This window comes from Lineus longissimus, chromosome 13 (genome assembly GCF_910592395.1).
Source record: "Lineus longissimus chromosome 13, tnLinLong1.2, whole genome shotgun sequence".
NCBI classification, from domain to species: Eukaryota; Metazoa; Nemertea; class Pilidiophora; order Heteronemertea; family Lineidae; genus Lineus; species Lineus longissimus.
Window position 1 is genome coordinate 9,446,325 of NC_088320.1, and position 72,089 is coordinate 9,518,413.

Genomic DNA, 72,089 nt, shown 5'->3' on the forward strand with positions numbered 1-72,089 from the left:
GCGATCAACTTGGTTATCTGGATAGTCTTGATAGATAATTGGCAGTAATCACTGCTATCCTTAAGGAGACACACTGAGGGTCCCCAGCAGCGATCAACTTGGTTATCTGAATAGTCTTGATAGATAAATTGGCAGTAATCGTTGTTATCCTTAAGGAGACACACTGAGGGTCCCCAGCAGCGATCAACTTGGTTATCTGAATAGTCTTGATAGATAATTGGCAGTAATCACTGTTATCCCACTGAGGGTCCCCAGCAGCGATCAACTTGGTTATCTGGATAGTCTTGATAGAAAATTGGCAGTAATCGTTGTTTTCCTTAAGGAGACACACTGAGGGTCCCCAGCAGCGATCAACTTGGTAATCTGGATAGTTTTGATAGATAATTGGCAGTAATCATTGTTATCTTTAAGGAGACACACTGAGGGTCCCCAGCAGCGATCAACTTGGTTTTCTGGATAGTCTTGATAGATAATTGGCAGAAATCGTTGTTATCCTCAAGGAGACACACTGAGGGTCCCCAGCAGCGATCAACTTGGTTATCTGGATAGTTTTGATAGATAATTGGCAGTAATCGTTGTTTTCCTTAAGGAGACACACTGAGGGTCCCCAGCAGCGATCAACTTGGTTATCTGGATAGTTTTGATAGATAATCGGCAGTAATCATTGTTATCTTTAAGGAGACACACTGAGGGTCCCCAGCAGCGATCAACTTGGTTTTCTGGATAGTCTTGATAGATAATTGGCAGAAATCGTTGTTATCCTCAAGGAGACACACTGAGGGTCCCCAGCAGCGATCAAATTGGTTATATGAATAGTCTTGATAGATAATTGGCAGTAATCACTGTTATCCTTAAGGAGACACACTGAGGGTCCCCAGCAGCGATCAACTTGGTTATCTGGATAGTCTTGATAGATAATTGGCAGTAATCACTGCTATCCTTAAGGAGACACACTGAGGGTCCCCAGCAGCGATCAACTTGGTTATCTGAATAGTCTTGATAGATAAATTGGCAGTAATCATTGTTATCCTTAAGGAGACACACTGAGGGTCCCCAGCAGCGATCAACTTGGTTATCTGAATAGTCTTGATAGATAAATTGGCAGTAATCGATGTTATCCTTAAGGAGACACACTGAGGGTCCCCAGCAGCGATCAACTTGGTTATCTGAATAGTCTTGATAGATAATTGGCAGTAATCACTGTTATCCCACTGAGGGTCCCCAGCAGCGACCAACTTGGTTATCTGGATAGTCTTGATAGAAAATTGGCAGTAATCGTTGTTTTCCTTAAGGAGACACACTGAGGGTCCCCAGCAGCGATCAACTTGGTTATCTGGATAGTCTTGATAGATAATTGGCAGTAATCACTGTTATCCTTAAGGAGACACACTGAGGGTCCCCAGCAGCGATCAACTTGGTTATCTGGATAGTCTTGATAGATAATTGGCAGTAATCACTGCTATCCTTAAGGAGACACACTGAGGGTCCCCAGCAGCGATCAACTTGGTTATCTGGATAGTCTTGATAGATAAATTGGCAGTAATCGTTGTTATCCTTAAGGAGACACACTGAGGGTCCCCAGCAGCGATCAACTTGGTTATCTGAATAGTCTTGATAGATAATTGGCAGTAATCACTGTTATCCCACTGAGGGTCCCCAGCAGCGACCAACTTGGTTATCTGGATAGTCTTGATAGAAAATTGGCAGTAATCGTTGTTTTCCTTAAGGAGACACACTGAGGGTCCCCAGCAGCGATCAACTTGGTAATCTGGATAGTTTTGATAGATAATTGGCAGTAATCATTGTTATCTTTAAGGAGACACACTGAGGGTCCCCAGCAGCGATCAACTTGGTTTTCTGGATAGTCTTGATAGATAATTGGCAGTAATCACTGCTATCCTTAAGGAGACACACTGAGGGTCCCCAGCAGCGATCAACTTGGTTATCTGAATAGTCTTGATAGATAAATTGGCAGTAATCGTTGTTATCCTTAAGGAGACACACTGAGGGTCCCCAGCAGCGATCAACTTGGTTATCTGAATAGTCTTGATAGATAATTGGCAGTAATCACTGTTATCCCACTGAGGGTCCCCAGCAGCGACCAACTTGGTTATCTGGATAGTCTTGATAGAAAATTGGCAGTAATCGTTGTTTTCCTTAAGGAGACACACTGAGGGTCCCCAGCAGCGATCAACTTGGTAATCTGGATAGTTTTGATAGATAATTGGCAGTAATCATTGTTATCTTTAAGGAGACACACTGAGGGTCCCCAGCAGCGATCAACTTGGTTTTCTGGATAGTCTTGATAGATAATTGGCAGAAATCGTTGTTATCCTCAAGGAGACACACTGAGGGTCCCCAGCAGCGATCAACTTGGTTATCTGGATAGTCTTGATAGATAATTGGCAGTAATCGTTGTTTTCCTTAAGGAGACACACTGAGGGTCCCCAGCAGCGATCAACTTGGTTATCTGGATAGTTTTGATAGATAATTGGCAGTAATCATTGTTATCTTTAAGGAGACACACTGAGGGTCCCCAGCAGCGATCAACTTGGTTTTCTGGATAGTCTTGATAGATAATTGGCAGAAATCGTTGTTATCCTCAAGGAGACACACTGAGGGTCCCCAGCAGCGATCAAATTGGTTATATGAATAGTCTTGATAGATAATTGGCAGTAATCACTGTTATCCTTAAGGAGACACACTGAGGGTCCCCAGCAGCGATCAACTTGGTTATCTGGATAGTCTTGATAGATAATTGGCAGTAATCACTGCTATCCTTAAGGAGACACACTGAGGATCCCCAGCAGCGATCAACTTGGTTATCTGAATAGTCTTGATAGATAAATTGGCAGTAATCATTGTTATCCTTAAGGAGACACACTGAGGGTCCCCAGCAGCGATCAACTTGGTTATCTGAATAGTCTTGATAGATAAATTGGCAGTAATCGTTGTTATCCTTAAGGAGACACACTGAGGGTCCCCAGCAGCGATCAACTTGGTTATCTGAATAGTCTTGATAGATAATTGGCAGTAATCACTGTTATCCCACTGAGGGTCCCCAGCAGCGACCAACTTGGTTATCTGGATAGTCTTGATAGAAAATTGGCAGTAATCGTTGTTTTCCTTAAGGAGACACACTGAGGGTCCCCAGCAGCGATCAACTTGGTTATCTGGATAGTCTTGATAGATAATTGGCAGTAATCACTGTTATCCTTAAGGAGACACACTGAGGGTCCCCAGCAGCGATCAACTTGGTTATCTGGATAGTCTTGATAGATAATTGGCAGTAATCACTGCTATCCTTAAGGAGACACACTGAGGGTCCCCAGCAGCGATCAACTTGGTTATCTGAATAGTCTTGATAGATAAATTGGCAGTAATCGTTGTTATCCTTAAGGAGACACACTGAAGGTCCCCAGCAGCGATCAACTTGGTTATCTGAATAGTCTTGATAGATAATTGGCAGTAATCACTGTTATCCCACTGAGGGTCCCCAGCAGCGACCAACTTGGTTATCTGGATAGTCTTGATAGAAAATTGGCAGTAATCGTTGTTTTCCTTAAGGAGACACACTGAGGGTCCCCAGCAGCGATCAACTTGGTAATCTGGATAGTTTTGATAGATAATTGGCAGTAATCATTGTTATCTTTAAGGAGACACACTGAGGGTCCCCAGCAGCGATCAACTTGGTTTTCTAGATAGTCTTGATAGATAATTGGCAGAAATCGTTGTTATCCTCAAGGAGACACACTGAGGGTCCCCAGCAGCGATCAACTTGGTTATCTGGATAGTTTTGATAGATAATTGGCAGTAATCGTTGTTTTACTTAAGGAGACACACTGAGGGTCCCCAGCAGCGATCAACTTGGTTATCTGGATAGTTTTGATAGATAATTGGCAGTAATCATTGTTATCTTTAAGGAGACACACTGAGGGTCCCCAGCAGCGATCAACTTGGTTTTCTGGATAGTCTTGATAGATAATTGGCAGAAATCGTTGTTATCCTCAAGAAGACACACTGAGGGTCCCCAGCAGCGATCAACTTGGTTATATGAATAGTCTTGATAGATAATCGGCAGTAATCGTTGTTATCCTTAAGGAGACACACTGAGGGTCCCCAGCAGCGATCAACTTGGTTATCTGAATAGTCTTGATAGATAATTGGCAGTAATCACTGTTATCCCACTGAGGGTCCCCAGCAGCGACCAACTTGGTTATCTGGATAGTCTTGATAGAAAATTGGCAGTAATCGTTGTTTTCCTTAAGGAGACACACTGAGGGTCCCCAGCAGCGATCAACTTGGTAATCTGGATAGTTTTGATAGATAATTGGCAGTAATCATTGTTATCTTTAAGGAGACACACTGAGGGTCCCCAGCAGCGATCAACTTGGTTTTCTGGATAGTCTTGATAGATAATTGGCAGAAATCGTTGTTATCCTCAAGGAGACACACTGAGGGTCCCCAGCAGCGATCAACTTGGTTATCTGGATAGTTTTGATAGATAATTGGCAGTAATCGTTGTTTTCCTTAAGGAGACACACTGAGGGTCCCCAGCAGCGATCAACTTGGTTATCTGGATAGTTTTGATAGATAATTGGCAGTAATCATTGTTATCTTTAAGGAGACACACTGAGGGTCCCCAGCAGCGATCAACTTGGTTTTCTGGATAGTCTTGATAGATAATTGGCAGAAATCGTTGTTATCCTCAAGGAGACACACTGAGGGTCCCCAGCAGCGATCAAATTGGTTATATGAATAGTCTTGATAGATAATTGGCAGTAATCACTGTTATCCTTAAGGAGACACACTGAGGGTCCCCAGCAGCGATCAACTTGGTTATCTGGATAGTCTTGATAGATAATTGGCAGTAATCACTGCTATCCTTAAGGAGACACACTGAGGGTCCCCAGCAGCGATCAACTTGGTTATCTGAATAGTCTTGATAGATAAATTGGCAGTAATCGTTGTTATCCTTAAGGAGACACACTGAGGGTCCCCAGCAGCGATCAACTTGGTTATCTGAATAGTCTTGATAGATAAATTGGCAGTAATCGTTGTTATCCTTAAGGAGACACACTGAGGGTCCCCAGCAGCGATCAACTTGGTTATCTGAATAGTCTTGATAGATAATTGGCAGTAATCACTGTTATCCCACTGAGGGTCCCCAGCAGCGACCAACTTGGTTATCTGGATAGTCTTGATAGAAAATTGGCAGTAATCGTTGTTTTCCTTAAGGAGACACACTGAGGGTCCCCAGCAGCGATCAACTTGGTTATCTGGATAGTCTTGATAGATAATTGGCAGTAATCACTGTTATCCTTAAGGAGACACACTGAGGGTCCCCAGCAGCGATCAACTTGGTTATCTGGATAGTCTTGATAGATAATTGGCAGTAATCACTGCTATCCTTAAGGAGACACACTGAGGGTCCCCAGCAGCGATCAACTTGGTTATCTGAATAGTCTTGATAGATAAATTGGCAGTAATCGTTGTTATCCTTAAGGAGACACACTGAGGGTCCCCAGCAGCGATCAACTTGGTTATCTGAATAGTCTTGATAGATAATTGGCAGTAATCACTGTTATCCCACTGAGGGTCCCCAGCAGCGACCAACTTGGTTATCTGAATAGTCTTGATAGATAATTGGCAGTAATCACTGTTATCCCACTGAGGGTCCCCAGCAGCGACCAACTTGGTTATCTGGATAGTCTTGATAGAAAATTGGCAGTAATCGTTGTTTTCCTTAAGGAGACACACTGAGGGTCCCCAGCAGCGATCAACTTGGTAATCTGGATAGTTTTGATAGATAATTGGCAGTAATCATTGTTATCTTTAAGGAGACACACTGAGGGTCCCCAGCAGCGATCAACTTGGTTTTCTGGATAGTCTTGATAGATAATTGGCAGAAATCGTTGTTTTCCTCAAGGAGACACACTGAGGGTCCCCAGCAGCGATCAACTTGGTTATCTGGATAGTTTTGATAGATAATTGGCAGTAATCGTTGTTTTCCTTAAGGAGACACACTGAGGGTCCCCAGCAGCGATCAACTTGGTTATCTGGATAGTTTTGATAGATAATCGGCAGTAATCATTGTTATCTTTAAGGAGACACACTGAGGGTCCCCAGCAGCGATCAACTTGGTTTTCTGGATAGTCTTGATAGATAATTGGCAGAAATCGTTGTTATCCTCAAGGAGACACACTGAGGGTCCCCAGCAGCGATCAAATTGGTTATATGAATAGTCTTGATAGATAATTGGCAGTAATCACTGTTATCCTTAAGGAGACACACTGAGGGTCCCCAGCAGCGATCAACTTGGTTATCTGGATAGTCTTGATAGATAATTGGCAGTAATCACTGCTATCCTTAAGGAGACACACTGAGGGTCCCCAGCAGCGATCAACTTGGTTATCTGAATAGTCTTGATAGATAAATTGGCAGTAATCGTTGTTATCCTTAAGGAGACACACTGAGGGTCCCCAGCAGCGATCAACTTGGTTATCTGAATAGTCTTGATAGATAAATTGGCAGTAATCGTTGTTATCCTTAAGGAGACACACTGAGGGTCCCCAGCAGCGATCAACTTGGTTATCTGAATAGTCTTGATAGATAATTGGCAGTAATCACTGTTATCCCACTGAGGGTCCCCAGCAGCGACCAACTTGGTTATCTGGATAGTCTTGATAGAAAATTGGCAGTAATCGTTGTTTTCCTTAAGGAGACACACTGAGGGTCCCCAGCAGCGATCAACTTGGTTATCTGGATAGTCTTGATAGATAATTGGCAGTAATCACTGTTATCCTTAAGGAGACACACTGAGGGTCCCCAGCAGCGATCAACTTGGTTATCTGGATAGTCTTGATAGATAATTGGCAGTAATCACTGTTATCCTTAAGGAGACACACTGAGGGTCCCCAGCAGCGATCAACTTGGTTATGTGGATAGTCTTGATAGATAATTGGCAGTAATCACTGCTATCCTTAAGGAGACACACTGAGGGTCCCCAGCAGCGATCAACTTGGTTATCTGAATAGTCTTGATAGATAAATTGGCAGTAATCGTTGTTATCCTTAAGGAGACACACTGAGGGTCCCCAGCAGCGATCAACTTGGTTATCTGAATAGTCTTGATAGATAATTGGCAGTAATCACTGTTATCCCACTGAGGGTCCCCAGCAGCGACCAACTTGGTTATCTGGATAGTCTTGATAGAAAATTGGCAGTAATCGTTGTTTTCCTTAAGGAGACACACTGAGGGTCCCCAGCAGCGATCAACTTGGTTATCTGAATAGTCTTGATAGATAAATTGGCAGTAATCGTTGTTATCCTTAAGGAGACACACTGAGGGTCCCCAGCAGCGATCAACTTGGTTATCTGAATAGTCTTGATAGATAATTGGCAGTAATCGTTGTTTTCCTTAAGGAGACACACTGAGGGTCCCCAGCAGCGATCAACTTGGTAATCTGGATAGTTTTGATAGATAATTGGCAGTAATCACTGTTATCCTTAAGGAGACACACTGAGGGTCCCCAGCAGCGATCAACTTGGTTATCTGGATAGTCTTGATAGATAATTGGCAGTAATCACTGCTATCCTTAAGGAGACACACTGAGGGTCCGCAGCAGCGATCAACTCGGTTATCTGAATAGTCTTGATAGATAAATTGGCAGTAATCGTTGTTATCCTTAAGGAGACACACTGAGGGTCCCCAGCAGCGATCAACTTGGTTATCTGAATAGTCTTGATAGATAATTGGCAGTAATCACTGTTATCCCACTGAGGGTCCCCAGCAGCGACCAACTTGGTTATCTGGATAGTCTTGATAGAAAATTGGCAGTAATCGTTGTTTTCCTTAAGGAGACACACTGAGGGTCCCCAGCAGCGATCAACTTGGTTATATGAATAGTCTTGATAGATAATTGGCAGTAATCACTGTTATCCTTAAGGAGACACACTGAGGGTCCCCAGCAGCGATCAACTTGGTTATCTGGATAGTCTTGATAGATAATTGGCAGTAATCACTGCTATCCTTAAGGAGACACACTGAGGGTCCCCAGCAGCGATCAACTTGGTTATATGAATAGTCTTGATAGATAATTGGCAGTAATCACTGTTATCCTTAAGGAGACACACTGAGGGTCCCCAGCAGCGATCAACTTGGTTATCTGGATAGTCTTGATAGATAATTGGCAGTAATCACTGCTATCCTTAAGGAGACACACTGAGGGTCCCCAGCAGCGATCAACTTGGTTATATGAATAGTCTTGATAGAAAATTGGCAGTAATCACTGTTATCCTTAAGGAGACACACTGAGGGTCCCCAGCAGCGACCAACTTGGTTATCTGGATAGTCTTGATAGATAATTGGCAGTAATCACTGTTATCCTTAAGGAGACACACTGAGGGTCCCCAGCAGCGATCAACTTGGTTATCTGGATAGTTTTGATAGATAATTGGCAGTAATCATTGTTATCTTTAAGGAGACACATTGAGGGTCCCCAGCAGCGATCAACTTGGTTTTCTGGATAGTCTTGATAGATAATTGGCAGTAATCGTTGTTTTCCTTAAGGAGACACACTGAGGGTCCCCAGCAGCGATCAACTTGGTTATCTGAATGGTTTTGATAGATAATTGGCAGTAATCGTTGTTATCCTTAAGGAGACACACTGAGGGTCCCCAGCAGCGATCAACTTGGTTTTCTGGATAGTCTCGATAGATAATTGGCAGTAATCGTTGTTATCCTTAAGGAGACACACTGAGAGTCCCCAGCAGCGATCAACTTGGTTATCCATTCTGAACAGTGTTGACTGATTTTTGGTAATAACTACTGTTTTCATAGAGGTGACATGCTGAGGGTCCCCAGCAGCGATGCGATCAACTTGGTTCGCGATGAACTTGGTTATCTGAACAGTGTTGACTGATTTTTGGTAATAACTACTGTTATCATAGAGGAGCCTTGCTGAGGGTCCCCATCAGCGATCAACTTGACTATCTGAGCAGTAGTGATTGATTCATGGCAATGATAACTGTTATCTGAAAGGAGGCACAATGAGCGTCCCCAGCAGCGATCAACTTGCTTATCTGAAGAGTGTTGACTGATTATTGGTAATCACTATTGTTGTCATAGAGGTGACATGCTGAGGGTCCCCAGCAGCGATCAACTTGGTTATCTGAGCAGTAGTTATTGATTCATGGCAATAATCACTGTTATCCTTAGGGATCGGGCCCCCATCCTGAACTCCAGGCCAACACTCAGTACTAACGACCGAGCTCCAGTAGCGTGTGCGAGGGAAGGAGGATACGACTGACTCTGGATTTTCGAGGATGAGGGTCCCCAGTAGCGATCAATTTGGTTATCTGAGCAGTAGTAACTTATTCATGGCAATAATAACTGTTATCTGAGAGGAGACACATTGAGCATACCCAGCAGCGACCAACTTGCTTATCTGAAGAGTGTTGACTGATTATTGGTAACAATTACTGAAACCATAGCGGGAGACATGCTGGGAGTCCCCAGCAGCGATCGACTTGGTTATCTGAACTGTCGCCAATAGGGGTTTTCACATCTAACAGTATGTCGAAACTACGAGGAATATATTCAGTTCTATAAATATAACATGCATGGCCCAGTGCCCTTACTGTGTATATCAGTCACCTGAAGATGGCCAGTTCACCCCCCCCCCCTGCGCCTGCCTATAGTCCCCCTTTAAGATTGGACGTTGTACAACGAGAAGACCTCTTTATTGAGACGACCCCCAATAAAACCACCCACGTGTTTCGTGGTCTTACGGCGAAAGGTAAAATTCACCATTGATACTGTAGCGGTAAAAGGGCTTATTATATTTTGTCACCGTATAAACTTCTTGCAACTCTGAACTCGAACCCAAAGACTAAACCAACTAAGATATGTATTTACATTATTTATCATCCATGTCACTCTTACTTCTCATCTACAACCGACACTGAAGCATTACAAAATAAGGTGCACCACAAAGAATCAACAAGAGTTGATATAAAGGAATCTTACCATGCCATAAGATCAAGGGTGAAGTCAATTAAAATACTCTGGCGCTTTTCAAGAGAAATGTCTTGTTTGGCTACAGAGGGTGAAGTCAATTAAAATGCTCTGGCGCTTTTCAAGAGAGATGTCTTGTTTAGCTACAAAGCGTGAAGGCTGGCTTTCTGGATCTGCCAGGACTTACTTAAAACATCTGAACATCATCATTTACTATGGTAAATAGCCTAGCCCACATATCAGGCTCCGAGCCAACGAGCACTCAGTAATTAAGGAAACAACCAATCAGTACACAGCAGCATCAATACAAGATTATCAGACAGGGCCAAGGGCAGGGACCTAGTAGCCAGCTGCTAATCAGGAAGATCATAAAAGGGGTCAAACAGCTTAAGAGATAAAGATTATGAAACAATGGAAAGGAGCAATTAAGAAGGGAGGTGTTGAAACTCATAACGGTTAACGATCCTGGGTGTCTGGGTTGACCAGGGCTAGAGAGATATAAGAATTGCAGCAATTCCTAATATTGTCACAATACTCTGGATTCCGGCTCTGCATGCTGCTCTCGATCTACTTCTGGACGATAACCATGGACTTTCAAAAGTGTTTGGATGAAATATATCACGTTCCTCGACTTTGAGTGTCATTTGAGTTATAAGTAAAATAGTGCAGTATGGCTTTCAGGTCATTGCAGGATTTAGAAGCCCTTGTGACAAGATGCACGGATTCTGGCTGTTGTCCCGGAGGTGTCACTAAGTATCACTGTCCGCTGTGTCCCGCTTATAAATATAAGCCTGCCAGAAGAAGCAATATCTTCAAACATGTATTGAAATATCACTGGAACCACAGATGTCCAGCAAACCCCGCGGGTAAGTTAACTTTTTATAACTTTTTCAGGGTAGCGGGGGGGGGGGGCAGGGGGCACATGCCCCCAGAGGACACCAAAGTACGGTATATGTGTTTTTGACCGTGATCTTGGGAGAAAAATGTCAAAAGGGTCATTTTGCCCCCTCCCCAGAGAGCCTTTTGCCCCCCCCCCCCCCCAAGACGAAAGAGCTATAGCTACACCCCTGTTTTTCCACCGGGCTTGTTTCTTCTGACTCTTCTGTACATGTCGGGATACATTGTACGAACGATTTTTATGAGAAATTACATTTTGGGAGCAAAATCTATAACCCTTTCTGTGCATTTCAAAATGAACGATGTATGGTTATTTGCCCCCCCCCCCCCCCCCCCCTATAGGTTACGGCCCTGATTTCTTCTGTAAAAATTGTGATCTATCGAAATATTATTCGCTTCTATGAGAAATCTATCATCTCAGGTTGGTTTAGTCACCTTTGTATTCAAACAGGGTATTAGGGTATTACGTCATGCAGGAGAATTCATCACAACCGTAAACAGGTGCTATCCAGGTGTCCGCATCCTCGAAAATCCAGAGTCAGTCGTAGGGGAGACCGGGGCTATAGTGTGCCACTTGCGTTTTTTTCGAAAACCACCCCCGTTGTATTTTTTCGGTCATATTATCGCATGAAGAAATCCACTACACGCATCTTTGTAGAGACAAGACCACAATTGATTTTTTACGCCTTTTAGCAGTTAAATTGTCAATGTTTGACCGCGACGCATCAAAGAATGCGTCAAGTGGTGAAACTGAAATTCGGGTTAGTCTTGCGAGTAACTGGTGCGATTTAAATTGGTGATTGACCACGGAAATTTTTTTTTAAATTGACAAGTTTGACAAAAGTGGACATTTTTACCCATATCGGCCATTTTCACTCCAAATTTGAACCCCCCCCCCCCCCCCCCATGGCCAGGTTGTCGAAATTCAAAATTATTTTTTTTACCAAACAATTTATTTATATCTGTAGACTTGCCACAGCAAATATTTTTTCAATACCTCTCCAAATATGTACTTGAGAGTAAAAAACATGCACTCGTCTAATTGATAGGCCTCGACCCTCCAACCTATGAATATTCATTAGTGGTCTTGTCTCTGTAATTCTTACCTGAGCTGTGTGCGTCTACCCGGCCGACCCTTTTAAAAGATTTTGGGGGCAGAAGTTAATTTTGTGCCCCTCAAAGTGCAAAATCTTGGACATTTTGAAAACCCTCTTTTGATATGAAGCATTAGAAGTCCTAAATAATTATGGTTCCTACATGACTTGTTAGCCGACCTAATGTGGAATGATACAAATACAAAAACAAATGCAATGCCAGCATTCTGATACATGGCATAAAATCCAAGTGCCCGTGGGACACATTCGCCCCCCCCCCTCCACAGTGGGGCAATGCAAGTGGGAAAAGCTTCTTCAATTGTTTTTAAAGCATAATGTCCCGGGGCCTATACCCCGATGCGGGAAACGTTCGCTCACTTCAAAAAGACATTTTAAACGTTCAATTAGTCGGACAAATCAAGGTACAACGATTCAAAAATGCGTTTTATTTGTGGTCAAGTCCTATTGGTATCACACAGAGGCCATTTAGTTTCATTCCTTTCAAGATTGTGTGACATAAATATGACCATTATCCTGAATATAGTATAGGCAAACTAGCCCCGGTCACGTGACAAATGCAGACTGCAGACTGCAGACTACTCCTTTTTTTACTTGACAAAACTGTTTTATATAATCATAATAATCATCATACCCGACAGACCAACCGCCAGTGGCACATAGGGTTGCGGTTAAACACGCACAAAAAAGTGTATCCACTTGCACACTATTTAAAGTGCAGTTCGCACGGATGTAGTACGTAGGGCCTACATCACGTTAATCAATAAGGATATCTCTTGTGACCAGGACTGTATATACAACAGTTTTTTTGCTGAGAAAATCCTTTATGGTTTGGCCTAACAACACCTGTTTGGAAAGTCAAATAGGCTGGTGTCTTCAATAAACCTAAATCAACAACATGAACAAGGGGAGTCTGATAGTGTGTTTGGGTTTATTCATTCTGTTATCTTCGATTAGATTTACCCTGTCAATCAGCACTTGTGGTTATGTAATGATGCCTTCGGAGCTCTTCCTGGCTTAATGTTTGCCTAGCTAATAGCCTAATAAGCTGCCTTTGAAGAAGTGTGAGAGTAAATGAATCACATGTAGTTAGGAATTTCCAATTATAGCTCTTATGATCATAATCAGGAGGTCGCTGGTTGGATTCTCGGATGGGTTCGTTTTAGTGTTTTAACACAGCTTGCTTTTCTCCACGACACAGAACAGAAGGAAATTGGTACCTAGCTGGCAGAGATGGCAAAATACATATGAATTTTAGCCATGAGGGCTGCATTAAAAGCAGCAGCTCGGACTGCGTTACTTCTAGAGAGTAGATCTTGAAGAGCTTGAATCATGGATGTGATTATTATTTTCGTAACAACTCTTGCTGTTAATAATACCAAATCCTGCCAAAATACCTGAGCATCAAACAGGGCCTTTTAAATCGTCTTCCCTATTATGAGACATTTGCCTGGTTAGAAATCCGCAAAATTAAAATGCGCAAAATAAACATTTAAGACTGAAAATTAGCAAATCCTCGAAAAAAACCTGCCGCGAAATTAAACTTGGTTACAGCATGGAGGTATTATTAAGAATACCTCCATGGTTACAGTATACCCTGTTTCAGGTTCATAGCTTCAGCCGTTAAGAAACATGCCAAAGTTATACTCTAACAGCCAATTTTCGTCATTTAATCAAAAAAATGGTATGACAAGCGATGCAACCTTGCTAGGCGTCCCTGCCAAAATACGTCACTAATAAGAGAGATATTGCACTTCCTACGTTTTCAGTTTTGGCCTCCTGGTGGCCAAGTCTATCCTTAGATCGAGCCCAAATTTGGCGTCAAAGATAAACTGATGTAGGGGGTTAATGGTTTCAAGTTCAAAGCTTTAGCAGGTAAACTGATGTAGGGGGTTAATGGTTTCAAGTTCATCGCTTTAGCAGTTAAGAAAAGTGCGATAAAAATATACACACTGAAACGGCCAACGGGAAACGGGACCTTGAAAACCAGCACGATAAGTGAGGCATGTATCATTGCTAAGAGTACCTACCACAAAAGCTGGTGGCCAAGTTGAATTCTCGGACAATTCAGTGTCAGGGTTCACATTACCTAGGGGAACACGTGTTTCGAGTTCATAGCGGTTAAGAAACGTGCCACAGGATGCGACGACAATGGACGACAGACAATGTGTTATTGTATAGAGCCAAAAAGCTAGATGCTAGATCTAAAATTGCATTTATAATATTGTACAGTCTGCGGTCTGCAGTCTGCAGTCTGCATTTGTCACGTGACCACTAGCCCCAGTCTCCCCTATACGCTCCTCCCCTCGCATACGTTCTAGTGCTTTGTGTTGACCTGGGTTCAGGATGAGGTACCCCAGGATTATTGTATTTTTGCGCCTTATAATGATGATATACATCAAGGAGAAATTTAATGTCGACTGTTGAGGGGTGTCTAGAAAACTAAGATCTAAGACCTAAGACTCTATAAAACTCGGACCCAGCTACAAAACTAGTGTCGGCTTTTTGCCAGAGTGTTAATTAAGCAATTGTTTTGGTATTGACATGTTATTGGGAGTTTCTTAAACCGCGCTGCCAACAGGCTGATAACAAAAAGCTACTCATTTGACTCTTGATGCCGACCGTCTGGACCCGGCCGGGGTTTTCTCGCGCATCGAAAAACATGTAAAGCGCCACCCAACGTCTGTGGATCATACGACCGCTTACAAAAACATGTGAAGACGTCTGTTTGAGGTACGACCGCTTTTTTGCGGTTTCCACGGCCCGACTCTCTCTCGGATTTCCCCGAACAGATTTCCCGCCAAGTCAAAACCAACGAGCCTACGGTACAAAAAACACGTGCGTGGGGCACTTCTAAGTCACGTGACACCGTTCGCATAAATTATTCCAAATCGGGAAGCGTACCAATACAGACAAGTGGGTGTGGTGTGGTGACGCCGTCGTTTTTGTTGCTAGAAACACAGCATCACGACACTCACAGTGTGGCGGATACTAAATCGATATGTTTAGGCCTAGGCTACTGTATGAAGTCAGCACACAAGATCAATGCAGCCTAAATATTGATCACAAGGAACGTACTATCAGGGAAGTATTTTTCGCGGGATCTCAAAGCTTTTTTGGTAGGATCTGTTCTATTCGAGACCGCAGTGTTTCGTGACGAAAGAGCTGCAACGCCAGTCACCAGGCATGTCAGGCGTGGCACCAGTGTGGTAGCGTAATAGTGACGGTGTAACTGTGGGGCCCCCCCCCCCCCCCTCCACCCACCCACCGGTAGTGAAAAAATTTCACTTCTCAGGTTTCAAGGTATTGTTGAGACAATCCCTTAATTCACCTGGGAAGACCACAAATTTGACCCTCTAGCACCTGCCCATAGTCCCCCTTAGGGCCTATGTAGAAAATGGCAGGTTGGCCTTCGCCGTAGACTACACAGTTAGACTTGACTAGTAAGAGTAATTCTGGTCCATTAATTTATTCAACGGATTCTGAACCTTTGCCAGACTACCGGGAATAATGGAACCAGCCTAGCTTTAGCTTTTAAGTTTTAGGGCCTATTATCATCATCAGGCTAACATTGAAAATGCGCTGCTAAGGGTGCTTCATTATTAACCAATCAAATGAAAACAAGAAGACATTGTGAATGTCATATGGTTCCCACGTAGTTATATTCAGTAACAACAAGACCAGCTTCGGTTGTCCTTGTAATCTGGGAGAAGTACTTGTACAAGACAAGAGCATGTTTGACATTGACTTTGACCTTGAATCTTCAAGGTCATTGCATAAATGAAATGAGTGATCGCAATAACCTAAGAATAGATGAATTTGCCATGGCTCTAACTATACCATGGACAGAGATATTTCAAAAATTGTGAGTTTCACCTGACCTTCACCTTTGACCTTCAAGGTCATTGCATGATTGAAATGAGCTACCTCAACAACCTATGTATAGGTGAAGTTGCCATGGCTCTAACTGTACCATTGACCAAGATATTAAAATAATATTAACTTTGACCAACATTAGCACTGGGTGGTTACTGTTGAAAGTCTAAAAGTCTGGTCATTATTGGGCATCTCTATCTACATTTGAATCCACCAAAATAATGTATTTCAGGATGTAGAAGGCAATTTGAACTGTTAGTTGTTCAAGAATGCTTGACTCAAAATAGTGCATTGAGCGATTTCTAATAATATTGACCCCTGGTCCAATAGAATAGGCAAGAACAACAGCTCGTTGCAATTTCATTTTAAAAGTGTTGCGGTATAACTGGCAGTGGCAATCTAATTAATGTAAAAATGAAAGTGAAATAGGTTACAATATTTGAATTACTGTTGACTTACTTTTTAGCATAATGTAACATTTCAGTAACCTTATTATTATTCATTTTCATTGAAGTGACAGTAAGTGAGCACATGGTCAATGGCCATTTTATTTTCATTTACATTTTATTTTCAGTGCAATGCTCCAAATATAACATCCCTGTTTGTATTTACAGAAAGGTCCCATTCGGGGGTATATATCTGTACAGTAAAAACATACAGATACAATATTATACGTAATAGTATGTATATTTATTTTGAAACATTTTGCAATTGTTTTTTTTAGGTTTACACTCTGTCATATGCCGTTTGCCACATACCTGTACAGAAACCAGTCAGGAAGAGTCCCATTTTCACTGCCCCTGTTGTGAAAAAACTTTTGTACGGAAAGACTACTTCAACAAGCACATTCAGAAATGTCAAAGGAAAGACAGCAGGTAGCCCTGGATTTCATTATTTTCCTCTTGTTCCAGGACATGAACATTATAAAAAAATCAGTACCATCTATTCAGAATTGTGATCTTTTACAAAAGTCAGTATTGAAATTTGATTTTCAGTCTCAAAATAAACAAAATATTTTGAAAGCAGTATTTTTCTAATATAATTGGACAGGTTAATTCTAAATACGTCAATTTTTGTGTTTACTTTAGCTCTGTATAGGTTGGATGGAAGTGGCAATTGCAAAGATAGGGTCCTGCCCCAGAAAATTAGTATTGGCTAACAATATTCAGAAAGCAAAGTGTGATAATAGGAGAAAAATTTAGGGACAGCTATCCTTAAATTTCAACATGTTCCTATTTCTTGACTTTGGATGTCCCAATGTTTTGGCATTTACCCATACTGTATTATTTGGTTTCTGTAAAACTATATTGAGATCTTGAAATTATCTCAGTGCTTACCCACCTCTAACTTTGAGAGCCTTTTTGTTTCAGCAGACCAGAAACTAGAACTCCTCATCTTCAGGTAGAAGAACCAAGGAATGTAGATCTGACAAGGTAAGTTTTAACAATCAGCCCCTCCCCTTCCCCCGTTACTGCAGTCCCTCCTACAGAGTAAAGTTTCAAGATATCTCTTGTGGAAATGATATTTATGACATAGATTTATTAGTGCTGGTATTGTTTAGGTAACCAAGTTTATCACCTCTTGGGACCTCTATAGATATTTTTCTCCAGAATATCAGTATGTTAAAAATCAATGCCAATAATAATCAATCAATGCCATTGAGATAGCAACCATAGCTTAAGTTCTAATCAGTACTTGTTTTATAGTTTGATATGACTACATGTATTATAGTATTAATGATTGCTTTCAGACAAAGAAACTACCCACAATCAACAACTATAGGTGCCGATCAAGATCAAGGAAACACTGGTTGTGGAGATGATGGGAGTAGTAGTCAAGAGGGTCTAAGATCAACAACTATAGGTGCCGATCAAGATCAAGGAAACACTGGTTGCGGAGAAGATGGCAGTCATTGTCGAGAGGGTCTAAGAGAAAAAGCAAATGCTGTAGATCATACTTACTTTGAGAGGCAAGCAGAATAACCAATTATTTTTGAGTTCCATCCACCCAAACTGGCTTGTTTTTTTCCCATGGCTAGCAGCAAGGCCATGTGGTATGTCACTTTTGTCAGCGTCTGTCTGTCCATCAAGAGGACGCAAATGCTCTACCTAGAGACTGCTCCTAGATTTTCTTTTCATATGTGATATGAAAAGAAAATGTAAAGTAGGAGCAGTTTGCGATTTGAAAATTGGCCACACGATTCATGGTTTCACCTCTAGCCTAAAACGCAGATTGCAACAACTTGTTCGCGACTTGGACTTCATAACATAATCCATGCTCGATACCATCTCGTGATTCCAGAATAAAGTGACGAATTACAGAGATTATATATTTCAGATATCAGACAAGTTACGGTATACTTTCTAGATAAACAGATAATCAGATACTCATAGGATCATTCATGGCTTTGTTGCTTTGGTAAAGTACTGTAATTGTTATTTGTGGTAAGTTGAAAAATACAGTAGAACCTCTCGACAACTTACAACTGACAAATGTTTTCTTATGTCATGTGTCCTGTGAGTACAGGGGTCAGGATTCAGCGTAACTGACCAATTCAGGATGAAATGCAGCATTGGGCTTAATAGAGAGGTGTCCACTCTTAAGGGAGGTTCTACTGTACACTGTAATTTCAGCAACTAGATATTGATGTATTTCTTTCCTACTTCCAGCTGTGCTCCAGAAATCCAAAGGCCAACAGCTGAGCAAAGAAAAAAACAATGCAATGAGTGTGGACGCCACATAAATGCTGCAGGTTTTAAGAAACATCTTGAAACCCATACGACAAGAAAAAAGGACATTTATTCAGAACATCATCACTATGCCGTTAAGGTAGATGGTCCAAAAGGAATATTCTGTGTGTCAAAAACTATGAGTGGACTCCTATATCCATTGCACGTGATAAAACTTACGAGTGGAATGGGAGCAACATCCACATGTGAAGACGCAATCTGTTCGGAAACAAAAAAAGCGGCTATAAGAGGGGGAAATGCCTCATTTGAATGCAAGCATTTGCGATCGACGACATACTCTGTTGATGGGGTTTCCCCACAATTAGATGAATCAAAACTTGGTGAGATGGTAGAGGCAAGTTTCATTACAAGGGAAAGGCAGAGGGAAGCACTAGAAATAAGAGAAACAGCATTACGGAACAATACACCTATAGTGACACAATTACCCCCTCTAAAGGGGACACAGAAGTTTGTATTATTTTCGGTGTTTTCTGGAAAAACAAGATACTGGAGTTTATTTAGCAGAACTGTTGTAGTGTTCAACAAAGAAACTAAAGTATGGAACTGCCGCTGCTGTCGGCAGAGGCGGGGCTGCATTCACAAGGTGTTGTGTAAATGGACAATTTATCAAGAGATGCCTGAATTAATTCAAAGGGATGAGGAAGAAGAAGATGAAGGGAGAGTTGAAGACGGAGTAGAGGGAATAGAGATTGCGGAAAGCGAAGACGTAAGCCAACTAGTAGCATATCCTCCAACTGCACCAGGGATGCTGGATAAGATGCATACATACATTGATTCTTTCAAAAAGTACCCGGTCTCTATTGAAAAAGCCAGTGAGGTCGCCCGTGATATATCATCGCCACTGACAGTTGTTCCTCGTGAAATGACCTGCCAAAATTGCCACTGTGCATTGAGTGAGCCTCAGTTGTGCTCAAGGAAAGGACAGATAATCCTTAAAGATAGGATCATCAAAGGTAAAGAACAAGCGTTTCATCCTATCTATTACATGTATCAATTTTAAAAAATGACTTGCAATGGTTTGTCACTTCTATCAGAGATATAAGTGGTTTCAAGAGGCAAAATATCTTAAGCTGAATTCATTAAATGGTGAAAGGGCCATCCTGGATGGTTCAGAAAGAAATTCCTTCTTTAATTTCTCCATAATTGCTGCAAATATAACAAATCTAGTTTTCATAAAGATTTCTCTGGATTGACTGATGCAGTATTGAATATCCACTTTTTTGATGTCACTAAATCATATGTAAATGAAAGAGAGATAAGGTCTTTTGAACAACTGGGCTGAGAACAAATAGTCCAATGATTATGTCCATTTTTTCATATGGAAGTGGACTGGTGAATAAAGCCTGTGTTTGTAACTGATATTAAAAAAAACATGCCAGGGTAATATTGAGTCGCCCTACGTCGACGGCTACGTAACAAAGATTGTTGTCAATGGACTTGTCACCTCGGATGTAGTTGATATGAGGAAAAGTGAGGATGCTGGCGTCGACTGTGCATTAAGAGCTTGAAGCTTCTTTGAAGGGGGGAGAAATTTGAGTAGATATTATGAGCATCTGACATCAATATCAATCTATAAGTTATTTTTCTACAGATGTCTATGTGTATGTGAAGCACTGCCTGAGGTGTAAGATGTCATATCGGTATCAAGAATGGTCAGAAGGATTCCACAACTACAATGATTCCCTCTTTTTAGGATTGGATGTGTGCCTTTTCATACGGGCAGGACTTAAGGTAAATGTTCAAAATAGATGCCAATCTCGGCCTAGCCTTGTACGTGGTCATTCATTTCTGATCTTTTTCCTCTGGGAATGACACATCAAGAAATATGGCTAATAATTAAGTCTTTTGGTGGGTTGTGACAGCGGTAATATCACATTGAAAGACTCATGAGAATCATGTGCTTGAACTTGTGATTGTATCCAAATTTTGAGTGAGGCCAAGATATACATGTGGGGGGGGGGGGGGGGGGGTGACAGTTACACTCATCCCACCAGATATTGCCCCTTATGCCCATTCTATAATTCCAGAACCACGTTGCCATCAGCCGCTGTGTAGGAATGCTAGAAGATCTTATAGGAGAAACAATCAAAAGCAATGATGTTGTTCAAGCCTATTTGCTATTTGAGTGCCTTACAGAACACTCCTACAACTTTTATTGTGTGCTCTGTGGTCATCACCCAGTGACTTTAGTTTGGGATGGACTGAGGAAGACCTCATTTCGACTCGCAGGTAAAGAAAATCTATATCAGTTGGGGGAAAGGATCCTAGTTTTTGTGTGTTGTTGCCAGTGGATAGGGGGCATTCTTGACTCGGTCGTGGAGATACCTGATGCTTGAATTTTAACCATTAAAACCCATATGGTAGAACATTGTGTGAAAGGCTATGTCGCCGAGTCGAACTGATTGTTTAGGGGTTTTTTAAAATTCAAATATCAGAGCAACTAAGGAGTCCAATGATGAAATGAATCCAAACAGGAGATGTGCGCCAAAAGTGTACAAACATTTTTCAGCTGAATCGTAGTGCAACTTTTACATCCTGCTACGGTGGACATGAGTTGAACATGAGTGGCGCTGCAGAAAGTAGCAATAATAGCTTGGGGTCTGAATTAAGTAGCAGACAGTGGCTTTGTTAGGTGAAAATTATACTGTAAGCCCAATCCATAAGTTACCACTCAGCAACTAGCATGGCTGTGAAGAATTGTGGTTCCCTTCAGCCTCATACAGTCCATTTAATTTATGCATCCCAACGACATTAGATTATTTTCAGCCTGATCTTGCCTAACATGCAGGTGTTAGGTTTCCTTTTTGCCCCTCCGCTATGCTCAAAGGCTCGCTTATATTTGCTAACTGTAATACGATTTGCTAATTCAGTTTCAGACATAAAACCTCCAAATGCCGAAACGCCTGACCGTGTCAACATCAGAGACTTCTGGTTGGGGGTGGAATCAAATATGTTCAGCAAGTCAGTTACAAAAGGTAAAATAATTTTCCATCTTGAAAAAACCCTCTACAGTGCAAGGTCTACAGTGTAAACTTTCTGACATCACCGTGGAGCACTTAGCAGTTTGACCTGTTTTTCAAGGTCTGAAAGGTCAAACTATTGAATATGGTGACTAAAGTGTGGTCAATATGACCTACATGTACATTTCAGGTATAAGTAGGTCAAGCTCATATAATTTGAGACATATTTCCTGAAGCCTACAGTGTAGATGTAATTACACAGGCAAAAGTTCCCATCAATTGATCTATAACAGGATTGATCATCAGCAATTCTATCAAGGCCAAGGGCTATCAATGCATCTGTGATGGAGAATCTCAGTAGATCATAGAACAAATTTTCAATTGCTTATTTGAAAGTTTTAATGAATGGCACTCGGGGAACAGCATAGGCTATTAAAGCCCTAGCTGTTCATTCAAATTTTGGAATTAGAAATAGAATGGAAAAGTTTATTTTTTTTAATTGCTGAGTGGACTGATCCATATACACGTATATCCCCATCTTCCTGAGCTCAAAGAAGAATACAATGAACATAAACATCATCAGTATTTAACAAAAACTTAGAATTTGGAACCAGCTGGCCAGGAGAATTAAGTGACAGTTGTGGAATTTTAAAGTCCATGAAAGGAACTGAGTTCAGTTCAACTGAAAGGTTTTATGCATTTTCAGGTAAATCAGCTCATCCTGAGATTGTTCCTAACTATGATAATTGGAGCCCATGGATTGGTGAAAGAACACGTTCAAGTCAGCTAGTGTTCAACACAGAACACAAGAAGTGCACTCCTTCAATGACTGATGATGAAAATGGCGAAGTAGTACCAGAGGAAATTGTCAGTCGGTTACTGCAGGATGAAAGGGTGAGTTTTTTGTTATACTGTGTATTACCACTTCTGCCATTTAAAGGAATACCAACTCTGGGTTTCTTACATGAAACCTGTGTTTTAATTTTATGTTGGTCTGATATGTCATGTCAAACATGAGAAGTCCTGAGTAATGATACATGTATACCATCTCCAAAATTGTATATCACATGTGGATGAATGACAGGATTTTTTGTTTGACAGACTTTGCCAAATCACACCCTGAGGTCAAATTGCATTATTTCTGGTCTGGGGCGGAAATCACAGTGGTTGAAATTGTCTTAAAGGGCAAACTTGGCCATAAGTCCTTTTTAACATCTACACTTTGCCACTTGGAGATGTGATGAAGATCGATGTTGTGTATACCTACAAGATGTTAGCGGACAATAATCAGTTGCTTCGTATCTTCCCCTGTGGAAATGTTCAGCAAGGCTTGTCATGTGTTGCTAAAGTTGAATTCTGCATTCAGTTATTAACCAGCAGAACATTGGAAGCACCTACATGTGAAGTGTTGGCTGTTCAAGGGACAAAATCTGTGAAAAAACAGCTGTTAGTAGCACCTTCACAGCAAATCGTAATGGAGAGCGTTAATACAAATAACCAACATTTATTGTCATTATTAATCAATCATGACAGTCACAAGAAAAAAAGGCCTTTCTCTTTGCATTTTACCTTGCCAGCCTGCAAACGTGAGAAGCCGAATTGGAAAAAATGGAAACGTACATGAGGTCAGAGACGCCGGCTTGTATTTTGCAAGGATGCCAAGAGGCGTGTTTCATACTTTTTCTTCTTCCTTAACAAGCTAAATGCTAAATGTGTTGCAGGAATGGAAAGATCTGGCTCTCAGTGGATTTTTGAATTTGCAAACTTGGGGCAAAATTAAGCATTTTAGAGGTATTTTTATCCTAGTAGGCCCTAAGTGCTCACATAAAGGACAATATGTACATGGGTTTATTTCTTGGCTCATTGCGTCGAGAAATTTTCGCAATCCCTCCCACATGGATTCAATCTTATTTGGAGGCTAAAATATCTCATTTCTAACAATTCTTATTACTTTTAGGTCACTGCCATAAGAAGAATATGCAGGGAAGTTGGAATCCAACCTAAAGGCTCAGCTGCTGATATGGTGGTTCAAATACGGGAAAAAGCAATCACAAGAGGACAACTAGATCTAGCGTATGAGAAGGTTTTTGGAACTTCTGGTAATATACTATACTTAACTTACAAAAAATTTGTTTTATCAGCCCTTAGCATCAGTTGACATTGATGTTGAATTGATGTGCAAAGAATCGGAGCAGAAAACCATCATCTCACTTTAAAGCTTAACCCCAAGCGGCCAAGTTAGAAAACACAAACGCCCTACACCAAACGTTCAACTCTACTTGAAACATGATATTGATTGACACCCAGTGACAGGTCTCACTTGATAGCACAAACAACAAGTTCATTGATGAGACAGGTCACAGAGGAGATCCAGTGAAAAGAAAAAAATGAGAAAAGTATTATTCCTCAAGCATGTCAAGCGGGTTTGAACTTGAGACCTTCAGCCCTTGATCCCTACCGTCTTACCCGACAGGCCATGAAGTCGTTATTTTCACTCTTTCTTTTCGCGCAAAAACTGGTTATTGCCATCTGTACTGTTTTCAGTTTCAAAGTGGCCTCTTGCAAATTGCCCATTGACAAAGTAAAACAATTAGATTCTGTGATGATTATAGGAGCATGTGCCTGGTTTTTTTTGTAGTTTTTAAGATGCAAAATATTTTCAAGTTTTTGCTATTATTAAAACCGACGGCGTGCTTTCAGGGCCTTCCTGATGAGAAGGCATTTGACTTTGTCCAATTTTCATGCGAGGTCGCAAGGTTAGAATATACACTATGTGATTGTGAATAAATTGATGTGACCGATGCTCCACATCCAGCAGTCTGTAGTGTTAGTGATTACAGTAGCGCCATTGTGGCCTGCTGGTAGTCTATCAATATCATATCTAGAGGGTGTTTATAACATGGCGCACTAGCATTAGCATGCAATATAGCTTGAAGATGAAACAGATGTGTATTGCCACTATTGTTAAAAGGGACACTATAGCCAGCACCTAGATAGGCAAGATAAATTTACACGAAGTTGCCAATTCACGCTTGTACAAGGAATACATTTAAATAGCGCCGAGTCAGATATAGCCTAGTGCCCTAACTGTGCATATTAGTCACTTGAAGATGGCCAATTTAACCCGCCTGCCCCTGCCTATAGTCCCCCTTTAAAGAAAAAAACTATCAAAATCTGTTTGATACAAATGACCATGGCAGGAATCAAACCACATTATTGTCGAATGAAACAACTGCCAAGCTAAGATGATTATAAGTAAATAGGCTAAAACTTGACCTACATCAAGATCACAAAGTTCAAAGTAATGAGCAGATCTTCTAAAATTGAATCTGAAAACTTTCCATATCAGCAACCCACTCTCAAAATTATCACAAACCTCACGCTTGACGTACATTATTTTGCAGGTGGACTGGTTATTGGTGCTTGTCCCCATGGCATAGTTTACAGCATGAAGAATCTGCTGAGGTCAGAAAGCCCGCGCGATTACATGGATCTACTTCGCTCCATGAAGCACCGCCCAAATATCTCTGTAATAGATATAGCACACCTATTGGCAGCTCATGGCAATAGAACGGAGGCGGGTTTCTTCAGTCCGAATGAGGGTCGTCTAAGAGCTCCAACACCTCAAAACATTGCTATGGCAAAGGAGGGATTAATGTTCGATCTGCCGGACCTTGATGATGCTACTACTGTTGAGTATGATGAAAGCGAAACAACCAACGGCCACCCAGTGTCCCATTCTTCATCCCATTATGCGCTGTATGACTGGTTCCACCAGGGTAATTGTAAGAGGGAAAGGGAAAAGCTGAGAAACATCTCACTGCTATCTGGATTTGCTGGGTACACGAATACTCAGAAAGTAGAGCAACTTTTCAATTCAATGAAGAGGGACCTCTACTTTCTGAACCAGATGTCACCAGTTAGCCATGTCTTCATGTGCAGGTTGATTTTGCACCTGCACAATGAACAGCTCAGCAAAACCATCATCCAAGGCCAGAGAGATGTCTGCAACAGACTGTCTTTCAACCAGTTGGGCCAGGTCATCCATCAAGAAGACACCCAGCTGATGTCAGGGAGTAGGCCTACCAACGGTGAACCAGCAGAGTCAGATGTAACTGCAAGAAGAGCCGCAGGGCCACCATTGCGCACAAGTAGAAGAGCTCGTCCGAGGCCTACAAGTGAAGATATAAATCACAGCTCGTCAGGTGCTCAAGGCATTCTCCCCCAAAATAAAGAAACTCTGCCCAGTGACACAGCAGCTAGACCAAGTCTGCCAACAAAACAGAGTACTAGTAACGAAGATAGGTCACGAGCCAGGGATGTCCAAGATCATGGAGTTCATCCCCAAACGTCTGCAATTTTAGAAAAGACCCATACTATTACAACAGGGGCAGATCGGCGAGGCCTTCAAAGACTCATCGACTTGAGAGAGAAACTAGTAGGCTTTACCCAACGTTTATCATCAACACTTGACCCTGAGGATACAACGGCCCTTCTACTTAACATCATATATGCTAGCGAGACGCTCTTCAGGTCAGGCAGGCAGCATTTGGTGCATGGTGGAGTGGTTCAGGATCGCTACATGCAATGCCAGGGAAACTCCAACTACTGTGCTACATGTGCTGTCAATAATCTCCTGGGATATCATGATGATGGCACGTTCCCAGTGCCAATAAACGAGATGGATGACATTGCTGATGAGATGTGGCTGGCATCATTCAGGCAGCCAACAACCAGAGTTCTTCCTGTGAGAGACATAGAAGGCTTCTACAACTTTGAGGTTATGGATATATGTCTTCAGAGAAGAAATTACACTTGTACAAGACTGCGGAGAGATGTCGTGAGTGCTGTACAACCATTAGAAATTGTCCAAAATTGTTTGCTTGGTGAAAAAAATACAATTGGATGGATCGTTCATCTCAGCCATTCTGAACACTATATAACCATCAAAATCACATCGCCAGGGATATATGTCAGGATGGATTCTGGTTCGATGGGAGTGCCCTCCACAAGTGTCATGACTGCTGAAGATGTTGGGAGATTCATCAAAAACCATAGTCTGGGTCAAGGAGGTGTTTACCAGGTCCATCAAAACACCTCACATCCAATGGTAAATATGAAGCCCTCCCGAGACATTTATATATAGACTCCTTAGTATTCTTGGTGAAATTTATTCAATGAGAAAGATTTAATTGACACAATAAAACTTATCACAACTACAGTTCGATCACGGTCATCAGAACTTTAATTAAATACGATGGCAATTTCTGTGAAGGTGGAAAAATGCTCGGCGATATATATACATTTTAGGTTATTTTTTTAGAAACATACCAAAATCAATATATTCAACTTCAGCAATTAGTTTTGGAAGAGGATCCAGACAACGTTCTTATGAGTAAATGACCATGAAAGCCATCACAGCCTAAAAAAATCACTGAAGGCTGTGTAGGCATATATAGTACCTATATGTACAAAATATAGTATTTTCCTGTTTTAAATAATTTCAGCATTCAGCTGTGCAAGAAGATCCTGAGAGTGGACCTGGACCAGTGGAAGAAACGCCACAAAGTCATGGGGTAAGCTATAAGTCATCAGAATATTTGGCCTGAAAAATCAGTGTCGGAGATGAGGCAAGCTCGACCATGAAGGTTTTTGCATCACACTGGCAATTCAACATTAATAGGTCTAGGTATAAGATTCAAGTTGTTTTTATGGGTAAATGACCGTGCATCATCAGCGCCTGAAAATATCAGAAAATTCTCAAACAAAGTAGGTAGCAGGCAGTCAGAATTTAATGTTAGTATTACCAGCTTTTCAAGGAATGTACCAAAGTTGCTTTCTTTAATTTCAGCATTCAGTTGTACCAGAGGATCCTGTGAGCGGACCTGGTCCAGTGGAAGAAACGCCACAAAGTCATGGGGTAAGCTATCAAGCTAAGTCATCAGAATATTTGGCCTGAAAAATCAGTGTCGGAGATGAGGCAAGCTCGACCACCAAGGTTTTTGCATCACACTGGCAATTCTACATTCAAAGGTCTAGGTATATGATTCAAGTTGTTTTTATGGGTAAATGACCGTGCAACAGATCAGTGCCTGAAAAAGAGTCATCCTAAAACAGTGTGTGTAGTGGCGAGAATATAGCATTTCCTGCTCTTTTAAAAAGTACCAAACTTCACTTCTTTGAAAAAAATTTCAGCAATCAATTGTGCAAGAGGATCTAAAGAGTGGACCTGTAATCCCTGGGTCAGCAGGAGAAACGGCACAGAGGAAACAGGTAACTTAGCTGAGTCTTCATTATTAAGTATATGGCCGAAAAAAGCAATGTGAAAGCTGAGGTTAACTTGACCACCAAGATTTCTTATGTAATGCTGTATCGACGTATAAAGGAAGTATAAGACTATGATGCACAGGGCAGGAGCATGGAGCTTTCCCTGTAAAAGCCCATGGAATTCCTAACCAAGCGATGAAATTTAACCCAGAATATTTGAAACAAATGGTCGTCAAGATCAACTTCAGGTCTCATAATTTAGAGATGGAACGAGACAAAGGACTGGGGTGACCTGCTGCGACTAGGTTTGACCATAGGTTTGACATAGAGTCAGTTTTGGGTGTCTTCCACAATTACAGTAGTACTGTTGGAGTATGTCACATCGTGTGACAGCTGGGAGTCTCGTACACACTGTGACATCATTGATAATCAAAAGGGTCTCATGATTTGGCATTTACTTTTTTTTAAATCTGAAACTTGAGCAATATTACATTATCATGATTACTACTTTATCAATCTTTACTTTAAAAAATCATTGGCACCTTCGAGAGGGGGTTACCTCGACTTAGTGATAATATCACTAAGGTAAAAATGGATACCCAGTACTTCCATCATTTTGTGCGATTTATATGGCATTGATAATATTGTGACAATATTAGGAATTGCTTTCCAATATCTGTAATTATTATTTCTATGTTCCTCCCTAGCCCTGGTGAACCCAGACACCCAGGATCGTTAACCGTTATGAGTTTCAACACCTCCCTTCTTAATTGCCACTTTCCATTGTTTTATAATCTCTATCTTTTAAGCTGTTTGACCCCTTTTATGATCTTCCTGATTAGCAGCTGGTTACTAGGCCCCTGCCCTTGGCCCTGTCTGATAATCTTGTATTGATGCTGCTGTGTACTGATTGGTTGTTTCATTAATTACTGAGTGCTAGTTGGCTCAGAGCCTTATATTTGGGCTAGGCTATTTACCCATTAGGGGTGTGTGTAATTAGGTATAAATAACGATGTTCAGATGTTTTTAATAAGTCCTGGCAGATCCAGAAAACCAACCTTCACCCTCTGTAGCTAAACAAGATATTTCTCTTGAAAAGCGCCAGAGCATTTTTAATTGACTTCACCCTTGACCTTACAGCATGGTAAGATCCCTTTATATCAACTCTTGTTGAAACTTTGTTGTGCGCCCTATTTTGTAATGTTTTTGTGTCGGTTGTAGATATGAGGTTAGAGTGACGTGGGCTATAAATAATGTAAATACATATCTTAGTTGGTTTAGTCTGTGGGTTCGAGTTCAGAGTTGCAAGAAGTTTATACGGTGACAAATATTATAAGCCCTTTTACCGCTACAATATTGCAGATGCAACCTCGAGGAACAAAAGACAAGGAGCAGAAAGAGGACCTAAAAGAGCCAAAAGCTTCAGGAAAGCCCTATAATTTGCGAAGAATTCCAAAAAGAAAAGTAAGAGATGCCAACCGGCGTTCAATGTGACTCTGAAATTAAAACGTTTATAACTTTGTCCATGAACTGGTCGGCCCCAGCCCCTCCCTTTCTCAAATCCTGGATCCACCCTGATACATTGTTTGGGTGAATACATTACCTCTCTTAGCGAACACCTCTCTACTAAGGACACCCTCTCTATAAAGGACACTGCATTTGGTCGCAAATTAGTCAGTTCAATTCAATTTGACCTCTGTAATCAGGACAAGTATCAATTAAGGAGAGCGGTTATCAGTCCCAAGGATGAGGTTCTACTGTATATTGCATGCAATTCTAGCATAGCCCACACTTATACAGTCAGGTTTTTGATGGGATACATGGTTCCAATGATATAATATAAATGAATTCATCCAATATAAGAAACGTGGAGATTGCCGTGTTGATCAGTATGAATAAAAATAGGAAAGAATTGGATGGTAACACCATTTTTTAGATCAACTAAAATTTTTGACTCATTAAAATATCAGTTGATCTAAAAAATGGTGTTACCATCCAATTCTTTCCTAGTTTCATCCAATATAAGCATCTAAGCATTTAGGATTCAGCATCCATTGATTTTTTCCCGGCCAGGTTCCAATTTGTACCTGTATGAAAGAAACAAGTAGAGTTAAAAGCTATGCTCAAGGACTTAAACACTGTTAAGATGAAATACATGCGATCTTTATAGTGTTGCAACAGAGTCCGCTTGATTATAAGTACAGTGCTATGCCTATAACCACTTTGCCCCCCGATAACAATCTATTCTAATCCAGAATAAATCACATCAGATATACATTTAACTTGAAAAAAGTTGGGCAGTTGTAATAGAAATGCATATATTAATGCTAAAGTTTACTGACTTTCATCTTTTTTCTAGAAATTTCGGGACTCTTGGGATTGTCCCTCTATGGTAAAAAAGTCCAGGAAGCGGTATTGTCTTTGCAAGAACTTCGATGATGGGAGGCAAGTTTTGGGCATGAAAAGTAGTATTAACGCATACTTGAAAGTAAATAAATAGAAATTATATAGGTTTAAAGCCAACAGCAGTGGGAAATGACTCTTCAAAGGTACCCAGAGGTATATAGACTTCATTAGGTTCTTGTTTAAAAAAATGGTTGTAAAATACACTGCTAACTGTTTATACTGTGGGCTTACATTAAAAACTGCCCTTTCAGGTTGTACATTAAGTGTGATGGTGGATGTAACAATGACTTTCACCCTGACTGTGTTGGCTTAAACCCAGAGGACATTCAGCAAGAAAAGTTCTTTTGTCCAGACTGCATGGTAAGCCTCATCTATATTACATTAGAAAAGACATGAAAAAAGAAGATGATGTTCAGGGAATTGCTAATAAATGTTTAAAAAATCATAATGTTGTCGTATCTGGGACAAATCTAGGAAAAGGTGTCTGTGGAAGCTTCGGCCATGACCTGCTGCTTTTGTATTTTGGACCAATCTTAACATACTCTGATGCGCAACCATCAGTGTGGGTAGTGGCTTTGAAATTAAGATAATTGTGGACGCTGCTGTCACCCATCAGGTTACTAATTTGGCCTTGAGTTGATTGCGAAAACAAAACTCTAATGGCCATAAAGCATTCTACATTGAAAAAGTAATAATGAGTCACAGTGGAGTGTTTAATATATGTTGTGGATAACATTTCAGGAGGTTCAACAGGAAGGACACTCGCACTCGCAGGAAGCAGAACATGTGCATCGTATAGATGCAATGGGAAATTGTGTTAACCAATCACCAGGATATGACTGTTGGGTAAGTTTTTTAATGATTTTTAACTGTAATATTTTACCTGTTGATTGATCATCCTTATTTACCTAATATGCTTGCGAGGTAGTGCGGTGGTGGTGTTGCTACCCATTGTGCAATCAAGTCATTATGAGCATTTGCCCACACGAGTTGATGGAATAGTGGGAAGAATGTCCACTACTCAGGTGATGCGCCTGGCTTATTCCTGAGTGAGAGTAAAATTCAAAAAATCTTTTTTTCTTATAAAGTTTTGGTAAGGAGTTTCACTTATAGTACCACAGGAATTTATTGATTTGTTCGTACCAGTGGTACTTTTTTTCCCTGTTCTGAGACTGATCTCTTTTGCAATCTCTAGAGTTGACAATATTGCACTTCGTACACATGCTGCCATCTAGCTTTCACAAAAGCTAATTTGATCTTGCCAGGCTACGTCATGGTTGGTCAATAAGCTTTGACTTATAATTACCCAGGCTCCAATTCTGATAGAATGTGTCATTCAAATTTCATGTTCACCAGCAGCCGAGAGTCACATATTTTAAGAAACAGTGTCATTCTTATTTGCAAGACAATTATGTGAAATTTTGATTTCAGATGCAGAAAGAAATTGGTGGACAAAATGACACAAACATTTCCAAAAAGGTGAATGAAGAAAATGTAAGTCAGAGTACAGAAGCAAATTTATCAACAACTACTGAATGTTGCATATAATTGACAATCAAAAATGACACACCTTGCTGCAACAGAAACGTGATAAAGAAGCTGCATCAGTGAAAACAGTGTTTTGTGTAAAGTAGGAGTGGCAAATTCATAAGGCCCTCATAAATCCAAAGTGGTTATTCACAGCCTCGGATCATGCATTAGGGGAAGATTTTCCTCTAACCCACCAGCAGTAAGGTTTTCTCACCTGAAATTTTCAACTTTCACCCAGAAAACTTTTCAATTTTCAGTCAGAAAAACCTTACGGCCTGTGGTAAGAGAAAAATCATCCCCCAATCCCTTTTCATAATCAATCACATTCAAAATAATGGCTAACTGGACTTAGCGCTATGAAACAAAAACAAGCGAAATGGAGGAGTAACCCTTATTTTTCATTGTGCCTGGTTTATTGTTCCTATAATAAACTTGGGGCTAACACAGCCACAGAATAGCTCGGTCTTCGATTTGTGGATGACGTAATGCTTCGTCGTGGGGTAAATTCAAGGATCAATACATTAGGTACATACTATTCAAAGTGATGGTGTAGTGCACAAGTCATAGGTTTGATTCTTGATAGTTACTCCTCAATTGCGTTGATTGTGTTCTTTGCAAAATGATAGTACAAGGTCCAGTAATGCCTAAATTTGTATGGCACACTACCCTACCCAGTGGGTAGCTCGCGCTCAGGTGCCACTTTATGGCCACTATACACGATAAAGTATTTTACAATGACATGAATTACATGAATGACATGAAATATTTAATACAGTTTTCTCTGCATATTTGTTATTTCCCATCCCAATCCATCGTCAACAGTACACTCAAATTAGTGTGTCACTGGTATGTCGCTGGCACATTATTCACAGCAGAACTCTCTAAAATGTAGCACGGGAAGGAGGAGAAGCAGAACAGATGTCAGTTTTGATAGTATGACTTTGATGATGGTCTTCTGTAATTACTGGCAATTGCAAAGAAGTGCGATAGTTAATTTTTTCTTCCCTTTCAGATATCAAGCCTTCCATACGAGATAATGGAAAATATCCTGGTGCAGGTGTGCCGAGATGATGATAATGTCGAATCAGATTATTCTGACGGTGTCAAACAACAGAGAGAGGTCATGAGGGAGGTGTGCCAACATTGGAGAAATATTGTCTCCCGGCCAATCTTTGTTAAGGAAGTCTACAAAGTTTGGTTGCGTGGTAAGTAGTCATCTGATATATATGTAGAATAGTAGCATTCAGTGCTACATGTACATTACTAGTTATGCTCTTTTACAACCATTAGGGCTTAATAATGAGTAATGAAATAAATCAACTTAAATGTAACTGAAAAGGACTTGGAGTAAATGAACCCGGCATACCTAGCCAATGCTTATAGCCTCCCTTTAAATATGTATCTAGAAAAAAATTAATTTTTTCCCATGTCTTAAGAACAATATGGTATAACATTTAAAACTTTGCACTCAACCTGCTTTTCAATTTTTAGTGCATCAAGGGCAGCCAGCAAATAACAGTATTTTCACTATCCAGGTTTAATGAAAAATAACCAGTATGTATTTTGTCTTTATTTAGATGTGGCTGGAGTGAATAAATGTGGCAAGAAGATCCAACAGGAGTGTGGATTCGAAACAACAAGGTGCCTTCACTGTGGAAGTGAATTTGAAAACTTTGTGGGATTTCAGCAAAGCAATGGCTGCCTTCAATACTATTCCGAAGGAAAACAATATTGCTCAGTCACCTGTGAGAAAGAAGCTGGAGCTTATTATGACAGCTCAGATGAAAATGGCGAAGACAATGATGACAACTGAGGTCAAATTGTATAGTTTGACTTTCACTAATTTAAGGACAATTCATTTACGCATCAACCCTTTAGGTGCCAGACTTATTATGATTAATTAAAGCTTTTGTCCCTGAAAACACTACACCAGGAGTCTCAAGCTTTCAAGCTTTGTTCTTGCCAGTCTCGCTCTCCTATATACGTTTTGAATGGAAATTAACCATTTCAAAGTGCTTTTAATTTGTCGATGATATCTCGGAGTGACCAATCAGCTAATTTTTCATTTTTAGAAAACTCTATTCAAATAGTTTGAAAGACTCGATGCATTACATATGCAAGAGTATACTGGTACCTAACGCATGGATAGATGGTAAAGGGTTACAGAATAATATTGGCTTTGAATATCACCACAATGATTGTTGTGAAGGTAGACATGGGTAATAAACCCGGATGGCGCTGTTATGTCAATTTCAGAAAATTTGCAGATTGGTCACTTTTTTGTGAAATCATCAACGAGTTCATGTGTCTGCAAAACAATTTTTAAATCGTGCCGATCATATAATGTCATGGCGTTTTTCCAAAATCTGAATGTAGATATGATGCATATCTGATATTTGAGTTTTGACTGGATGTGTCTGTACCGTTGTCATTGTAATTTGAGACCAGTACAAGTATAAAATGCTAGGTGTTGTTACAAATAATAGAGGTGATTGGTGATAGGCTAATGTATATTTTTACCTTCCAACTGTGGAAGCCAGATGAAAAAAATTAATGATCACAGTTGGTTTGATACAATTTTCAGTCTGAATGGCCAAGGGCAAGGTTTTTCACAAGGTACAAAATCTAAAACTGTATAAACACTGGGTTTTTTCGTCATTATTTGTTGACATTTGGTAGATACATGTTCATGCAACAACCTATTTCTATAGATCGAATGGGAAATCATGGACGGAAATCTGGCCAAGCTTTTCTGGTTTTTCCTGTGGTCATATCAGTTCATAGATCCAACGGTTTTGTGGTTAGGTTTTGTGATGAGCAAAAGCACCAGCAGGCTCAAAAACGACCACATTGTGTGCCAAATATTACAAGGAAAAATGGGATTTTGGTAACATGTTCCATCTAGTGATGGTAGGGTTTATGTTTCTGCATATAAAATGCAGTTTCAATTGTGATACCATGGCAAATTTTATTGCCTTCAGTCCCTATCTTGACACTAGAGGTGTTGATTTTGTTGCCTGCAGCGCCTCTAGTAACAGGTAAATTGGCACCATCATGAAAAGCAGTACCGCAGATGTCGTAATGTAAAGAATCTTTACAATTGCAAAGAGGCTATCCCATCAGTTCACAAAATGTTTTGTTGCTTACCCTTACGGTACCCTCATTGAGTTTTCTGGCCACGTACGCCATGAAATAAGTGTGCAAATATTTTTGATTAACTTTGATTAGTATAATTCCCTATTCAGCTTTATGCTTGTCAGACACACATCGGCCGTTTTAGCAAGATATTAGAGAAAAAGTTTGAGGAGGATTAATGTGAAGGGGAATACTATTTTGACTGTGAAACTGAAATTTAATTGGAGGCCATGGTACCCCTTGGTGCCAAATATTTATTCGATGCTCAAGAGGGTTATCTGGCACTGGTAAAAAAGGCACTGGAAATAAAGGCACAGGTAAAAAAGGCACCGGTAAAAAAGGCACCAGAAAAGTGCTGCCTTAGGTAAAAGAGGCACTACAGTTCAAAATTCACTTGGGTGAATTCATAGTGTGTTCTTTTCTGAATATATTTTATTTTCATCTTCATTCAAATGGATACTGATATACCACTATATCTGGGTATTTTGGGACAAAAATGTCAAAATATAGACTAATTCAACATGAATAATGTCGTGCTGTTTAATTATGCCTGATTTCAAACAACTATCTCAAAAAAATGTTCAGGAATTTGGCCTCCAAGGACATATATTCATTGGTCTTTTTTTGTGAGATGTTGTGTGGAAAATGTCCTGGGTCGGGAATTTAAAAGGGCAGATGTCCTAGGGGTCATATGTCATAGGGGACACCCTAAGGAGACAATGTCGTATGAGGGAGGGGGGATGTAATGAATTATTCGCCGTCATATGGAATTATTACAGGAAGAACACACATGAATACACCATGTTAATTTTGAACTGGAGTGCCTTTTTTACCTTGGCAGCACTTTTCTTGTGCCTTTTTTACCGGTGCCTTTTTTTCCAGTGCCTTTTCTTCCGTACCTTTTTTCCAGTGCCTTTATTACCGGATACCATCGTAGAGAGGTAATGATAGTCTGTACGTTAACATGACCGGATAAAGATCCTGTAGGTCTAGCATGAGACAAGGTTGAATTAAAAATTTTGTTGGGGAAAAGATACTTTCTGGTGTACATGAATTACTGCCAGTAAAAAAATCTGTGACTTTTTATCAATGAATATTGTCGTAACGGGAAACCAACGTTAACTGATATCGGGGATTTCAGCTTTTTTGGCCTTGGGGGAGAGGGTCAATATTGAGTTTATGTAACATTTGAAATCAAAAATTCAAATATGTATAATGGAATTCGCATTACCATTTTGTATATTAAAACGGACTGCTAAATACTTAAGAGTGAGTATTTGCCAGTTTACAGTACCGGTATTTTTCAATATATGAAATGGGCAAAGAGGAGTCTGTAAAATAACCAGCTGCAAATAGGTTGCACAGAATCCCAAATGTGAAATGGAAAAAAAGATGTAATAAGATTTCACAAAAAAGACAATAGAGAAATGAACAAAATTTCAGCCTTATGTCATGCTCATAGCATAGCATGTAGCTGTCTTTGTAATGGTGGGTCTCGTATTTTAGGGTTGGAAGACTTTAGTCCAACATTTTAAAGTCCATCCCTCTATTGCCAGTAGTTCCTCCCATTAGGTAATGCCTTCCATATTTGTCCTAATATTTTGCAGGCGCATGATTTAGAATACATCTTTTGTTTGAATCGGAAAGTGACACTTACCGTATTCGGATCAGTTACTTTTCTTCATACATGTATTTACTGATTGAGAACATTCATGACATACCTCCATGGAACATATTACTGTGTATGTAAGTTTTGGCGGCTAACTGAGCAGCATTTGAAGTACATTTTAGATTTATGATTTATTATCTATCTTATAAAATTTCACCATTTATGTACATGTAAATGGCCTTTTGTGCACGCGAATACAAAAATAGCCTTCACTCAATACGTAAAGCTACCCCGATTAAAATGTGACATGAGTTAACTTCAGTTCTAGAAGTAAGGTGTGTCATTGAAAAGGATTTTTTGTGTATTGCAAATTGTCTTATCACCACATACTGTTTAATTTGTGTTAATTTTGAAATTAAATGATTTAGTAGAATTTGGTTGTTACATTTAGTTCTTGTACTTGTAGCCTATATGGTAATGATCACTAACAGAGGATATGAGGGTGATCCCTTATTAGATGACATAGACAAGAAAGAAATATTGCATCATTTAAAACTGTTTTATTGCTGAAATGCATAGGCCTACTCGGATGATAATTTGTCTATTGACATGATTGAGGTTAATCACACCTATACTTTACATCATCCTGAGATTCAGGTTTTGGATACGTTCCGTCCCAAAATCGAGAACCGGAGCATATCGCAGTTATGAGAGGGCCTGCACTCTTCGTATGGAATATTCAGCAGACGGCACACAACACGCGAGGCATTATGGAGAATGGGACCCCGGTAATGACTGTCGACATTATGTATTTGAAAATGAAAATGAAGACAGTGCATTGTCATCCATCGACCAATAATGTATTGCATCCTTGGAGTAGCATAAGATGCATCTTTATAAAGATTTACCTAGAGATGGTCCCTGAATCTTCAATACATGGATACATATGATACAGCAGAATGCCCCAGGCCCATATCAGATGAGTACTGCCTCAAATTATGATGATGATCATGATGACACCCCACATGGTAGTGGACGCCCAACTTTGTACAGCAGATGGTGTCGCCATCTCTCCATACTTTGTCTATCTATAAATCTTGGAATCGGAAATCTGTACCTTTTCTCGGGATGGGGACCGGCCGCCAGCCAGTGAGCCAGTGCTTGCAGTAAGAACTTCCTCCAATGCCAGTGCATGAAACAGCTCAATAAAATGTTCAAATTTTATTTATCAATTGGGAACTGATTTCAGAGAAAAATTCAATAATTTTAGTGCTTAAATGAAAAGTCCATAGGCCTACTACAAGAGGGCAAGCACGATAATACTAGTAACCTCATGTCAGCAGTGCAGTGAAGATAGTAGTCTACATGTAGTTCATAATAATAACAGCTCAAGATCACAAGAAACCACAGATCCCGGCGCCCCCCGCCCACTGACGAAGACCCAGTCGCGCAACCCGATCCATCTCACCCGATCTCACCCTGGCCAAGTTGAGCGCGTAAATACCACGAAAGGGTTAAATTTATCTATTAATAGAATATTCAAATAAGATTGCCGTCATGTTGATGCACCGCCTGACCATGCTCCACACATAGAAAACGCATGCGCAGTAGCAGCATCTTAAATGGAGAATTGGTCACGTGAGGGTCTGGGCGGCGATCATCAAAGCGGGTCCCACGAGCGACCAAAAGGTTCCCAGCAGCGATCGCGCTCTCCGAACCCTGATCGTTTTAATTGCGCGTTTTAGGCAGATCAATCAATTATTACATGCATGCATTATATATCACCGAAATGATAATTGCGTAGGCTATTTGAAACTAAGTTCAGATATTATTTTCGATCTTTGAACTGAATTAAGGCGAGTGATTCTTGACACCCGGTCGACAAATCAGGACTTGCAAAATTCACGTGAGATCGCTTGCATCATCGGCACGTTTGAAAGCCGAATTTCACAAATTCCACAAATATTTATCACATACTATATGTATCACCACAAAGGTAACTCTCTAGACTATTTGAAACCAAGTTCAGATACTTATTTTCACAAAAATTCGAAGCTATGCAAGCGATTTTTCAGTGGTAGAGATCGACGGAAACAAATTTCTCGCTCTAAAATGACATGAGACGAGCACCAACTTTCGCTAATTTGTGCACAAAATTTCCGCAATATTATAAAAAACTATTGATAAATCTGAATTATATAGACTCTTTGCAGTACCTTCACAAATTTCAGGTACATGGTCATGTTGATTAAAAGAGTATCAACCGATTGAACATGAGAAAGTTCACTCACCTTCATTGAAGCAGCGACTACCGCCATTTTTAAATGGTGGCATCTCTTCTATCGATCGGCCAATCAGCAGCACTGCTTGCAAAAAGTTGAGCCACCGCCAAATTTGAAATCGCCAAAATTCAGTCAATGTGCCTGCAGCGCCAACTGGCGGTGAAAACTATATTAATTCCATTAAAAGTAAAAAATGAAAAAATATTAAAAAATATTCAGCCATATTTGAAATCAATATTTGCTCTGTGGACCGAGGTAAAAAGGGAAAGAAATCTAAACGCGAAATGACCTCATTCTCTTGATACAGGTCGGATCGCGCTGATTTTTCGTGTTTTGAGTTCACCTTGGGCAACTCCTAAAAAATACCACCGTCAACGAAGTGGCTGGGTCTTCCCGGTCAGAAATGTCCAATTTTGTCCACAGATGGGTCCCTAGATGGATGGATGGATGGATTGCAGGACGGACACCATTTGAACAGCTATTCTACTAGCTCCGCTGACTTTGTCAGCTGAGCTAAAAACGGTTAATGAATTTTATGGGTGGTATGTCTTCATCTAAGAATGTATTTGTCAGCTTGTGTTTTAAACTTGTGTGTCAGGGGAGTGAATCTTCACTGGGGAGAAGTGTCAACATGTTGTATGCAAAATATGGGTTAGATAGGAACAATGTGGACAGCTGGGGAGATATGTTGAGGGTTTTTTATATAGTGAATGATAAGAACGGGCAAAATAGGTTAGCGGAACAGATTAGCGAATTGATGGTCATGCGAGACGTAGGGGATGCGGCGTTTAATCATAGGGAATTAACAGAAATGATTGATTTTCTGTGCACTAGTTAAATTCTTTGAACCTTGATTTTTCACGGATATGTAAATAGATCGTTGTAAACAAGCACCTAGCACCCAGCACAAATCTTTAAATGCACCACATGTGTCAGAACTATTTCTCGACGAATAAACACACATATATTTGGAAAAAAGCGCAAATATCGTCATACTGTCACTGGTGTGAATTTCTCATAGCTGAACTTGCATCCAGGTGCCTTTAAAGAGTTTCCATGGGTTCATCTCCCTTGCAACCCTTAACCGTCGTTCCTAAAACATTTTGAATTTCCTGCTGCCTATTATATCTAGCACTGAACTGACACCTGTACAAGTTGGGACATGTCGTGCTGAGTTTCTGAAACAGGGTGTGCTGTTCAATAGATTGGCGTAAGAATGAAGTCATTATCGTAATGATGACAGCGTAGGCGTTCACTTGATTGATGTGTCAGCCGGGTGATCAGCTGTTGCACTGTCCAGTTTTGTGTGTTTTTCCTGTTTTAAAAATTAAACGAAAAAATGGGCTGACTAAACTTTATTTCCTATTGCATTTTTTTCACGCATTAGCTATGGTGCCACGCGTGAAAACCTTTTTCTTTTCACCTGTAGAGAAATTTTAAAAATTGTTTTAAGTCACGTTTTTTTGTGATTTCTGGATCTGGTTTGAAAATTTTAGTTTAGGGTGGCTTCAAGTGCTTGCAGCCAATCCTGCGCTAATTACTGACTTGTATTTATTAAATAAATGAGATGAGTTTGTGTAGAACGAGGAGGTCAGGGCCATTCCAGTGGTGTACACCATCAATTGTAGTCATTCTTTGAAAAGTGCCTTCAAAATGCATTTTGAAATGTGCATCATTTTCAATTGAGAAAACATTCTGATGTGGCAGTGTCTTTTACGTCCACTGCCTACTGATGAACAAGTCAACAACTATACTTTGGTTAGTAGTAAGATGTGCTGTATTTCTCTATATATATCTCCCATACGGACTCACAAGGCCTGCTCCTCCATGTACTGCTGATCCTAGCCCTAAAATGCGACCCGTCGCAGCAAAACCAGGCGCATGTCACTCTGAGATTGACAGGTAAAGACAGACTAGTTGTTCATTTCACTATTCATTGTCTACCTTTTTTGAAATCCGAGTACATAAATTTCTTCCATTATGTCCTGTTGTCATTAAATTTAGGCTCATCTTCCGTGCGACAATCTTATGGTGCTGGTTTGGATAATATCAGGATATTCATACCTAGGTGTGGTTGTTCTATCAACTTCTTGGCCAATTAAATTTATCCTAAACTGTGTCACTCGTTTATGGGATTAAAATGTTTGAATGTCAACTGTCATGATGTGTATGTGAGAAAGTATGGAATTGGAATATTGTGATGAACAGAATGTTACAGATTGATGTCAAGTTTGGTTTGATATGGTATAGATAGTTAGCCATCAGTTGAAAAGTCATTTTGTCTGGTACAGTTTGATTCTGTCTGCATCAGGGCAGTTGTTAGAGTATTCAGGGTCATTTCTGTCGATCCCTTTCTGTGGGAGGGGGTAAACAGTTTCAACATCCAGATTATGCCCTTAGTACTAGGCCCTTCCATCATGTAATCTCATTCAGAAATAACTGATGAAGTTTTTAAAAACCATCACAGGAGCTGCTCCTCTTCGATAAAAAAAATGCGTAATAGTGTTTCGGTTCTGTTTTAACAGTCAACAGTGCCTACTCCTTTAAGTATTATGTACCTATGACGAGAAACGCTTTGGATTTTCATTTAGCATTTGTGTTGCTAGAAAAGTAGAACTGGTGAATAAATATTTGGCAATTAATCATGTTGTTTTTTTCTTCATTCACTAATGAAAGCAATGCGCTGCCTTCAGTGTGCAATGTTTGAATTTATTTAATCAAATCAATCACCGAGTTTAGTTAGCACTGCATGGCGATTCTGTTTGGGCATGGAAACATTGGCAACATCATCAGTGCCTGTATGGTCTTGGGCAGTGGATGGCCCTAGTAAATACCGGTAGCGAAAGATTTGAAACTCTTCGAAGGAATCCTGTGGCACTGGCATTACTGCCACTTCCCATTTTGAGGTTCACTTATGCCAAGTCAGTGCCGAGTTCAGACCCCAGCTAAATATCCACTGTGTGTTTTCTTGTGGAATTGTGCCATGCAGAAAATGACTTTTTGTTGGTTTACTGGACATTCCCTTTGGTTGTAGCAGGGAACATGCCATTGAGACAATTGTGAAGATTATGCAACTCGTTCACAAGGAAACAGCCTGAAGGACTTGTTTCCATAGCATGTTCCCTACCTGGTACAATGTTGACACTTCATCGAGCAAACTAGGTGACACAGATTAGGAAATAATAGGCTAAAAAGGCAAAAGAGTAGGGAAACATACTTTATTGAACTGTCGATAACAATGTGAACATCAAAGTCGTGAGAACTGCAAAACAGTTTTATAGGGAACTCGATGACATGGAAGACAATGTGCAGAACAATCTTCCAACGCAGGATGAAATAAGCCAAACCAATGAGGCGCTTGTGTATGGAGTCAATCTTGTAATTAACATCCTGTGTTGGGGGTGTCTACAAAACCAAGACCCAAGACCCAAGACCTACAAAACCAAGACCTACAAAACCAAGACCCCCACCTACAAAACCAAGACCCCCACCTACAAAACCAAGACCCTTGTCAGCTCATTTTGTGATAAATGCCAGTGATGTGCTATTTTTTAATTAGTGGCACAAGTCTCTTTTGAACAACGAGGAAAAAGTATTTTGAATGAGTGTTCAGACAAAACGTTTTTCACCCAGGTAGATGGCAAATAATACATCCTGCATGTAGGGTATGTACGGTTAAACCTCGCATGGCTACCTGGAGTCGATGGAGAGCAATTAAACTAGTTACACCTCCTGCTGAGACAGATTCACGGCATCATAAGCTGTAAAGTCAACAAGCAGTGGACTTCAAACACCTAGAGGTCAACCACCCTTTTATGTTTATCCACCACATACATGATGAGCTGGTAAATTTCTGCCCAGAACTATATCTGTTACAATGATTAATTTGTTTACACGGTGCTTTAGTGAGGGGAGGTTTGGTTCTCTTTGATCCCAAGGGTACTCCTATTAAACTAGGTCAAGATAGTAAAGCTTACATAACATCAAAGTCATGAGAAGTCAAGAGGCATTTGTTACCAGTTTCCACATAGCTATGCTATAGTGAGTACCGTTGTTTTTCTCTTGTTTTGGAGCTGACGCTGGTTTTAAAATCTCACTTATGTAACCATTGAATATCATCAAATTGGAAAATTTGTGTCAAGTTCACAGTAGTCTTGAATTTCAGTGCATTCTCCGCAAACAATAGTGGTATATCTACGATTGGTATAAGTGGCTTATAACGTACATATCCCACGATCCAAATCAGGCTGCCCCACCTTTCAGCTAGGGGTGGAACTAAACAGACATTGCGCTACAGTGGGATAATGATGAACTATAGCAACGAAGTATCTTTTAAGTTATGCGTGACGTCAGAGTGACGTCATTTTGTAAACAAAGGTATCCATCTATTCGCAAAACCAGCCCGTATGAATGTTTTAGATTTGCATTAGGTTTGCAGTAATCATATAGTTTCATGACTCTTCAATTATTCTGATAAATCTTCACGCAAGTTTTCGACAGTTTTAAAGTTGTCAATATTTGCGGCAACCCATTTTACTGGATAACTATATCAGCTCATCCTCGTTTCTCGTGCTACTTTTTTAGCCACTGCCTCTGCCGCTACTAAAACAGCAGCACAGGCACGTGAAACTCCCCCCCTCCCCCGTTCGGTTGCCCCCTTGACTGACAAACAAACCCCGACTACACCGACAGCAAATCTAAAAACGATATCATTTTACATTTGGGGGGGGGGGGGTGGAGGTAGTTAGTCGAGGGGGCCTGAGCTGAATTGAAGGGGTAGGGGGCAATTGAGCTATTATATAATTTCTCGCGCCTGTGCGCAGTAGTTTCGAGATCTCGCGGGATACAGAACGTACGACATTCGATTTATCGGATGGTGTTCATGGTGTTGTAGTATTTCAGTTTTGCTCAATTCCATTGCTATTTACGGTTTGAAGTACCGGTAGGCTATGAAACGTAGACCATGTCATAGTTAGGACCGCATCAAATATCCTGACCATGGAATTTGGTGGTAAGTATAGCCAGATGGTCGCCAACCAAGGTGTTGTTTTTTTGTCACCTAGGCTAATTGTCCTAAATCGATCTGAGAAAAAAGCATGGCCGTCGCCCAGCCCCGGCCCAGGCCCAGCAGGGCACGTGCCTAGCTAGGCCTACCACCTGTATTGATAAATGAGATGCATCCCCATGCTGCTGCCGTAAATGTATGTAAATGCTCGATGCGTGGACATCTTCATCATTATTTGTCATCATTGACATACACATTGATGATGATTGATGTAATGGTAGGGATAGTCCCCCCCCCCCACCATGCCCACCCCCTAGGCCTAGCCTACCCTGTGTGGCCACGCTTGCCGGGCGGGCAGGCCGCCCCCCCCCCTGGCCCTAACCATAAATTCAAAATTTCACATTCATTGACTTAGACCGGCGTGCCTGCCATTCTGCCAAAAGAGGTAATTCATGAATTGTGGCCTCAAATATTGTGGCGTTTCAATATTTCCCAGGCCGATTACCCTGTCATCGCATTAATTATTTCCATGTGATGTCTTGTCACAAGTCACCTCATGCACAGTGATTGACCAATTCGAAAATAACATAGAACATGTATCACGTGAACGTTCAGGGGCGTAGCCTGATATCGCAGTGGGGGGGGGGGTTCTTCGCCTATTTCTTGAGCAACGAAGGCGCTAAGCCCGTGAACATGAGACCGAAATCTGGCAGGTCAGCACTCCCAGTTACGAAGGACTGTATAAGGTCACTCAGGCCTCTCAATTACATGATTCCTACACCGTACAGGATGTCCCCAAATTAGGTCTTTTTTTTTCTTTTTTTTTTAAAATATGACCCCCTAAAGCGTTTTTTGACCCCTAACATAACCAAATCTCATCCAAATGGCCTCATTTTAAAGTTTTCCCCTAAAATTATGATTTTTCAGGTGTATGTGGTGATATCAGTCACTAACTTTGATTTATGACATCGCTGTTCAGGCAAATTGGCGTGATGAAATGTCCCCAAATTAAGCCAAAAAGCAAAAAAACATGTCCCCCAAAATAGGCTAAAAAAATACAGGGTGTAGAGGTCTCCACGTAATTGAAAGGCCTGTCACTCTAGCGCACAATGGCCCATTTGGATAGAATCATGGTGTTACAAAACTCAGTAGAAAAGTATTTCGTGTTTGTTAAAATCATAAATCGAGTGTTGCCTGCATGGAGGCTGTATTTTGTCTAGGCTAAGTCATAGTTTTGACTATTAGTATTTGTCACTTTATGTGTTTGTTTTTCAGCATCATCCAATGGTAATGGTGATAATCCTTCTTGCGAGAATGCAGGGCATTATGCACGAATCAAAGAGTTGGCTGCCTCCTATCGCAGGGAAAAGAGGAAAACCTATCCTAAAAAGAACTTAAAGCCATATGTGAAGGCTCCATCCAGGGACATCAATGGTGCTATAGATGGTCCATCAGTTCCCAGAAGAGAAAGAAAAGGGAAGAAAACCTCAACGACAGGTAGATTGTTTTTGGTTGACAAATGCCTTCACCTCGTCTGAGCCATCAATATTCAATTAGGCTTTATACATGGAAAAATATTGCTGCTAGACTAGTCTTACATTTGTGCAATTAACTGATTTCTCACCAATTTCTCACCAATCTTTAAAATAAAACCAGAAAAATTAGTCTTTTCCACCCTTTTTATGTAAGAAATTCCATGGAAGAAATTGCATCTTTTCTGGTGTAATCTGCATTTGGCCTTAATTTCAAAATTGCTTGTTTTTCCAGAGAAACTAAAGGATTTTCCTGAGGAATTGCTACCAAGTAATCATGAAGTAGAAATCGATGCACCTTTCGATTTTCAAGTGTTCCAGCAAGGTTTGTGATTTGTCTTTTAACTTTAAGGTCTTTTTATTCATCAGCTAGTTGGCTCTATTCCAAGACACAAATCAAGTTGTGTATTTTATAAGGAGTAAGTTTCCGATTTGACCTACCATACTTTTTACGGCTGCAGAGGTCAAACGACGTTAACTGATTCATCTAAATTTTGAATTTTGTGTTGATCACAAGTCAGGTTATAGTTTGCAAATGATTTATTCTTTTTTAAAGGTTAATTGGGCAACACTGGCTGCTGATTAAGGCAAATAATGGTATTTTCGAATCAACACTTAGGAACTTTTTTTTTCTTTCTCGGTAGTATTTATCAATGCACTTTTAATTTACAGTGAGAGCTGAACTTATGGAGCTTCTGAATGGGATTCGGGCTTCCAATAGTACTGAAGTGCCAGGCACTGAATCTGAATGGAAGAAAGGCATTTTGTTGCGCATGCTGACCGGAAGCAAAGACAAGAGGAGAGTTGGGAGGAGGTGCGGGAGCCAGTATTGAGGTCAATACTTAGGAAAATGGGAAAACATAGTTCATCATGTGCAATTTGTGTCTCATGTGCGTCGTCAGCTGTTATCAGGTATGATATATTTATAGGAGATAAATTTGTTTTCAAAGTGTACATGTAACAGGCACTAAAAATAACTGAAGGAACACAGCTCTTTAATCAAAACACAACTTGTTCTCTAGAATGTGATTCAGAGTCTGGAGCTGAAGATAGAAGCTGCAAGAACACCACGGTTTTCCTTGTGCCATGGTCAACCCAGTTTGTTGACCAGGTTTTCCAGCCTCTGCCCTATCTTCGGGAGTTTTTCAATCTGATTATATACACACTTTCATTCTTTTCAGATTCTTATAAAGTTCATTGGTTTAAATAACATGACATGATTTGAAAGATAGCAATTAACACGACAGTATTAAAGGGGCTTTCTTCATATTAGCAGTTTGTGCAGTTACGATGCATGTCGAGTTCACTGCTATATAGATCAGTTTAAAAGTTTATCATTTTCATTTCAGATGCTTCAAAGAGTTGGGCTTCTCTACGAAAGCGTCTTGAAAAGGAGAGAAAGCAACTTCAGCATTGTGTTACACTGTACAATTCAAAAGCAGACTGTCATGTTTCTGTGGACGAAGTCACGCAAGAGGACTATTTGTTGCCTTGGCATAATCCTGCAGGTTGGCATTCACTTCATATTCATTTACCCACAAACTTCACTTAGTACATGTAACACAAAGTCCAGGACACAAATAACTCCAAGTGGTAATGTCCTGCAGTCATTTTCGATTGTTCAGAGAAATTGATCCAGCTGTTGTTTATCAAGCAATTTGAGGTTTAAAGCCTGGGTCGGCATTTTGCTCTAGGCTTACTGGTACATTGGTCTTCAAGTGATGTAAAGTACATTCTACCTTGTACATTTAACACAGTTTGGTTGCAATGTAGCATTGGTTGCAAGTGAAATGTTAAGTTGCGCCTCAATCTTATAGTCACATTTCTGACATATCCAGCATGTATTTTTACCAGCGTTTCGTATGTACATGTAGGAGGGCTGGAGCAAGAAACTTTTAGCCTGTAGTCCTAATATTTGTTTCTTCAATTCAGGGAACAAGGGAGAAACATTTGCTTTGAAGAAGAAAATAGTTGATATACATGAACACATGACCAGGTACATCGAGGAATTGCCTGTGCTCATTCAAGAGATGGTATCAACTGTTCTTTTCTTCAAGAAAAAAACCAACACCTTGGAAGACGGAATCAACACCGTGAACAATGAGGCCATCAAAAACCAAGGTAGTGGCCATGCAATTATTTTTACCCAACATTTGTGGAGGTTGATGCATACATGTACTTGTCTTGCTGTGGCACTACCTCTGAATTAATCTGGGCTGTGGATGCTGATCTGGATCTGATTGCAACTTCGTTCTTTCCCAGCTCAGGTTCAGTTTACTAATACAAATGTACTACGCCCTACTTTGAATTAATTCAAACTGAATGCCTTTCATTAATCTAACTGGACAGACATAAACTATTGGTTTGCAGATGTATGTGCATTGCCTTTGTTGATGACTTCAGAATTTTAATGTCCAGCTCTCCTTCTATTTAAGAAAACCATGGATTGGTGAAGTTGCTGCTGGAATCAAAGGAATTCTACACAGACCTTCTCCTAGAAGCAACAGATGTATTTGAATGTATAGACACTGACATAGAGATCGTGGTGGATTTTGAGGAAGGGGAGGTGCAACCTGGTGGTGAAGAATCAAATTCGGAGGAGGATGCGTCTAGCTCTGAGGAGGAGGATTGTGATGACATTGGCATTGAGTACGTGTAATTAACCCTTTGAAGCCGGATTTATTTCAGAAATCCCGATCTTTTTCGACTTGATTTGATATAAGTTTGCCTAAAAGGGTATAGTGTCCCCAAATGTCACTCGAAGCTAACAAAGTATGCCACGAGATGCTAACGTTTTCGGAACTCTGTGGCATCTCTTAAGGCCCTTGCAGAGGTTCTCAAGAAGCATGTTTGTGAATAAGGTGACTTTTTGTAGTGAAAGTTCGAACTTCCAATGCAGTTTATTGGGAAACTACGCCACAAATCAGGTGTTGTGACGACCCTAAAATGACGTCGTATGGCAAAAAGTGTCAACTGAGGCAAAACTGTTCAGTGAGAGTTTTTTTGCTCGTCTGGCGCTCAGGAATCTGCCAACTGTTCGACGATACAGCGATGTTCCGGCCCTCGGGACGAACTTAATCATGAGGGGGGTACCTGCTGCTGGTTAATTTTTTTATCTGACCGCAGGGGGCTAGGCTGATGTCCTGCAACTCCCAAAACGACTTAGAATTATTGCCGGACCACTAGGGACCTTGGAAAATGCCTTTTGTGTAATCTGATATATTGTGAATCCACCAATTATGTATAAGCAGATTTGTATTACTGGCTGAATGTGAATTTCAGCAGCAATTAAATGATTCTTGCATCAAAATACATGCACTTGTTTTCATTGTTGCTCACCTTGGGTGAACACAGCTGATACTATCAGGCTGCCTACATGTATAAAGAACCATTAATTTTTGCCGGAAATGAGCAGACAGGTGTCAAAGATGTGTATGGTCAAGTAGCATCTGCCTCATCTTGACTGAGAAAGGTTGTGTATTCAAGTTGCCCTTGTCCTTGTGCCATCCCCTGAAGGCCACGCTTTGAAGTGACTGACCATTGTATTGTCCTGCATGTACAGGTATACATGTAGCGGGCTGTTGGATTACTGAGAAAAATCAAACTACTCTGAATGACATCTTCAAAGACTGTGCTTCAGTATGCGGTAGGTGTATTCTGGTTGGATGTGACATTGTCTCAAGTAAGCCATCATTCTGAATTACATACCATATGCAGCTGCAGTATTTTGGTTGGAAGTGACATTATATCATACGTAGGTAAACCCAACTCTTCTGAATGACATTATCAGAGTCATTATTTCCATACGATCAGGCGTATTCAGGTTGGATGTGACATTGTGTCAAAAGTAATCCGACCATTCTGGATGACGTCTTCAGAGACGGTATTTCCATACGATCGATCAGGCGTATTCAGGTTGAATGTGACATTGTGTCGAAAGTAAACCGACCATTCTGGATGACGTCTTCAGAGACGGTATTTCCATACGATCAGGCGTATTCAGGTTGGATGTGACATTGTGTCGAAAGTAAACCTACCATTCTTGATGACGTCTTCAGAGACGGTGGTATTTCCATACGGTCAGGCGTATTCAGGTTGGATGTGACATTGTGTCGAAAGTAACCGACCATTCTGGATGACGTCTTCAGAGACGGTATTTCCATACGGTCAGGCGTATTCAGGTTGGATGTGACATTGTGTCGAAAGTAATCCGACCATTCTGGATGACGTCTTCAGAGACGGTATTTCCATACGATCGATCAGGCGTATTCAGGTTGAATGTGACATTGTGTCGAAAGTAAACCGACCATTCTGGATGACGTCTTCAGAGACGGTATTTCCATACGATCAGGCGTATTCAGGTTGGATGTGACATTGTGTCGAAAGTAAACCGACCATGCTGGATAATGTCTTCAGAGACGGTATTTCCATACGATCAGGCGTATTCAGGTTGGATGTGACATTGTGTCGAAAGTAAACCAACCATTCTTGATGACGTCTTCAGAGACGGTGGTATTTCCATACGGTCAGGCGTATTCAGGTTGGATGTGACATTGTGTCGAAAGTAACCGACCATTCTGGATGACGTCTTCAGAGACGGTATTTCCATACGGTCAGGCGTATTCAGGTTGGATGTGACATTGTGTCGAAAGTAATCCGACCATTCTGGATGACGTCTTCAGAGACGGTATTTCCATACGATCGATCAGGCGTATTCAGGTTGAATGTGACATTGTGTCGAAAGTAAACCGACCATTCTGGATGACGTCTTCAGAGACGGTATTTCCATACGATCAGGCGTTTTCAGGTTGGATGTGACATTGTGTCGAAAGTAAACCGACCATTCTGGATGACGTCTTCAGAGACGGTATTTCCATACGATCAGGCGTATTCAGGTTGGATGTGACATTGTGTCGAAAGTAAACTGACCATTCTGGATGACGTCTTCAGAGACGGTATTTCCATACGGTCCGGCGTATTCAGGTTGAATGTGACATTGTGTCGAAAGTAAACCGACCATGCTGGATAATGTCTTCAGAGACGGTATTTCCATACGATCAGGCGTATTCAGGTTGAATGTGATATTGTGTCGAAAGTAAACCGACCATGCTGGATAATGTCTTCAGACGGTATTTCCATATGATCAGGCGTATTCAGGTTGGATGTGACATTGTGTCGAAAGTAAACCGACCATGCTGGATAATGTCTTCAGAGACGGTATTTCCATACGTTCGGCGTATTCAGGTGGGATGTGACATTTTTTTAAGCATTTTCAATGACATCTTGTGTATATTCTGGGTGGGTGTGACAAATCCTTAAGTAACCCAAACATTCTGAATGACGTCTTCAAAGGCAGTATTTCCGTATGTGGCAGGTGTATTCTTGTTGGACGTGACGTTGTCTAAGTAAAGTGTTACCTTGCTGTTAGGACACTCCAATATCGTCTGCAATTGAAAGGCGTCCTGGTTGTGGAATTCCACCCAAACCAATTCAGCACCAGTGTCCTTATTAGAGAGGTATCCACCGAGGGAGGCTCCAAGTCCAATGTACATGTAAAGTACGCTGTAATTTGCAATCCTAGCACATGTAGCCAGACTTCTCTATGGATGCCAATTCAAGAGAAACTCAGTATTAAGTGCCGGTCTGGATATTGTCTCAAGGTATGAATTCAGGGACCATCTCACAGGTACATGTTTTTTGAAGCAAAAATGACTCAAGTCACTTAGTCTTGGGTGTGACCACACTCAAAAAGACTAAATGACTTACCCGTAGTCTTTTAGGCTTCAAAATACTTTTGAGATGGTCCCTTATAATACATGTAGTCAAGTCGCTGGGAGGTAGCAAAGATAAAGGCAAGACTATATATGTATCTAATAATATGAAAAACGCCACGTTTATTGAATGATACATGTATACAACAGCCACAGATTGTCTGAAAAAACAATAATTCCACAGTACATGTACATGTAACTTACATTTACTTTTAATGAGACCTTTGAAAGATATGATAAGTTTACATTGTACAATATTTGTACGAATTCAATATTATCCATTATGTAATCTTTCATCAAAAGTGATCATGCGAGTTTATGTCAGAATGAATAATGCGTGGAGGTGAAGAAGGAATACCGAAATACGTGAATTCCACTGAACAAAAAAACACAGGCGGGAGGATTTGCACAAATTCACATAAATTTGTTCAACAATCGAAAGACATGAGGTGCATCACTTCTTGTGCGTTCCGAAACCTAAAATAGAGGAAATTAAAAGAACCACTATTATGCAGATATTAGTATCACACGACATCATATCGTTTTCTTCAAGGGTACACTACCAAAATATATGGAATTAAGGCGAAGAAAACAAGCAAATCTCAATTACACTGCATTCATGCTGCAACCTCATACTGGTTTGAGATGCCTTTGAACCAAAGACTTCCACTGCTTTGAAGTGTTCCCAACAATTTTCTCACCAGCGAAGTGTTTTTATTGAATAGAAACCGTTCTGTAATTGCAATACAAAAGCCTTTTGAATGGACAGGTGAGTTTTATGACATCTTTTAATGTATCATCTGAAGGAATTTCAATAAATTGATTGTCAATCCTTCCTTTTGACTCCACAATTCTGATAAACAATAATTATGTGATAAGCTACAGTTGTTTGAATTGGGCACTACCTCTAAGAAACTGCTGCATCAGCCTGACTCACAACCACTACAACATCAACTGCATAGAGCACACAGCCATAATCCTTTCAATCATGATTTACCTAATTTTTCTTTGTAAGAAGAGATGAGAGGAGAAGTTACGTCTTCCGCTTTTACCCATGAGTTGTGGGACGCATCATATCCTTGCCACTTTATGTAATACGTGTTGTTTTTGGGGTCGTAGTTGTCTATTCTCTCAGCTGCGCAATAGTCTCCTGCAAAATAAGTCAATTACATTTCATTCTGATGGCCATGCGACCAAATTGTCCCCTCCCCCGATTGGATATGAGGATACAGGGGTCAGTTCCTCATTAAACCTTTCAACAACTGAACATTTGGCTGAATGTTTCTTTGTAATCTCATTGTATCATGCACTCCGAGGAGTCCATTATTTCAATGGAAATATCACATAACTGTTTGTTTTTGCTCCGCAAATTAAATTTCTAAATCAGCTTATGGTTGCAAATTTCTAAATCAGCTTATGGTTGCAAATTTCTATCAAAAATCCTATCCTCCTGATGATGTGATGCAATGATGCCATGAAGACAAGTGCTACATTTTCTATATATCTTATGACCACTGTTATTTCCAACACGGCAACTTGAATCTAATAAAAATTTCTTACCCTTTGCCTTGCTTGCTTTTCCCTTGCTGGCTTTTCTTTTCTGAAAAAAGTGGTACGTGTTTCCATTGATAGTGCTTCTTACATTACATGTACAATAAGAAAACCGCACGAGTGTCTGATCCGAGTATCCAGATTGCACGAGATGATTTTCTACGGCTTGAAAAGCTCTCGACCTGCGTAGAAATTCATCGAGTGCAATCTGGATACTCGGATCAGACACTCGTGCAGTTTTCTATTTATCATATACGTCTGCCAGATCACTGCACTTAGGGTATATGATAAAATCGCTTAACGACAGACAAAGTCAAAGCCAACAATGCTGGACAAGATGAAATCGTAAGGATATAAGCTCACCCATGTGAGCCAAGAATAGAAAATGCCCACAACATTACCATGACAAAAAAGGGAACTATTGACTTTTACACTAGAATTAGAAATTACAATTAGAAAATTAGACAACCAAACCATTGGGTACATGCGTACTGGTTATCAAATTGGATATTGGTGGTGCAATAATAACACACACTCAGGTTTGGTAAGAAAGAATTTGAAAATACACTATTATTTCTGGAGGCCAAGGCAAAAATTAGAGAGTACAGTCGTGCTCGAAAGTTTACATACAATTCAAAGGATGATATAACCCTGTCTTTTTCTCTGCAACTACAGAACGCAGGAAGAGTATATAGTTTACAGGAAGTCTATCATCACATCTCGTCATCAACTAAAAAACATACTTCTGTTTCATTAATTTCATTGTTTTTATGAGCTCTATTTGAAAACAATGCATATTTCAGAGTGTCATAAGTTTACATACACCTACCTTATAGTTGTTTGGCCTTGAGGTGGGCAAATATGTTATGCAATGGCTTTTATCTTGTCTCCACTACCTGTTGACCATCATGATTATGTCATAGCTCAGGTGGCGCCACTGTAGCAGTATAAAATGGACTGGGTTTCTGCTCAGGTCATTTGCCAGCTTAGACTAGAGCCATCATGGGGTCAAAGGAGTACTCTCAAGATCTGATAGAGTCGCCTGTCCACTTGAACCAGTCTGGTACTTCACTAAGAGCCATTTTCAAGCAGCTTGATATGCCACGGGCGTCAGTTCAGACAATAAAGCGGAAGTACAGGGACCCAGGGACAACAGCAACCTTACCAAGGTCAGGAAGAAAGCGCAAGCTGACAGCCAAAGATGAGCCCACATTGGTTAGAAAGGTGCACATTAACCCCGAGACGACCAAGAAACACCTCTGCCAGGAATTAGAAGCTACAGAGACAAATGTGTCACTGTCCACTGTCCAGAAGGTCTTGCATCGTAGTGGACTACGAGGCTGCAGGGCAAGAAAGAAGCCTTTACTTCAAAAACGCTACCGGGAAGCAAGGCTGAAGTTTGCGAGAGAACATGTGGGCAAATACAGAGCCTTCTGGAGGAGTGTTCTTTGGTCTGATGAGACTAAAAGCGAAGTCTTCGGCCACAACTACCAGCAGTACGTTTGGCAAAACGGGGGGGGGGGGGGTTATCCAAAGAACACCGTACCGACTGTGAAGCACGGAGGTGGCAGCATTATGCTATGGGGATGTTTTGCTGCGGAACCTTGACAAACATGCCACAGGTTTTCCCATAAAGTCATGATGACAGATTGGACATGACAAGTTAAGTCCGAACAATCTCAAGGTCTAAAAAGAATTCGGTGATGGAAACTTGGTCACACACATACCTTAGCTTTGACTGACTTCCTATTGTTCACAGGTTGAGAAGTTGCCTCAGGCCTACTTGCTGGTGCAGCCTGTAAAAGAGAAGGCAAACAAATCTGGGTCAGACGGTCTAGCAAAGAGGTCACATGCCACAATCTGAAGATTATTGTCAGTCACTTTTAGTGGCAGTGTATCTGCTCCTGAATCTTTTGGGTATTATTTGTACCTCTGCATACAACCATTGGCAATGAAATCAGAAAAAAGATTTAAAAGATGGCTGCTATGCAGCCCGAATTTTCGCAAAAATGAAGAAGTTAAAATTTAGAATGGCAATTCCCAATGATGCTAACATTGCACGATAATATATCGCCAGGTCTGCTTTGTATCCCCATTTTACTATTTCTGTCATGCAGACATGGCGCTAATTTAATTACCCTTTAAAAAGTGGCAGTACTGTACTGTCATCATAATCATTGTGGGTCCACTTTTAATAAGCATTCCTGGTCCTCAGTGGTTCAGTTACAATAACAGCGTGCGTGAGGAAGTCACTCATAATTCATTAACTAAATCAATGTACCGGTAGGCCTACATGAAGGCCGGGTGGGCTGCTAAGCTTCTGTAAATGCAGTGCTAGATACCATGGCTATCTACATTTGTACCATACCATCATCTTCTCACGATGTGGCAGTACAATAGACAGTTTCGAGAAAGACCCTGACCAAACTCCTCGCATGCGTGGAGAGTGTCCAGAACAATACGAGAAGGATTAAAACTTTATTCTCTCCATTGTTTGGTTGCAGAGAGAGGGAAACGGGAAAGAGTCACAGTTGCATCCTTTTTTTTCACAATCCAAATGCCAATTTTGTTTGCACATGTACCAAGTTTGAAGGGAACCTTTTCAGAGTAAGCCTATGACTGTAATGTATTTGCTGTAGTAAAAGTCCAGATTTCCAAGTTTACATAACAACTTGGCCGAGGATACGGGTACGGCAGCCGTATCTGAACATTTTTTGGCTATTCGTACGGCAGTGATCTGAGCATGCGCAAAAGCATTCACCTCCGGTTACGTCACTGCCGTTTAGGTTTTTATAGTACGGCAGCCGTATCTGAACATTTTTTGGCTATTCGTACAGCTCGCCAAACTGCAGTTGTGGATTAAAGTGCCGCTTCGGCGTCCGTTTCAGGCACTTCTCGATCGTTCGAGACCTCCGAGTATACATCTTGCAAAAGTTTACATCTTCATATATTCTTTTTGCCTTTTCAAGTTCAGTAAACGATGAAAATTCGGCATTTAATTCAATTTCATATTGGGGATACGGCTGCCGTACCCGTAGTCAGTTCGTAACAAACTTGGACAAAACTATAGCCTCGCTATACGATACTCGCATGATTTTGGCATCGACATTATTCAATTGTGATTGTCGTCACACTGTGGGCTTATAATATAAACCGTGAGATGCACTTAATGATTACCTACCCATATCGCGATATCACAAGTTTGCATCTCACAGTTTATGTGATATATAATAGCCCACACTGTCACTGCGTCTGCATGGCCATGGCCATGATGGCCCGTGAGTGTGAGTGTCACTGTCAGTGAGTGTGCTCACCTAACATAACATTAACAATAATACCAATAATAGTAATAGGCCTACCCATCTCCTATAGGTGAAACAAGCAAACAAATCAAGATTCTGCTTATTATTAAATGTCAAGGGTCCATAAATAACTTTATACGGAACGAGTTTAGAATCCCCGATCACACCCCAAAAAAAGGTCATCGGTTGACCAACCAAGCACCACTGTTCAATGGATTTATAGTTGAATGCGATCAAACTACGTCATTTCCGATCGGGGATTCTAAAGTTTAGCCCTTTATACCTATGTCAGTCTGCACAGCAGCTGCCCTGCTGTTCATGCATTTCATTTCAGTTACATTCGATGCATCATGTGCATAGGTCTATGTTATTGACATTGTATGCAGGCTGTACCGAAAGGGGCTGGCTGGTTTGGTTGGCCAAACACCACCAATGTCGATTATGTAAAGAAAACTTCACAATAATATTGATACCTGCTAAATCTTCATTAACCATGCTATTACCTGTATCATTATTGTTACTGGTAGAATCCATTTCGTCCCGATGGTAAGCGATATATTACGACAAATGAATTGGAGCATTTCGCAATCTTGAGACTAGAGGCGCTGATTTCGTCACTTTCGCAATGCATTCGAAGAACCTCCGTTGGCGTCGTGATTACGTTCGGTTGACTCATCACCCAGCGGAATAGGAAAAAGTAGGCCTATCATCCTGAGCTTGGGGGCATTTCCAATCAAACGTGAGGCGGAGAGAGTAAAAAAATCAATGTGCAGCCAAAGGCGTGGTGGTGGTTGGGGTCCGTGGGCGGGCACGTTTATGGGTGGGGATCAGGGGAGGGTACTCTTCCACTATTTTCCTTGTGCTTGCAAGCTGACTCGGGCTGATATCTTCAGAGGACTACAATAACGATCACACTGGACCGGTGTAGAAGTTTAAAATGTCCTAGGATAGAATGTCCGGGAAACAAAGGAGTCTATTATGCGCTTCAATCTCTGAGCTATTGCATTGTCAGTCATGGTCTCGATAGACCCGATAATAGGACCATAAAAATATTATTATTATAGCAGAATACAATAGGGCCGGACACTTTTTCCAGGGGACATTTTCTACTTTTACACCGGCAGTTCGTACTGGTCGGGGCGCACGGTCGGAGCGCATAACGGGGACGTCAAAGGCAGATGTTCGGTAATTCAAAGCATTGCCTGCACTAAAAAGGGTAGGGCCTAAATGCAGGGTCTATGGTAGGGTGGAATCGGGGGGGGGGGGGGGCGAGCGGGCAGTGACCATATATTAAAACAAAAGATCAACAACCTAACCTCCTTCACTATAACGGACTCCTGATTGGCTGTTCATTAATCGTAGAATGCCCACGATAATATGTAAAGAGCAATCTCTAGTGAACTCACACAACTGTTTGACATGGAGGAGCCCCCCAAACCCCCGTCCTTCTGACATATTTAGCCAGTACATTGGGGGATGAGTCCCCCAAACCCCCTCCCCCGTTCTCTGAAAGTGACAGGTTTTAGTCAGTACATCGGGGGAAGCCCCCCCCCCCACCCCCACCCCCATTGGACTCTAAAATAATAGAATTCCTTGGAGACGCTGAACAATAAGGCCCCATAAAGAAATAGTCCCCGCCCCGGTAGCTGTCTCATATCTGCTGACAGAAGCAGCTCTTTGTGGTGAAATAATAATTGAATGCATGTCATGACACCCAGGAGTGAGGAGCTTTTTCTCATTTCTGAAACAGTTGCATGGTTGGAATGAATTTCCAAATCAGTCCGTCAAATCTCAATGCAATGAAAATTGAAATGTCACAACTGTCTCCACCGACGTTGTCCTGTATGTCCTAGCAGACGATTTTTAAATAAATGATGTGATTGATATACTTGTAGATTGGAATGAATTATTTCTTCAATGATATGAAAGTTGAAAGCCCTCTGACATGTCCGAGTACAAAAATGCAGAGGCAAGACACATCATGCATGTCATGACACCCAGGAGCTTTTTCTCATTTCTGAAACAGTTGCATGGCTGGAATGAATTTCCAAATCAGTCCGTCAAATCTCTATGCAATAAAAACTGAAATGTCACAACTGTCTCCACCGACGTTGTCCTGTATGTCCTAGCAGACGATTTTTAAATAAATGATGTGATTGATATACTTGAAGATTGGAATGAATTATTTCTTCAATGATATGAAAGTTGAAAGCCCTCTGACATGTCCGAGTACAAAAATGCAGAGGCAAGACACATCATGCATGTCATGACACCCAGGAGCTTTTTCTCATTTCTGAAACAGTTGCATGGTTGGAATGAATTTCCAAATCAGTCCGTCAAATCTCTATCCAAATGGAACTTTAAGACCACTCTATATTTGTGCAGTAGTGTTAAAACTGACTTTTTGAAGTAAAGTACGTAAATCGAGAAGAAGAGGACGTTTACTTCGTCTGCAATGAAATGTCACAACTGTCTACGCCGACGTTGTTGTCCTGTGTGTTCTAGCAGACGATTTTTAGATACACTTCAAGACAGTGGCGCCGGTGTGAATAAATCTACTTGCGTGATTGGTCAATGGCTCATGACGTCATGAAATAATTGCGTCAACAATGGGAATCATGGTAACTGTGGTTGCGGTGCGTCGTGAAAGCAGGATCGGCATGCGCGGCCCGTATGGAATGCAACAAACTGTACCGGAACCGGAACTGTCATGGGTCTGCACAAGGAGGATACCGCGGTGACGTCACATCACGTGATCCCGACCCATATTAGTGATCGCTATGGCCAATCAGATTCAGTCTACTGACAGCACCAGCACTGAACACATCTCCATGTCTCACTGTCTGGTGCGCTCCTGTACACAAAAACACCAATAGACATGAAATATTGCAATATCAGTATGGATTCTTCCTGTGTAGAATAAAATTTACAGAGCAGATTAACTTCCACGAATAAAAAAGACGTTTGGCGTGGCCAAAGTGCGGAAATAATGGGAAATAATGTCTCCGCTAAAATACACTACGAAATACACTAGGCAATGCACTACGCGATACACGGTAGAGATGCAGTTGAGTTTGTTATTGTGTTGACTTAGAAGCCCGCCCATATCATAATATATTCATGTATTCATGAAGTATGAACTCATTTCTGTCCCATACAACTCTAAGAACAGTCAATTTCTCCTTAAATCATCACCGAAACCGCGATATCCGCAGGAAGATTTCGTTCTAGTGTCCGAAAATGCATGATCTTACAGGGGCGCTAACTCGACAAATAGAGGGGATCTATGGGGATCTATGCGAGTTTTAGGTATTACAGGTCTCGAACTTGTAAAATCTGTAAACATGCCTCCAAATCCCATTATGATAATGAAGAGATTGCCCCATATCTGGGAGACTGTTTTGAAACCATCGCTAATTTTGGAAGATCGGTGCCGGCTATTTGGTTTAAAAAACCCTATTTTTCCCCATCAAAACAGCACTTTTCATTATTCAAATGATAGCTTATTGTCTGAAGACTTATTTCATAGCAGAAAAGTACTAATAACTCTGATTTGATGCGAAAAATCTAACTTTTTTGATGACTTGATTTTCCCTTGGCCGTGGATCGAGTTTGTTTACAATATGCAGCGCCATCTTGGAAAAGCCGTGACGTCACCGCGGTATCCTCCTTGGGGTCTGCACAAATTTTTTCAGATTCGATGGACATGATGGATATATGAATTTTGTTTACACTTTATACACACACGTAACCATTACACTCACTACGTTGTGTGAGTTATAAAGGCCAGATGTCAATCGTACATATACCACGTTTGTTTGGAGGAGACTACGTTGTGAATTTCATACCACTGTAGCTAATACCAACTCTCCAAGTAGTGAGATTTTAAAGCAAGCGTTAGCGCTAACGTTGGCGTTAACTCTGACTCAGCAACCGGGCCCTGTACCGTAACTGTAAATGGTGCCCACAGCAGACCAGTTAGATATAGAAGCTATGGAACCAGCTCCCCAACTCACCCCCTACTTTCCCTTGGAAGCAAATCCCCGAGAAAAGACGTGAAAAGAAATTATCATTCAATTCTCATTTCACAAAACGTCGCCGTCATCTACAGGGTGTCCGGGAAAGTGTGCGGAGTGTAAAAGTAGAAAATGTCCCCCTGGAAAAAGTGTCCGGCCCTATTGTATTATGCCATATGCTATAGAGGCCATGACCGTCAATAGCTCATCGGCGATTAAAGTGCTCATTATAATCCTTTGTTTCCTGGACATTCTATCCTAGGAAATTTTATAATTCTACACCGGTCCACAATGGTAACTAAATTGTGGTTCTGGACTCTGCAAACTTTCTGGGACACCATGTATAATTTGCAAGTTGGGCTGGGCAGGACAATGCCTTCTTGCATGTCCTGTCGGTTGGCACCAGTGGATAATGTCCCTGTGACAGAGAAATGCGAGAAATAATCACACATATGAAAAATATGGAAACCAGGACAAGGAGCAGGGCCTGGTTACCTGGCCCTGATCTGCAAATCTGCAAATCAGTTTGGATTATGCTTGTTGACGGGTCTTGGTTTTGTAGATGGGGGTCTTGGTTTTGTAGGTCTTGGTTTTGTAAATGGGGGTCTTGGTTTTGTAGGTGGGGTCTTGGTTTTGTAGGTCTTGGTTTTGTAGCTGGGGGTCTTGGTTTTGTAGATCTTGGTTTTGTAGATGGGGGTCTTGGTTTTGTAGGTCTTGGGTCTTGGGTCTTGGGTCTTGGTTTTGTAGACACCCCCTGTGTTGGCACCTTTCACAATCATGGCAACCTTCTGTAACATTAATGTTTAGGCAACTCAGGTGCATGCAGGGACCATGTATTAGTTGCACTTCAAATGCACTAACGCACGTCGGCACCCTAGCCAGTTCATCTGCACTTGTTAGTATGATAATAGAAATAAACATAGGCTTAACGAACCTCAGAAACACAAGCAGCAAGACAGTAGACTTTCAGTGTCACTAATAATGCCTTATTCTAGAGGCTGGTTTTCCCGAAAAGAAAAACATGTGAACACAAACCAAAAACAAGAGGCTCATCTTAGAAAGGGAGATAGTACGTGTAAAATGCAGCGCAGTAAAATACCATGCACTCCGGGTAACAATTTAGTCTGCACCAGAATTTGTTTAACACTAACAATTAAAGAGTTCAGAACGAGACGGCCAAATCTTCTTCGCAAAAATGTTGTTTTGGCAGAAGAGAAACACCCAATCATCAAGCTGTCTTTCAAAACATACATGTATGAATCATGACCACAGAGCTTAACATTTTTATTTCGTGACAAAGCATAAACTGGCCCTTAAAGGACAGTTCTCGTTAAAACGCTTAAGAAATTGGTGTGCTATGAATGGCCCGGTAAAAACCTAAGGCGGGAATAAGCTTTCATTGATAAATCTAAGGAGTTTCAAGAACCCCAAATCACTAGTAAGGTTCATAGGATACTGGTCTGTCATTGGTTTAGGTCTCCTTATCATTTACATACTCCAATATCCAGAAATATAACAATATTTACGATAACTTTTTATGTTTTTGACATTATTTGCGACCATTATCGATAACGCGCTCCATGCGGATTCGTAAGGTACTATTATAGTATAACACCATGCCTCGTCAAGTTACCTCGCTTGCGGAGCCACCTGGGTGACCCACGTGCTTAGACTCATAGTAAACATTGTAGTAGAAATATGCTAATGGCTATCCCTTATATGGAAACCGAAGTAGTTGAATATTTTCACTGCAGGTGTCTCTGATAGTCACGTGGATTGACGAGCAATCTCCTTTAACAGTACTTCTAATGGCATCTAATGAACAGATGAGGCTACACTAATCAACTCAGTCTAATGGACATTTGACCTTTTCTATACAACAAGCCACAATTTCAAGTACAAGCCTCCAAGTACAGCAAGAATACAAAAGTCAGTGGGGGCAAAATTAGGAACCCAACAAAACCAAAACTTTGTATCCCAGGTATCATTTAAACAGGGGAACATTATGCAAGTTTCAAAAGTTACAAAATTCTGATTATATAACCATCACTATTTTACCCAGGAGAATCAATTCCAGAGATTGCCAAGAATCTTATCAGACCTTCCAAATTAACGGGAAAATTCCTGCCTCAGAAGAAAACAGCCAAAATGTGCACTCATTAGAGTCAAGTATGAAAAATTAAAATGTGTCTATCTGGTAACAAGGACAATAGGAAATCATATTAACCAAATTTCGATTTTAATTAACTGGAATTGAATCAGTGGTGCACGTACAAATCAATCCACACATTTTTTCAAATTTGTCGTCTATCCATAGGACAGACCAGGCGGTGCATTTTTCTTTTGATGCGAATCAAGAATCTTATTACCACATGAACAACAATATTTCACCAATGGCAAAATCACAATAGTTTTGTAACAACTGATACATGTAGATGAAATTATCTTCTGAACTCCAATCGTAAAATTATTTTTTGAATAAGACCGGTAACAAGGCATGGCTAATAGATCCCTGAAAGTCTTTTAAAGCAAGTCTGTCTAGCGAGGGAAATTCAACTGTATATGAACAGTGTCAAATTTCTCATTTCACGCAATATTTGGTAATTAAAGGATCAGTTTTTTCTCTTTCTAGGTGTGCGCCTTGAATGGAATAGGCATGCATTGTCTATGTTTATGGGTAAATTCCAATTCCCCATTGGACCATTGCACAAGATACTGAATTTTACCCTCGTGCTTCCTCTTACTAATGGCTTGAAGCATAAATGCCATTCCAGCATCTTCCGCATCCATCTCTGTACTGTGCTCTTCCAGTGAAGCAATAAGAACTGCTTCTTCCTCAGTGTACCCTTCTGTATACAAAAATAGGAAAATAAGGACATAACCCATGCAGACAGAAAAAACAATGGCGTACTGGCATTACGATAAAGGTGCTGGTTGTCACCAGGGTACATGTTTGATGACTTGTCAAGTCATGTAATCTACGTGTGTCTCCAATGAAAAAAGGCATGAACCAATTGTGCTAATTTTACCAAGTGATCTGATGGAATTGTGATACATGTGACGTCCAGATACTCAGCTTTGTAAGATTTCCTATCGATTCAATGCTTTGACTTCCCAATAACAAAAGAAATATGTACCTTGTATAAGACTTCCAATGCCTGAATTTCCTGAAAACATACAAAAATAATTAAAAATCACACAGAAATAATATGATAACAATTGCAACTGCTGAATCAGCTCATGGGTCATCAACTTGAGAATATTTTTTTAAATGTTAGTTCTCCCACGTTCCTTGAATTCTATCAAGTGTGTCGTGCAAAATGGCACATTCCAGAGATTAAATCACAGAATTTAATGCCTGGGCTTTCCGAGTGGCGCAGTGGTAACATCAGCGCCTGTCACCTCTGAGGTCCCGGGTTCGATTCCCGATCGGTCCCAGTATACTCATGTGATACTAGAGAGGGCAACTCTCCTCAACAGTGAAGGTTTTCTCCGGGGTCTCTGGTTTCCTCTTACATTACAATTGCCCAATATTGTTTATAGAGCTAATAATGTCCTTGTTGATGCTCAGCTCTCAACTCAATATTTTTTATGCAATGCCTGTAGAGAAATGAAGTTCTCAGAAGCGATACAAATTTAGCAACAATAATTTATAATGTACGTTAGAACCTCAATATTAAGGACACCAACAGGACTAACAACTGATGTCCTTAACAGAGAGGTGTCCTGATTAGAGAGGTGAAATTGAATGGAAACAACCCATTTGAGACCAAAACTCGTCCTTTATAGAGAGGTTGTCCTTGATAGGAAGGTGTCCACTAAGGGATGTTCAACTGTACCTCTTCGATCTGTGGCATATGTGGGTGTGTTCTCCTCTGTAACAGGGGGCGCGGTACAGGCATCTGTATCACTCGTTACCTCTTCTGGAAGATAAGAATGCAGTCATCATTTGAAATGCATAGGATATCAAATCTGTGACTCGCTCTACCATAACTAGGCGCTTGCCGCATCTGAACTTGACAGGTTGATACGGACTTGTTGTTCATTTCCCTATTGTAGACCTTTTGTGAAATCTATTACAAACTGATTTGGTCACATTTCACAAACGGTCTACAATAGGGAAATGAACAACAAGTCCGTATCAACCTGTCAAGTTCAGATGCGACAAGCGCCTAGTTTTGGTAGAGCGGGTCACATCTGGGTAACTTAAGAGTCCAGTATCATCATCCTGAAGGGTCAGTTCCCCAGAATGTCAAGAATCTTAATCTTAATCTCGGGTATTTGAGACACGCCCGCCAACTTACACAGGGCAGAATGGCCTGTACAGTGCTGTTTTGAGCAAATTGAGAATGGCTGCTTCAGAATAGCTTCTCCAAGTTGAACATGAATGTTGTAATGTTAAAGGGACACTATAGGCAGCGGCTAGGCAGGCAAGATAAAGTTACACAGAGTCACCAATAGGGGTCTCTCCCATCGCACAGTACGTCAAAACTATTCATGACTGTACAATGATTATATTCAGTGCTGAATCTAACATGGCCCAGTGCCTCTGCTGTGCATAATAGTCACCCAAAGATGCCAGTTTAACCCGACTGCTCCTGTCTATAATCCCCCTTTAAGGAACTCATGTCAAATGTAAAAAAATTGGACCAATTTGGACCAGTGACCAGTGTCTTGTAAAATAGCCAACATCAGACAAGACATGAGCTCTATAAAACTTATGCCAATTGACAGAAGCACAGAATCATTATAGTTGCTAAATTTGCATCGCTTATGAGAACTTCATTTCTCTACAGGCACTGACAGCCCAGGCATTAAATGCTGTGAATGTGCCATTTTTGCACGACACACTTGATAGAATTCAAGGAACGTGGGAGAACTAATATTCAAAAAAATATTCTCTAAGTTGATGACCCATGAGCTGATTCAGCAGTTGCAATTGTTATCATATAACTGATGGTTTGGTTGCATGCATACTAGCAAACACACAGGTATATGTTGCCAGATCGCCAATCACAAAAGACAATTTTAACTGAAAGCTTTCAACCAAATTATAATCCTATTAGTGGCAAAGGCAAGCGTTATAAAGTTTAACTTACTAGTTTCCTTATAGAAAGAGCAAAACATCTGGGTCATTAACTTTCCATTCGCGGACTTCATCATTTCTGTGATGACAGGGTCAAATGCAAAATGGCCATTTGTCTCATACTTTTTGTTGGAATTTACCCATAAACATAGACAATGCATGCCTATTCCATTCAAGGCGCACACCTAGAAAGAGAAAAAACTGATCCTTTAATTACCAAATATTGCGTGAAATGAGAAATTTTTAGCTAGAAAGACTTATCCCAAATTCCAGGTCACTAAATTAAAGATCATACTCATATATCAAAGTTTGAAAACATGCTTGATACTCATGAAATATGTTGAGGGTTAAAAAAACAAGATCCCAGACATTAAAAAAATTCTAATAATAAAGTCATTATTTAGTTATTTCAATTTTCAATTTGAAACTATTTGAATTTCCCACCACACACAACTTTAGATTAGTTCCACATGTGGCCGCTAGGGATTTTTTGATGACGTAGGTCGTGTCAGTCAGAACAAAGCAAGATGGCTTCCGCATACAGTTCAGAGAGTGAGAGCAGTGAATTTGAGGATGTTTTGGTCGATACAGAAGGATATTTAAACGTTGAGCCATACATGTTCGAGCCATTGATATCACTAGATCATAATGAGAGTGATCATTCGGACGAAAGTGATGAGGAAGTGGAGGATGAACGCCCTGAACGTGCAGGCAACAGAAAATGGCAAGTTTTGTTTACATTCTCACTCTGTTCTCTATGCACACAGCACTACATCATGACATGCATCCACTACTACTATACACAATTGGACTTTATCTGATGCTCTGGCACTTCTTGGATGGCTTTGTATTGGTTCAATGGTTGTATGTATTTGAACAGTCTCTGAAGGACATTTGCTATCTGCCATGTCATGGACTCGGCCTCATCATCACTGAGACTGAGGGAAGCCAAGGAGGGCAACTGGCAACTGGTCTAGTGTTAATCATCATTTTTTGTAAATATGTAAACGTTTATCACTTCAGGTGTGACTGTGGAAACTGCACAGCTCAAATCACTGGAACAGAGTCGATGTGCTGCAGTGACTATTCCCCAGTTCTGGCCAAGAAGGAAAGTTATGAGCCAGATGGAGTTGCCTGCATAACTCTGCATCCCGGATTCGCAAGCAACTGCCTTGACCGATATGTCCTGGAAAGTGCCATGTATGAATTTATCCAAGATCAAGGGCCAATAGGAAATGATCAGCCAATGCACAAGTAAGTTGAAATAAGTAAAATAACAGAAACTTGTACATGTACACTTCCTATTTATTTACAAAACAGAAACAACTGCTTTCAGCACAAAGGATTCATGACCATACTACATTGTATGCATTATGTTTCATCTGAACTCAAATTTTCTCCCAAACTGTCTTTTCAGGTTATGGAGATACCTTGCATACCGCAGATTTGTGCGCTGGTGCTGGCAACGTTTGGGCAAAAAGCAAAGACTTCCTCTTCCAGTCTGTGCTCGTGACAAGATTCGCTCTACCTGGCCCTCAGAGGAGTACACTGGCTTTCGTTATCCAAAGAGTTGAGCGTCCGATTAAATCGAGTCTTCCGGCTATCCACGACCTCAAGTTTGGTTTGACTTTTCGTGTATTTCGTACAGACTGGCTTGGGTGTAGACTTGATGCGATCTTCTCTATTGGCCAATGCAGTGCTGTACGAGGGCATTTTCTCTCGAAGTCTCAATACCTCATTCAGTAGAAGTTGAATGTATTCTGAAAAGGAACGAATATTTTGATTTTTTTTTAACAATAAATATTTTGTATTTATAGGATGTCCTGTTGTTTTTGGTGACACAAGATCATCTCCATGAAATACCTCTGGAAATGGAAATGGTGTTCACAGTCAAGTGGAACCTCTCTAAAGGGACCATCTCAAAATTGACTGATGCCAAAATAGAAGAACAGTGTTAGTCTCTCTGTGAACACTGAGCACCTAGAAAACTCCCCCCAGACAAACACTGTTCCTCTTTTTTTGCATCAGTAAATTTTGAGATGGTCCCTAAGGACACCCATGGGACTGACAAGTGCTCTCCTTAATAGAGTACACTCCCACCGCAGTGGTATGTCCCGCTCCTGGTTTCATATACCGTGCCAACCACTGCTAGGCGAGAGTCTTTATCAGCGGCTAGGAAGACGACTGCAACAACACTACTTTGGCACTCTGCCAAGCAATCGGATGTTGTCACCCTTTCTATATATGGCCATTTTCAAGGAGCATCCTCAACCTACATGTATGATATAGAAGTACTTTTTTGAAAAGGTTCCTACCATAAGTCACTGGTACTTTCACTTCCCTTGCCACAGGTTCACCCTCCTTTGCCTTCGGATAGGAGACTGACCATCGCTTAGTCCCATCTTTGTTCGCTGCTTGGGCACGTTTGGAATTCTCGTTGAAGTGCAATGCAGCTAGGAAGAGCCTGGAACAAATCGCAAAACCATAGTTAAAATACATGTAGGTTGTCAGCTATTGCAATGCATTATTAAGTTCAATCCCATAGATCCGGCCTATAGTCCCTCTTTTAACTGCAGTTTTTACTTCTTTAATTTTAGATTAGAATTTAAAACAAGACTCGTCAGGGTCTTGATTGTGATACCTGGTTTCTTTACCACACAAAACAATGAAACATTCAATAAGCCTGATTTTTGTTTCATGGATTCTATTATAAACTTTTAACAGATAAACCAGTCTACAGACATGGCAGATGAAAAGATGAAAATAAATATCACCTTTTCAACAACTGCAGGTTGCCGTCTGTCTGGTTCAACTTCTGTGGAAGCCTCAGGGAATGCAGCATCAATCCCCACATCAAAATGATCATCATCATCTTCAGGTGCAGTGGCAGGGAGGTCACTGGCTGCATCTACATGGACTTCAGGTTGCTGTAGGCCTAAACGAGTGTCTTGGACGGCAGCTCGGAGTGCCTGAAAGTCAAAAGTTAATAAATTAGAATTTGTGGTTAATCAATTTGCATGGCAGACCTGCCGATATAGCAAAGAAGACATTGATAGATGGTTGCAGATGCATAACATGTATGATTTTTGAACAGACTAATGTTGCACAATATTGTTTCGCCTCGTCTGTGTTGTATCGCCAGTTATGTCATGACGCTGAACTACTAGGCCTAGATGTCAGATGACAATAATCTGTCATTGACAGTGGCTGTCACTGACACTGACCTGTGTCGCTGTCAAATTGCTATGGCTGGAACACAAGAAGACACTATGCGGTATCACAGGCCCCAATAGGGCCTACACATTATGTATAACAACCGACCTCAGCAGCCTCGGGCATTAAATGCAATTGACATGGTTGTGTAGCCACTGTACAGTGGATGACATGTGCCATTTGGGTAGTATGAGTGTTGTGTGCATCAGCAGTGTATAAATCATGAAATAGTGTTCAACTCACTTCTTGATGTTTACGTTTTTTGGCTAACGAACGTTCCTTTGGAGGCTGTCGCATGTAAGTGGAGTTGGTCAAATCGAATACAGATGGAACAGCTGTTTTTAACAAGTGGCATTTAATATTCAGTTGGATGCAGATATCCGGCTTCATGTGATAATCCGTATCGATAAAGTGATCACTGCAAAGTTTGGCCGAAGGCCCAGGCTTCCAACACTCCAAACGTTTGCACTTCCGAATCCACAGCTTCCTCCTCTCTCGTTCAACTGGCTTTGGAAATTCATGAAAATGGGTCCCATCCGTCATTCGATTGTTCTTTGTGCTAGCCTTGACACAATTCGGAGCCACACAATACACCATAGTGAATGAAACACATTACTTCCAGGTGTGCATAACTAATTAAGGCCCTCCTGCTTTTATGATTACATGACATGATCTACATCACAGCTTTTGCTGAACCCGCCGCCTGGCTCTAACAAGCCAGTTGCTAGTCTGATCAGGCAATCAAGTTGTCAAACACATAATTGGCTATATCTTCAAAATGGATGGAGCTAATTGCATTTGGTTTTCTGTATTGTATAAAGTGTTAGGTACACTTTTGAAATCGTCTTACAGCAGAAAATGGCAAAAAACCTTGATATATGACCTTTAAACTGATTTTTTCAAGGGTGTCTGGATGGGAGACGGTTTTTAGGGTTAGAACAGGACTTCCTTTTTAGCTTTTGAAGCCAAACGGTAACATGAAAAGCGGAAAGGATTAATCAAACTGAACTCAGCTCAAACTTGAGGACTAAACATAGCGGGGTACCTGGAATTACCCAAACTGAAACGCCAGCCAAGCTCTCACACAACAGTACTCCGTTCGAGCCTTATGTTGGGATTTTAGTGAAAATAAGCAACTTTTCATGTACATGTCACCTTTAAATGTTGAATCCAAATTGTTTGAAAAAAAAAAACGCTAAACCAGAGAGCAATTTTTTTTAGCCGGTATGTATTTATAAATGAAACGGCCAGGGGCCATTGTGCTCACCGGAAGTATTTTTAGTAGACAGTTACAGAAAGTGCTACAGTATGTAGCCAAAAAGTGTTGTCTTCATTGCATTGGATAATGATGGGCAATCCCCGCCAGTAGGTTGGTTGTCAAGGTAAATGATTTGGTGAGAATGGATGAACAAGTCATATTGGCAAAAGAGATGATTTTGATTTATTTAGGTCTTGACCAGCAAGTGATTTGAAAATAGAGGTGCAGTGACAATGAATGATTGATAAATCACAGTATAATCAAATGATGTTTACAGCAGTGATGAAAAAAAAAGGGATTATGCAGAAATTCTTGACATTTGTTAACAATTCTTCATGATTCTTTCCTAGCTCAAGGTGTGCATCTTGACTGCAATATGTAGGAATGAATTATTAGGAGAAAAGAAGGCAGAATGTGACATTCTCAAAGTTTTTGCACAGTGCTGTAGTTCAATTACAAGGTGTATACTGAAGTTGTCTGTTTTATTGATTGTCGTTCTGTTTACAAAGATGCTGAGCACAGTAATTGTGCTCAATTTCTCCTTCATGTATATATCAGGTCTGAATGCTAAATTGTGGCCTTTTCTTATGATCCCCACAATACAACTCGAAATTAGACTCAGATTATGCATATTGATATAGTCATTTCTGTGCATTTGGCAACTTTTTCCATCCTGAAATGCAGATCTGTTTATAGATCGATTATGGCCTGTTATGTGTAGCACTATGCGATTCACTGATTCATTCAATATTTCAGTCAGAAATCGAATGAATAGTTTCTTTAGTGAAAAATAAATCAAATAAATTGTCAATTGAATCGAATGATAGGTTGTTTTATCAAAAATGTATTGGAAAGAGTTTAAAATATCAAGACCGAGATCAAACAATCTCATTCGATTCTTACAAATCACCTATTCAATATTAATCGCATAATTCGTCATATAGATTAAAGTACATTTCGATATAATCAAATAGTTCTTACAAAAAATTGAATGATAATTTGATTTTAAGAATGAATGTTCATTCGATTCCATATCAAATGAAAAGCAATATTCGATTTAAAAATCAAATGGTCTATTTGATTTAAATCGAATGACCTATTCGATTTAAATCGAATGAGTATTCGATTTCTAAATCAAATGGTCTCATTCGATTCTGCTCCTATTCCATTCGATTCTAATTGGTTGCTAGTTTGTCACGTGACTATGATTGACCAATCAAAATCGAATAGAAATCTACAAAAATCGAATGACCTATTCGGTTTTAAATCGAATGGTCTATTCGATTCTGCTCCTATTCCATTCGATTCTAATTGGTTGCTAGTTTGTCACGTGACTACGATTGACCAATCAAAATCGAATAGAAATCTACAAAAATCGAATGACCTATTCGGTTTTAAATCGAATGGTCTATTCGATTCTGCTCCTATTCCATTCGATTCTAATTGGTTGCTAGTTTGTCACGTGACTACGATTGACCAATCAAAATCGAATAGAAATCTACAAAAATCGAATGACCTATTCGGTTTTAAATCGAATGGTCTATTCGATTCTGCTCCTATTCCATTCGATTCTAATTGGTTGCTAGTTTGTCACGTGACTACGATTGACCAATCAAAATCGAATAGAAATCTACAAAAATCGAATGACCTATTCGGTTTTAAATCGAATGGTCTATTCGATTCTGCTCCTATTCCATTCGATTCTAATTGGTTGCTAGTTTGTCACGTGACTACGATTGACCAATCAAAATTGAATAGAAATCTACAAAAATCGAATGACATATTCAATTTTAAATCGAATGGTCTATTCGATTTTAAATCGAATGACCTATTCGATTTAAATCGAATGAGTATTCGATTTCAAAATCGTATATACTTCTTATTTGATTCTGAAATTGAATATACTTTGATTAAATTGAAAGATTTGGTGTAATTAAAATCGAAAATGCTTCGTTTTTTGACCAGTTAATGCGATATATTTGAATCTGATTTTGATCTATTTCTTTCACCTTTTGATTTTTTCTAAGTTATATTCGATTATGAATTTATAGTGTTTGATTTGATATACAACAAGAACAGTATTTTTTGTTGATAAATGTTTGAAAAAAATCGAATGAATATGCAAAAAAATCAAATGATTGAGGGAAGAATCGAACAAAGTTGATTAAAATCGAATAGATAGGCACAAAAATCGAATTTTAATTGCAATGTTGCTCAAATCGAATTTTGCTACAAAAAACATGCCATAATCGATGTTGATAATTTGTCCATTTCTGACTGTTGCAGTGACTGTCATCGGAAGTGTGATATCATCTGGTACAACACCTTCCGCGTAGGATACGACGGACGACGACGACGACGACGACGACGGACACTGAATGGTCTCCAACTATACTTATAGGGTGCCTTTCGTGCACAAATCTAGTGGCATCTTTGAAATAATTTTCAATAAAATCCAAGAAGTAATGGTCACATCGCACAAGTTTTCCACCCAATGGTGGAGAGTGAATCATA

At 40.5% G+C, this 72,089-nt stretch overlaps 4 protein-coding genes and 2 long non-coding RNA genes across 7 annotated transcripts; 4 read left to right on the forward strand and 2 right to left on the reverse strand.

Moving 5' to 3' along the window:
* The first annotated feature begins 16,690 nt into the window (after positions 1–16,690).
* LOC135497765 (uncharacterized) lies at positions 16,691–17,744 on the forward strand. Its single transcript, XR_010448953.1, has 3 exons — positions 16,691–16,777; positions 17,273–17,335; positions 17,653–17,744. It is a non-coding gene; the product is annotated as an uncharacterized LOC135497765 (long non-coding RNA).
* Positions 17,745–22,288: 4,544 nt separating this feature from the next.
* On the forward strand, positions 22,289–26,363 carry LOC135498393 (uncharacterized). Its single transcript, XM_064788650.1, has 4 exons — positions 22,289–22,506; positions 23,570–23,711; positions 25,017–26,150; positions 26,335–26,363. Exons 1-4 carry the CDS (start codon positions 22,438–22,440, stop codon positions 26,361–26,363), a joined length of 1,374 nt encoding a protein of 457 aa, XP_064644720.1. The 5' UTR covers positions 22,289–22,437.
* Positions 26,364–43,725: 17,362 nt separating this feature from the next.
* LOC135498051 (uncharacterized) lies at positions 43,726–48,102 on the forward strand. Its single transcript, XM_064788199.1, has 7 exons — positions 43,726–43,852; positions 45,122–45,343; positions 45,614–45,703; positions 46,051–46,290; positions 46,728–46,886; positions 47,311–47,499; positions 47,814–48,102. The coding sequence occupies exons 1-4, from the start codon at positions 43,840–43,842 to the stop codon at positions 46,209–46,211; spliced, it is 486 nt and encodes a 161-aa protein (XP_064644269.1). The 5' UTR covers positions 43,726–43,839; the 3' UTR covers positions 46,212–46,290; positions 46,728–46,886; positions 47,311–47,499; positions 47,814–48,102.
* Positions 48,103–52,764: 4,662 nt separating this feature from the next.
* LOC135497955 (uncharacterized) lies at positions 52,765–56,851 on the reverse strand. Of its 2 annotated transcripts, none has more exons than XR_010448975.1 (3): positions 56,506–56,851; positions 54,192–54,496; positions 52,765–54,060 (listed from the first exon to the last, which is right to left on the reverse strand). It is a non-coding gene; the product is annotated as an uncharacterized LOC135497955 (long non-coding RNA). The 2 variants fall into 2 exon arrangements; XR_010448974.1 differs by lacking the exon at positions 56,506–56,851 and adding an exon at positions 54,839–55,267.
* Positions 56,852–62,646: 5,795 nt separating this feature from the next.
* Positions 62,647–67,706, reverse strand: LOC135498394 (uncharacterized). Its single transcript, XM_064788651.1, has 5 exons — positions 67,420–67,706; positions 65,118–65,289; positions 63,858–63,941; positions 63,156–63,185; positions 62,647–62,867 (listed from the first exon to the last, which is right to left on the reverse strand). Exons 1-5 carry the CDS (start codon positions 67,420–67,422, stop codon positions 62,647–62,649), a joined length of 510 nt encoding a protein of 169 aa, XP_064644721.1. The 5' UTR covers positions 67,423–67,706.
* On the forward strand, positions 65,430–66,870 carry LOC135498012 (uncharacterized). The gene is made up of 3 exons (XM_064788123.1): positions 65,430–65,828; positions 66,128–66,358; positions 66,522–66,870. The coding sequence occupies exons 1-3, from the start codon at positions 65,632–65,634 to the stop codon at positions 66,676–66,678; spliced, it is 585 nt and encodes a 194-aa protein (XP_064644193.1). The 5' UTR covers positions 65,430–65,631; the 3' UTR covers positions 66,679–66,870.
* Positions 67,707–72,089: the final 4,383 nt, after the last annotated feature.

Coding starts and splice junctions, on each gene's coding strand:
- LOC135498393 (XM_064788650.1), top strand. CDS start 22,438: ATGACTGATGATGAAAATGGCGAAGTAGTACCAGAGGAAATTGTCAGT. Junction 22,507..23,569: donor GGTTACTGCAGGATGAAAGG/GTGAGTTTTTTG, acceptor TATTACTTTTAG/GTCACTGCCATAAGAAGAAT. Junction 26,151..26,334: donor CGAGACGCTCTTCAGGTCAG/GCAGGCAGCATT, acceptor GGCATCATTCAG/GCAGCCAACAACCAGAGTTC.
- LOC135498051 (XM_064788199.1), top strand. Junction 45,344..45,613: donor GAAGAAAACCTCAACGACAG/GTAGATTGTTTT, acceptor TTGTTTTTCCAG/AGAAACTAAAGGATTTTCCT. Junction 45,704..46,050: donor TTTTCAAGTGTTCCAGCAAG/GTTTGTGATTTG, acceptor TTTAATTTACAG/TGAGAGCTGAACTTATGGAG.
- LOC135498012 (XM_064788123.1), top strand. CDS start 65,632: ATGGCTTCCGCATACAGTTCAGAGAGTGAGAGCAGTGAATTTGAGGAT. Junction 65,829..66,127: donor CGTGCAGGCAACAGAAAATG/GCAAGTTTTGTT, acceptor TTATCACTTCAG/GTGTGACTGTGGAAACTGCA. Junction 66,359..66,521: donor AATGATCAGCCAATGCACAA/GTAAGTTGAAAT, acceptor CTGTCTTTTCAG/GTTATGGAGATACCTTGCAT.
- LOC135498394 (XM_064788651.1), bottom strand. Junction 63,942..65,117: donor CTCTTTCTATAAGGAAACTA/GTAAGTTAAACT, acceptor CTTATCTTCCAG/AAGAGGTAACGAGTGATACA. Junction 62,868..63,155: donor CATTGGAAGTCTTATACAAG/GTACATATTTCT, acceptor TTTTGTATACAG/AAGGGTACACTGAGGAAGAA.